General features: G+C 42.8%; 1 non-coding gene across 1 annotated transcript; it reads right to left on the bottom strand.

Annotated features, from left to right (window-relative positions):
* Positions 1-44,890: 44,890 nt before the first annotated feature.
* Positions 44,891-44,996, bottom strand: LOC147913644 (U6 spliceosomal RNA). Its single transcript, XR_015548643.1, has one exon. It is a non-coding gene; the product is annotated as a U6 spliceosomal RNA (small nuclear RNA).
* Between the last annotated feature and the right edge of the window lie 27,093 nt (positions 44,997-72,089).

The following is a 72,089-nucleotide window of genomic DNA, read 5'->3' as shown; positions in this document are numbered from 1 at the left end:
TCTGCTGATTGATACTTCCAGGCTCAAAAGTACTGACCCTGACGCCAAAGGGCCTTTTTCTTCATATTAATATAGCACCTTTCTCTAGAGAGGGCTAAGCGTTTGCAAATACCAACTAGTTATTTATTGCAGGTATTTTACTGAATTAGAAAGTTGCAAATTATAGAAAAATTAAAATCACCAACTGTTTCTTATGTAACTACTGTCCATGCAGAGCTTATGTGTTTCCATGTATTAGTCATACTCCAATTACGGTCGGAAGTAACTACTGACCAACCAAGAGCTACTCGTATAATTACAGGAGGTTTTAAAAACAGTATGTGGAGGAAGACTAATAGACTGAGTGTCAAAAGACCCGGAGGTCTATGACCTTGCACCCTGAATCTCAGTTTTCTCATTTGTAAAATAAGAAAGTTGTAGATCTCTTAAGTCAGCAATATTAGGCTGCTATTCTAAGTCACGTGGGCAACCTGCCCCACAAGCAGGCCTACATCAGGAGTGGGGGAGACAGACAGACATTTCCTCTATGTAGAGACTTGCTCCCTGTCTTTCTCTTGCCCCTCTAAAATTGAATGCATCCTTCAAGGCCAATTCCTGTCTTTCTTTCTCTATGAAGACTTATTTGATTCCCTTGGTTTGCCGTGAACTTGCCCAAAATAAACCCTGATCCCACGTAAATACTGGGATCATATACTTCTGTGTATTGTTCTTATTACTGCTTATATCTTATCCAACAAACTAAATTGTAAGCATTTAATAGAAGGGATGTTTCTTAAGTTTTCAAACCCTAATCCTCAAAATCAGAGCATAAACACAGCAAGAAAGCAATCCTTTGTGATTTTATCTTTTTATGTTGCTAGGAATAAATTATGAATGGGACCCTTTCTGAAAATCTAGGGGCCCAAGAACCTATGTTTATGCCAAGGGCCTATCACTTATACCATGCAACTTATGTCTAAACCAAGACCTATTTTGAATCTCACTTTATTCCCATCCTCTTTGTCTCCTTCCTGCTCTCCCCCTCCACTTCCCTCTAAGTGTACTGTCATTACCACCATGATAATGTCGAAATTATCCTTTCTTTGAAATTTTTCCTTAAAGCACCTCTGTATAAATAGGCAAGGGGCAAATAGTATTACCAAATTGATACGAAATTTCATACTGACTGTTCCAGCTGGGATGGACAAGAGAAGGGCCACACATTGAAAATAGGAGTTGAAGAGAAAATAACACTAACCTTCTTATTTCTCTTCTGGGAGAAGAAATCTATCTCCTTCTCACCAAGAAGATGGCAGATCACTGGTTATTCTTGAGGACAATGTTTTATTCCAGACCTAATCGAAAGGTAAAAAGGGAGCAGAAGGGGTGAGTTCTAGCTACTAATTACTCGGTAAAGAACGTCTAGAGAATTCTGCCTCTGGCAATATGGTGCTTCAGATGTTCTGAAACAGCCTTCTACCACAAAACAGTCAGATGAGGGAAGAATTACAATAAATGTAAGCACATTGCTGAGTTCCCAAGAAAATAAGAAAAATCCCCAAGGGCAAAAAAATATTTTATAACATCAGACTTCTAAGCAAACATCAAAGTTGGATTGCCTTGGGAAAATGCTGATTCCAAGAATCTAGAATTTTGGAGATTCATGGCCACACCTAAGGGAATAGCAGACTAGACTCGGTGTCCATGCAAAGCAGGGGAGAGGAACCTAAGAACATTGCACAAAACAGAGTACCCTAAGGGCCACACTCTAACTGAAAGGAAGGGCCAAGAAGTAAAAAAGGATATAAAAATGTCAACAACACATTTCACAAGTTAGATTTAATGTATAAACATTGTTCTCTAGAACACATAGAATATTTACAAAAAAATATATATATGCATTGTCCACAAACAATTCTCAAAATATTTTCAAGAATTGGGTATCATGCATACCGTATTTTCTTACTACAGTGCAATTGAGATTGAAATCAACTTAAAATTAACTTAAAAACATCAATAAATTTGGAAATTTAAAAACATATTTCTCCATAGTTCATGAAGCAACAGAGAAATCATAATAGAAATGTTTAAATATTTACAATTAAATATAATTAAAATACTTTATATCAAAACTTGTGTCATACAGATAAAAGAGTAGGTAGAAGGAAATTTATACTCTTAAATTCTGACATTAAAAAGGAGAGCCTAAAAATTAATGAGTTGAACATCCAACTTAAGAACTTGAGTGGAGTGGGGGTTAAGCAGATAAGAATATAAATCTAAATAGAGTAGAAGAAAGGATATAATAAGGGTAAGAACAGAAATTAATTCAATAGAAAACTAAAATACAGTAGAAGGAATAAATAAATCCAAAAGTTGACTTTTTTAAAAGATTAATATAATATACAAATTTTTAATGAGAGTCAATGAGGCAGAAAGAGAGAAGTCACAAATAAATAATAGAAGAAATTTTTTAAATGAAACAACTAAAGACAGAGCAGAAGTTTAAAAGCTAATATAGGGCCGGCCCCGTGGCTTAGCAGTTGGGTGCACGCGCTCCGCTGCTGGCGGCCGGGGTTCGGATCCCAGGCGCGCACCGGGGCACGGCTTCTCCGGCCTTGCTGAGGCCGTGTCCCACATACAGCAACTGGAAGGACGTGCAACTATGACGTACAACTATCTACTGGGGCTTTGGCGGGGGGGAAGGAGAAGGATTGGCAATGGATGTTAGCTCAGAGCCAGTCTTCCTCAGCAAAAAGAGGAGGATTAGCATGGATGTTAGCTCAGGGCTGATCTTCCTCACAAAAAAAAAAAAAAAAAGCTAATACAAGAATACTATGGAAAACTATATTTTAATAAATTTGAAAGCTTTGGTGAAATGAAAAAATTCTAGAATAATATGAATTACCAAAATTGACCCAAGAAGAAATAGAAATTTGAATGGTCTTATAATCATTAAAGAAATTGACTCTGTGGGGCTGGCCCAGTGGCATAGTGGTTAAGTTCGCATGCTCCGCTTCAGTGGCCCAGAGTTCGCAGGTTCAGATCCCAGGCGTGGACTAATGCACTGCTTGTCAAGCCATGCTGTGGCGGCGTCCCACATAAAATAGAGGAAGATGGTCATGGATGTTAGTCCAGGGCCAATCTTCCTCCATAAAAAGAGGATGATTGGTAACGGATATTAGCTCAAGGCTAATCTTACTCACCAAAAAAAAAAAAGAAAAGAAAGAAAGAAATTGACTCTGTAATTAAAGTTATTTTTCACAAAGGTAAAGCTGGGCCCAGATGGATTTGCAGTAGAGTTCCACCAAATATTCAAGGAAAATATAATTCTAATCTTAAATAAACTCTTTCAGAGAATATGCAATTTGTTAGATTAGTGTCACTTCATACCAACACAAGACAAAGATAATATGGAAAATTAAAATTACAAGTCAATTTCTCTCATGAATGTAGGTACAAAATTGAAAACAACATATTAGCAAAATGAATCCAACAGTGTCTAAAATTAATAATTTATAATGACTAAACTGGGATTATTCCAGAAAGGCAAAACTGGTTCAACATTCAAAAACCTGTTTATGTTCGTCCTCCCTCCCTCATTCATTCAGATCAATTCAGAGCAATTAAAGTCTCACTATCATCTCACATAGTGGCCTCATTTCTTTCCTTTCCTTCTCGATCCACTCAACCCTGGCCAAAGGAAGTGCATTTGGGGCCTGGATTTCTTTTTCAACATTTTCACAGACTGAGATATTTCCCACGGGAATATTGACACCTTCAAATCGTGATTATCTCAATCTCTTGAATGTCTGATCTTTCCAGAATTTCAAGGAACTATAAGAAAACACAATAAATAGCCTGAGGCCCTGGAGCCAGCCCGGTGACGCAAGCGGTTAAGTGCGCATGCTCCCCTGCAGCAGCCCCCGGTTCGCAGGTTTGGATCCCGGGCATGCACCAACGCACTGCTTCGCAAGCCATGCTGTGGTGGCATCCCATATAAAGTGGAGGAAGATGGGCATGGATGTTAGCCCAGGGCCAGTCTTCCTCGGCAAAAAAAGAAGAGGATTGGCAGATGTTGGCACAGGGCTGAGCTCCTCACAAAAAAAAAAAAAATAGCCTGAGGCCCATTTCCACAATATTTACAAAAATCACTTAATCCTCAAACCAAATATGACTATTATAGTAGTTTACAATCTTAACATCAATTCCCCAGTAGATGTAATGTTTCCTAAACCCAACATATCATATAATCTAGACTCATGTTGCTATCACAATCATAGATGAGTTCGTATTAGCTTAGTGAAAAGATTAACAACAACAACAACAAAAAAAAGTAAGGAGTAACCAAAAAGCCCATGTGGTTTTAGCTTTTCCAGCATGTCAATCAGCCATGCCAGGTGTTCCAAGTCCACCACTTATAAAGGTTATACTCATTTGATGGAAGAATCTCATCGGGGCACTAAGTTTCCCATATCCTAAGAAAATACCTCTTGGAAAGTGGATAAAGGATCAGTCCCCAAGTCCTTCAGTTAAGGTCCATCCAACAAAACTTCTTATTTCCCTCAATAATTTGTGCACAATTCCCTCCATTCTCTCTCCAACCCTGCATACTTGGCACCTAAACTTCCCTGAATGGGGCTCTGCCTGGTAACACAGCAGCTAATCTCCATCAAAATCCTTGGCTTTGTACCCTCCCCTAATCCCAGGAGCTTACCCTTCTCTCTGTATTTCTCCACATCTGAAGGCTCTCAAGGCTTTATTTTGTGTAATATTCCAGTTTCTTTGGTTACTGCATCTTCTTTCCATTCTGGAATGCCTTAGCTTTGTCCCATAATGTCTGCCTCCAAAGAGAACATCTCCCTTAGTTTCCATATTTGCCCCAGCTGGAGAAACCCCCTTGAAAGATTTCTGAATTTCAGCTACCTCTGGGGAATTTCCCCAATCCCATTCTCAGTAATATCATGAGGTCCAAAATCCCATAACTCTTGTCTTCTTTCAATGTCTGAATTCCCCAGGTCTTGACAGCTCACAGTCTACTTTCCCAGAACACAGGTTCAGGGTTTTTAAACCTTCAAACTGCCTGTAGATGAGCAGTCCGGTTCCTCCTTAGCATCTGAGCTGAGCCATTTTCGACCTCCCACCATCTTTCTCACTTACTGTTCCTCTTCTCAGAGGTCTTTGCAGGCCTAGAAGATTGAAAACTATTTTTAAGCTGATCCCACTTGTCTCTGAGTTACCAACCCAGATCTGAGCATTTTCTATTCACATACCAATTCCTAAATAATCTCACTCACTTACTATACTTTTCCACCTCCAATGAACAAACTTGATTCCTAACAATAGGAAATTGTTATTTTGTTATTGCTGTTTGCTTCTGTCTTCACCATTCATTTTTAGACAATTCCATTAAGTTGTTCCCCTGACTCAATCTAAGAAGATTACACACTGCCTGCATGCAGAGCCCTCATCCCCATTCTACTTACTCTGTCCTTACATAAACTCCAACTCCCAGTGTTTGAACCCATATTCTATGTATTTCTAAGGCACATCGTCTCTCAATGGGAAGAAAACAAAAACAAAAGAAAACAAAAGCGAGAGAATGAAATGAAGTTTGAGTTCATTTACTAACTCACTGCGCAATCCAGATGCTAAGGGCATTTTACACCAGAAGTCTGCTTATTTTGAAGTGAGCTTTTTCAAGAACCCAGAAGTTTCCACCCCTGCCAAGCCCAGATTCCAACTAATCAAAATCAAGGCACAAATTCTGTCTCTGAGTTTTGTTGATGAAAACCAGAGCTTCTCTTAACTAGGCAAGTTTCCTCGGGAGGCTAAACCCAAATCCCCAACTTCTGTGCATAAACTCACCTCTGGATGCTGAAGGACAATTGTTGTTAATTATTATAAAGGGTAAGTGGACCAGATCCCGAACCCTTGACCAGCAGTCACCCATCCCTGCTGCATTCCTAAGGGAGTCAGGGGCTGAGGATTTGGCTTCAAATCCCTATCTAGCCAAAAGCCTGGTGGTCTAGCCTGAACCCCACATGGGATTCAAAAGGTCCTTCCGTCTCTTTACCTTAAGATCTCTCTTGAAGCCCCTGAGCAGCCTCTTCCGTGTCCCCTTCCCCAGAGCCCTCCCCCGCCCCACTTGGCTTTTTCAAGGGCACAGCAGCTTCCCAGCTGGCACTCCCAGGGCCTGTCTTATCACACCAGCTGCTTCACCTTCCAGTGTAAGAGTAGAGAGCCACACCACACAAACCCAGGGGGGAGGAGGACGTGAACCCTCTTCCCTCCTCCCTCCCTTGTGTCCTTGAGGTCTCCACTTGGTCTCTGACCCACAGCAGACCTCTGCTCCCTGAAGTTCCAAATCGCTCCAGAGATGAGACTGTGCAGCCAACTTTACACAGTCCTCTCTGTAAGTATCAAACAGTAAAAATAATAGAATGAAACCTCTGACCGTCTTCCCCTCTCAGGATTTCAAAGGAAATAGAGATGAGATTACAGCCACTAGAATCTGTCCAGCTGATTATTGGTGCTGGTGGTGACGTGGTGCTGTTTACTGATTCACAGAGTGATAAGCATAGCAAAAGGAGAGTCTGAGGCGAGTGTGCTATATATATTCCTGGAGCTGTGTCCTCCAACATAGCCACTTGAATCAAGCCATATGCATTGTGGGCTGACTTTGATTCTCAGTAACAACTGTTTGAAAAAGGACAGAGGCAAGGATTCCAGATTTGTTGACTCGTGTTGTTCTCCGGGAAGCAGGGGGAGTGAGGGTTCTGTTTCCAGCACTTCCCATGGGAGGCTGTTTCCAAAGGAACACAAAGCATTCTCGGGAGGCAGGCTATGTTAGTAGTAGTTTTGGGTTAGCTGCAACATATGCCGGGACCTTCAGAGGTGTGGGCTTAAACAGAAGGATTTTTTTACTCATATTCCCGAAAAGCAAATTCCTCTTCCTGGCTCATTATAAGAACTAACAGTACTCAGATGTGATTATAACATATTCTGAAAGATTTATAATGTCCCATGAGCACAAGAAGAATTTTTAGCAGAGAAAATCCAGAATAGGACCACGACATTGATCAGATATGCAATGCTGGAAGCTTGGATTCTGATGATGTTTTTCTCTTCACAAAGTCGTATATTTGCACATTCATTTCAACAAGTTTTATGTGCTGGGGCTGAGCTGGGTTCTAAGGAGGGCGTGAGGGTAATCTGGCTGCAGCAAGGTCCCTCCTCAGAGCACAGGGGTGCTTCAACAGATATGACTGGCCTTCTGAAGACTCCAGATGCATACGCCCCCCTGAATCTAACTGTTCAGTCAAAGGAAGCCAATTCTGCTTGTGGTCAAGAGACCATAAATAACAACACAGCTCTTTTAAAGAGTACATGAGTTAGTTCACTCCTGTTCTAGAACCACCCCCACTGCCAAAACTACAGATTATCACATTTCAAAGTTAGTAGAAGAACCCTGGTTCAACTATTCACCTGATAGTTGAGTGCCCTCTACAACATCCCCAGCAAGGCAGCAGCAACCTGTCCTTAAATGCCTCCAGTGACAGGGAACTTGCTCCTTCTTAGAAGCCCTTCTCAAGCTACCTGTGCCTCTCAGGACTCTGGAGTTGAGCTTAGCTCTGCCTCTCTACAGCATTCACCCACTGGGTTCTACCATTTGGAGCCATGCAGACCAAGCCCAATCCCTGTTCCCTAAGATACTAAACAGTATCCTGTTTAGTCCCCCCTCCTCCTGGCCAAGGACAAGCAGTTCTGTGACCTGGTCATCACATAACAAGCACCAGCTACTGAGGCCTACTCTGTACCATCGCAGGTGCTAGATGCATTACCTCTATTATTTTATTTAATCATCATAACCATCCTGAGGATTTTATGCCCATTTTATAGATGGGAAAACTGAGGCTTGGAGAAGCTAAGCAGTTTGCCCAAATTACTCGTCTAATATGGCAGAATATGGACTTGAATCCATGGCGGTCTGACTCCAAATTTCATGTCAAGTGCTCTCTATCCTGGTTGCTCTCCTATACTTAAAGTTCAGTTTGCACATATGATTTGTAGGTTTGTCCATCAGTCTTTCATATTCCTTCCTCTTCTAAAAGCACATTGACACTTGCCTTGGCATACCTGTCTCAGTTCCAATTTTTCCTTACAGCAGGAACTTATTGGTAAGTAAGGGACTAGTAGAATTATACAACAGGTGTGTATAATAACCCAGCTGTGTCCCACAGAAGAAGAACAAGGACTATCACTTGAACTATTCAATCTCCTTTTATTCTGCCAAACAAAAGTTTGAATGCTTCCGGTACAAAGCCCTGAACTAGGCACAAGGGATACAAAAATGGTCATTTCATCAAGGGAGACAATAAGTAAATGAGTAATCATGAGACATAAGAGTGGACTTCTGTGTGAAGAGACCTGTGATCATGGTAGAGAGAAGAGTAAGTCTTGTTAGATGCTGGAATATGGGAGTGGAGGTTAGAGAAGGCTTTACAGAGGAGGGAACCACTCAGCTCTCTCTTAAGGAAGGAAGACTTTAACAAAGAGCTTGAGGGTTTAGAGGGAGGCAGTCCAGGCTCATTTCAGAGTGAGCAAATCCACTGTCATGAAGTGGCTTGGTGTCATCCATGAACACAGAATTTTCTGGAAACATCAATGTATCAGATATACCAGAGGGAAGGTAGGCTAGAATATGAGGCTGAAAATAAGCTGTTGGGACAAGATCAATATACTAAGCCTTGACATTTGGATTTAGAGGGGAGCCATCAAGAGTATTTATGTAATAGAAGCCAATCTATGTTTTATAAAGATATCTCTGGTGGCTTTGTTGTGAATTCTAGAATAAGGTAACCCTTATAGAACCCCTATGCTTGCAATAATGCCAGCCAAGTTCATATTTATTCTTTTTTCAGCCATATCACATAGTTTACTCTCAACTAACACTCCTTTTCACACGTGGTGTTGCTAAGCCATGTCTTTCCAGCTGTGAGCAGCTGGACCTGCATTTGGGACCTTACATTGATCCCAATGCACTGATCTGGTTAAATTCAGCCCCTTCATCCTCTTGTTTACACCCTTCAGGATATTGATTTTTATCTCCAACGTGCTTACTAGGTTCCCAGCTTCATGTTGTACATTAATTTAATAAACCTCCTTCTAAATATTCATGCAAATCACAGATTAAAAAGAAAAAAGCAGAATGCAAGGGCAAAGCTCCAAAGCATGTCACTAGACACTTCCCACCGGATGAACATTTCCTTTTAAATCAGTCCCTTTAAAAATAGAGCTCTTTAATCAGGAACTATTCCACTCACTCGTCCTTTTTCTTGCCAAACACCGTGCTGACTTGCAGCATTCTGGATGAGGCTAATCGCACAAAACTCGCCCGTGGTGAGCCCGCGCTGGCTGCTAGAGTCTGCCACTTCCTGTCTTAGGTGCTCACATGCCAGCCCTTTAATCTTCCTTGGGGCGCTCTTGAAGCCTATTTAGTTGCAGATTCCATCCTCTTTCTTGGTTGGAAATCCAAACTCCAATTTCTTGTCTCCAATTTTCCAAACCACTTATGTTCTCCATAGCTTACAAAGACCACTCATCGCAATTTGGATGATCTCATTTGACAGGTTTCTTCCAGTAACATGGGGTATAATTTTCCAGTCTAGAATACCATGAACGTCTGTTTCATCATCTATAAAATGGAGAGAGGTTTGATAATTAAATGGCACTAAAGGACCATTGTCTAGCATATAAGAAGCATTCCCAAAAAAATTTTTGTAACAAGCCACCACATACCTTCATTTCCTCCTGAATGTCATGTGAGCACCTCCAGTTCAATTGGCCTAAATACCCAACTCTTCTAAAATCTGCATTTTCTCCTAAGTTTCCTAATCCTGTAAATGACCCCACTATTCTTGCAGTCACTCAAGTTTGACACTCAAGATATCTTTGATTCACCACTTGCCTTCACCCCCACATCACTCAATGTTAAGTCTGGTAGATTCTATCCCACAGTCCCTCAGACACCAGCCCTTTATTTCCATCGCATGGCCACTGTTAAGGGCTGAATGTTTGTGTCCCCTCAAAACTCATATGTTGAAGCCCTATCCCCCAGTGTGACTGTACCTGGCAATAGGGCCTATGAGGATGGTAAAGGATAAATGAGGTCATGAGGGTGGGGCCCTAATCCAATAGGGCTGGTGCCCTTATAAGAAGATAAAGAAATACCATAACTCTCTCTCTCCACCATGTGAAGACACAGTGAGAAGATGGCCATCTACAAGCCCAGAAGAGAGACCTCACCAGGAATCAAATGGGCCAGCACCTTGATCTTGGGCTTCCTAGCCTCCAGAACTGTAAGAAATAAGATTCTGTTGTTGAAGCTGCCCAGGCTATGGTATTTTGTCATGGCAGCCTGAGCAGACTAAGACAGCCACCGCCTTACTTGAGACCTTCTTTACTTCTTATCTGGTTTGCAGCAATAGCCTCCTGACTCTTGCCCCATCTCCTACCTTTCTCCACTCGAGTCCCTCTCTCACTGCTGCCAGCTTAAATTTCCTAAATTCTGCCCCCAAATCACCTGTAGCTCCCTCCTGTTTACCAAATGGATCATAAACTCACCTCTACTCTCAAGATATTCCAGATAAGCTGCACACATAAACCCTCTTTATGATCCCAATCTATCCTTGAAAACTCATACCCCCCATGCCTGACATACCCTCCATTCCAGCCAAATGAAACTTCTCACCATTCCTAAGAAACATCTTGATCATTTGCATTTTTAATTCATCTCTGCACTCAAATAGCATGTTCTTCAGGAATGTATTCAGCTGCAAGAGCCAGAGTGACTGACTCATAGTGACGTAAACAATTAGGAGCTCATTCTCATATAACAAGTCCAGAGATTGGAAGTTGCTGCTGGCAGTTTAGTTGCTCAGTAATGCCACCAGAGACCAGGACTTCTTTCTCTTTGCTCTACCTCAAGATTAAAATATGGCTGCCACAGCACCAGACACCAAATCTATGTTCGATGCAGGAAAATAGGACAAGGAGAAGAGAAGGAGCATGGCAGCCAGGTCGGTTTCTTTTGCTGGAAAAAGCCAAAGCATTCCCAGAGCCCTCGAGACCCACTTACAACTCACTGGCCAGAATACTCTCACATGGCCACCCTTCCCTGCAAAGGAGGCTGGAAAGGGGAATACTTCATCTGTACGAAGTGCAACGATACGCAGAACAAAATTGGGATGCTGTCAGCAAAGAATAAGAAGGCAATTGATACTGGGTGGGCAACTAGTGTAGACACAAGTCCCTGACGCCCATTTGGGGTGGGTGGATTCTAATATCTTTATTTCTCTTCAAACATCTACCAAAGTTTCTTGCACATACTTTGTGTTCAATATATATAGGCTGGTTGTACTACCAGTTTATAATTGCCTACAAATGGCACCACAATCAGTAAATATTTGCTGGCCTCCATTAGGTATATTGGAAGAAAACAAGGAGTAAAGGAAATTATGTTTGTCCTCAAGTTAGAGAGACAAGGTGGTTGCTGCTAAATTACTTCCCAAAAACACAGTAGTTTTTGAATTCGTGTCACATCCCCAGCACCAGCACTCACCTTTGCTCAGCAAAACCTTTCTTCAAGGGATAGTGTACACAATCCTCAGCCTGGACTCGGTCAAATTACACTGACGTCTGCCTTTCTCTGACTTGACTGGACAAGGTTTTACTATGGATGTGTTAAGAAAACTTTGTTATAAAGCAACATAATTAAATATTATTGTATAAGGAATGTTAAAAGGCAGGAGACAGCCATTAGAATTGGTGCCACAGAATAACTAATGGTATAGAAGTAAATATTTAAGTAAATACAGACTATAAAGCAGAGTGCACAGTGTACATAACCATAATCACTGATAAGATATGTTGTGTGCAGGGGTGTTTATAGATAGATAGATAGATGGGTCTGGAATAGGAATAAGGATAGAAATAAAAACAAAGACAGAGAGGTTTAAAATAATATTTACCCAAATCTTGATAGTGGTAAGCTCTGGGCACTGCATTATAGATGGCTTTTATTTTTTTATAGATGGCTTTTTATTTTGCATTTTTGCTTGTCAGTATTCTGAGCCTGCATTTTTTCTATAATAAAAAGAAAACAGGTTCATTTTTGTTTTTCTTAACTTTCAAGAATTTTAGGAGACAAGCCAGCCTTCTGATGCTTCAAGTGATGATCCAAATTTGATTAGATGAGACAAGGGCTGGTGAACTTATGTGGCCACAAATTTGAGAGAGCCTCTATTTACGGCACCAAAACCATCTGAAGAGCAGGAATGAGTCACTCGCTCCTATTTGCAGCTTTAGAAACACAAGGAGCAAAATAGAAAGACAGTTTGAACCTGGAAGTAAGTGACGCACAACCGCCAATGATTTTCTATGGAGGTTTACTGACACATTTCCTATCTTCAGAGGTCCCCATTCACTGCAAAGTGTGACCCCAAAACAATGGAGTCGTTCAGCAGGGAGGAACTATCTTCAGTGCTGTGAATGCTGCCACCTGTACTTCAAGCCTCCTTGAATAAATAAATGCTGGAAAGCTCATTGCTCTTCTTCTTTTGTTTTAGTAATGGAAAGGCTTTCCACAGGATGGACTCACGTCTATTTGATGACGATGACCATGACATTCAAGTGGTGCCTACTTTACACGCAGTGCTGAGCTGAGTGCCTCCTTTATCTTACTGTTCACATGATGTAGCAGCTGCTTATCACTGACAACTGGAGCAGAAAAGGCTGGGAAATCCTAGAGAGCCTGGGCTAATGGCACCATTGCTGACGGATCTGGTGTCGCTCCTGAAATTGACTTCTGACATCTCAGCAAAATCATGACCCGCCCTCTAGAAGACTCTGGTTTCAACAGGTTAGTCTTTCCACTTGTGAGGTGCTGTGATTAAGACTTAGACGATTTATTACTATAAAATAATAACACTGAGTTTGAAGGTATACAGTTATTAAGGAAAGAAATGGAAGAGGGTCAGAAACGATACTTCTGGCCTATGAATGAATATACAGTGATAGAACAAGTAGTAAGAAAAAAGAAGTTATAAAACACAACATACCATAGACAGCTAGATTTGATTCCAGTTTCTGGCTGCATTAGATATTTGTTGAACAGAACATCTGGCTGTTCTAAGTTCAAGGGGGAAAGAATGCAGGTGTGTTTGGATTTTCCTCTAGGTTGTTCTGCCCAGGTCCCAAGATAGAGAAGGAGGCAGGGATTCAGGACAGATGCTCAATCCAGAAGTAAATTCAGTGCATTGGGCATGCCTCTCTGGGCTTTCTAGGAGTGCGAGGGGCTAATGCTATAGAAAGGTCAACTTCTCATAGAAAGGTCAACTATAAAAAGGTTATTAACTCAGCGCTACTAGCCCCTTTGAAGGTCTTCTCGCTTAAGAACAGCATTTCCCAGAATCCCCTGCCCTATATGGTTCTGAGTTAGAGTTTCCCAATGAGAGGCAACCATTGGAGATTTGAAGGTGGAAGAAAAGCCCGTTATTCTCTGAAGGCAGATGAAGCAAGATACAGGGTCAGACAGAAGATTCACTGTGGCTTCCCAGTGAACTCTTTTGAATCCCCTATCTTGGTACATGGGGCTAAAATCATTGATGGTGGATTACCACAAACTTCACTTCAGTACTCTATATCTTCCAATGGCTAAATAAACTTCTATAACCTACATTAACATCCTTTGTCCCTGGAGCACAGAGGATTGTTAGGGCAGTGAAACTATTCTGTATTGAAACCGGCAGACAGCCATTGATGATTAAGCAGCTAGTAACTATGGGGGATTGGAATTTGCCAGCTCAGAATATGTCTCTGCCTGAATGACATTTTGGCCCCCACCCCCACTAACTAACCAAAGGAGTTTGGGATGGGAGGCCTGTCCCCAGAATAGGCCATCACCATAGACATCTCCGGTGTCTGGATGGGTCCGTGCTGAGCCCATTCTTAGTTCTGGTTACCCTTTATGAGAGACGTTTACATTTGAAAAGAAAATCTCCATCTGTAAAGGTATCTTCTTCCCTATACCAGGAAGAAGGGGGGGATGGCCTTACCTAAAAAGTTATCAGAACAGAAGATGAGGACTGAAATCTGCATGATAAACTTACCCAATATGCTATCTGACTCCCACTAGGTTCCTATAGGTATCATCCCCCTGGAGTCGGGGTCACCATGGTAATGGATGTTTGAGCTATTTTTTTCAGGAACTGAACCGCTTGTTCATTTTGGGCAGGATTGAGACCACCAACCCATCAACTGGGCCCTTTTGACAGCAAGAGGTTGGAACTCCACCCTCAGGGCACGCTAATGCCGCCATTCTGTGAACACGTGTCCTACGAAGAGACATGAAACCTGACTACAGTTGCACAGATCATCAATTACCTCATCTCCCCTCACCTCCAATCGTTTCAGACCACCTTGCCCCCTTCTCCATAAACACCCCTGAGTCCCTATTTTCAAGAAGGTGGATTTGAGACTTGTTCTCCCGTTTTCCTCACTTGGCTGCCTTGTGATTAAACCCTCTCTCTCTGCAATCTTGTCATCTCAGTGATTGGCTTTCTCGGTGGCGGGCAAAAACGGACCTGGTGCGGTAACAATATGATACTATAATGGTGGATACACGTCATTACACATTTGTCCAAACCCATAGAATGTACACCACCAAGAGTGAAGCCTAATGTAAACTGTGGACTTTGGGTGACAATGACATGTTGATGGAAGTTCATCGATTGTGACCAATGTACCACTGTGGCATGGGATATGGATAGTGAGGGAGGCTCTGGGGGTGGAGGACAGGGGGTATATGGGAACTCACTGTACTTTCCGCTCAATTTTGCTGTGAACCTAAAACTGCTTTAAAAAAAAATCATCTTTTTTTTTTAATTTTTGTACCTGGAATGCAGGGAAAAGCTTCTGTTTTCCTCACAAACCTGATGAACCCATGGATTTGCTAATAGAAGTATATTGGAAACCTTAGAGCCATCTGAAGACCATAGTAAAGGTGGAAACCCGATTGTGAATAAAAACATGAACCTTAAATCTCTCGTAAAGAGGATCTGGTTAGAGTTGTTGCTATATTCTCTCCAAATTTATAAAACTGCATTTTTTTTTACTATTTTATAGTTCTGACATTTTTTTTCCTTTATTATGTTATGTTATGCTATGTTACAATGTTATGTTTTATGTTATATTATTTTTGGAGTTCGGCTAGATCTCTGTCTTCCTTTTCTCCACGTTCAAATCTTGCCAGATGTATATGAAGGCTCCAAGCACCGGTCCTGGCACCCAACAGGAGCTCAATTTCCACTTCCTGTGTTATTGAGCAACTATCCTGTACCATGCTGAGGGATAATCCCTGTCTTCAAGGAGTTTGTAATCTTTTTAAGAAGACAATTATATAGATAACAAATGAATAACAGAAATTTTAATAGTTTAACATAGCAATCCAAGAAACAGCCCAATGTAATGTGTGATTAACTGCCGTAGAGGGGATGCTGGCTCTACAACAATAGGAGTTAAGAGATGGTACCAACATTCCTGAATATTCAACATCTTCAAGAACCTCAGGCACTTTTGGAAGACCAAACAGTAAGAGTGAGCCAAGGAAATGGAAAACTCCTTTCCTCCTCAACATTCTCCTCCAGGATCTTTTATAACCAGTGGGATTCTTCAGGTTGAAAGGAGCCAGATATCTAAGTGGATTAATTGTTATTTATAACAACATTTTGAACCATGAAGCATGGGTGACCTCCCATCACTCGCTCTCCAGTAGATAAATTGTGCAACTGTAATAAACAAATAAATGGAATTTGCCTCCCTGCCAAGGATGTGCTGCTGTCATCTTTCCGCCACGGTCATCAATTAAAGGATTAAATACTGAATGAACTGGCAGAGTTCAACTATAATCTTCAGACTCAAACTCCAAAGATACTCTATGAACAGCAGTATGGGATTTATGCTTTTCATTTTCCTTCACCTCACTCATGATGGTGCACACGGCCGTAAACACTCAGGCACAGTCACAAACACACACACACTCACATTTGCACACCACATCCCACATGTGTTCGCTCCCATGGCTTCTCTTGCCATTTGCATGGCTTTTTCTATTAGGTAATGAACTTATTAAAATCATGGAAGGAATGAATTCATCTTGGAGGGAAGTTGCTTTAATCGTTTATTTAGAACAGGGGTGCTCTGGTAACCTCTGCCAGTAGTCTCCACCTGGAGTGAGGCCAGGAGAGGAAGACAGGCACTCAAAACACCAAGCCAGCAGACACTCAGCTTGACATGTGGGACGATGACTTGGAAGAGGGGGGGTTGCACACTGGGGCTTCCAGCTGCCCAAGAACACCCACCTGGGGTGCATTTTCTCCAAAGGCAGGTGAAGCTACAAGCATGCATGAGTTCAGCAAAGATTCAGATACAGATATGATGCCCATCTATAATGCAGCGCTGAGAGGTTGTTAGAGATATTGATTAATCATAGCAGTAACTTACACATATAAATCCTTTACAATGGGACAGGCACTGTGCCAAATACTTTCCATGGATTATCTCATTTAAGCCTCACAATAACCCCATAATGTAAATACAACGATTAACCTGATCTTTGAAATGAGAAACCTGGTGCTCAAGAAGTTAAATGTGTAACGAAAATCACACAGCTGGCGTGTGGAGTAGAGTTGAGATTCTAACCAGTCAGATGGATTCCAGAGCCCACTTCATATAATCAGCCACATGCCTACCTCCTTTTATTTTGTTTTTAGCATTCCTAAACTTTTGAGATTCATTGTATAGAGGAAAATACCCATTACCATATTCTCCACAAACTCTCCCTTAAAATCATGAGAAACAGACTAAGTATATATGCAGGCACATATACACACGCATGCTTATGAGCATGTGCACATGCACGCATGCGTACACATACACACACACACACACACACGCACACACATACACACAGTCTAGCCGAGGAGGGTGACTAAGACCAGTACAGAGAATATCCTTAATTCTCTCTCCCTGCCTACCAGGCAGGATAAGCAGATTGAATCAAGCTCTCAGGCATAGTCTCTTCCAGGGCCCCTGCTACACCCCAAACCATCACAGGAGTATCACAGGCTCATTGCTGCCCCAACACTAGACAGGTAACATCACCTGGGAGTCCTTGGTACCTTAGGAAACTGAAAGTTCACGACACAACATGGACAGACTACAAATAGCCCAAAAGCAGGCCAAAAAAGTCCATCTGAGAACACGAACCAGTTCTCAGCTATCAACAGCCTCTCCCAGAGCTAGCCCAAGGGAATAATGAACAGGTCTTGTGCTTGGTAAACACACAGCAAGGTCCTGTGGGGGAGATAAAGGTGATCCACTCAGGCCATGTCGAGGCTGTCGCATACCACCAACCCACGCCCTTCCACCCTGGCACCAGGACAAATAGAATCGTGAATCTAATCCACCTCCTTCCCTGTCCTTTCTGACAGCTGTCCTCCTGAGACATAGTCCTGCCTGATTTGTTCTTGCGTGCAGTGTTGGCAAAGGGTGGTCCTGGGCAGAGGGGCACAGAGGGGAGCTCTATGTCTTCTTAGGAATGATCATGGCTCCCAAGGCCCAGCGGCAACCATGCTGCCTACAGCTCCTTGCAGAACTTGGCCTTTGCCTTCCAAAGGCACTTGTGGCATCTGGAAACATTCCTGTGCCTTGAAAGCCCCATCTGCTCTCTGATGGAAGCTGCCCACGCGAAGGCTAAACTTCCCTCTGTTGTTGTATAAAGAGCAGAGCCTCCTTCTCAAGTCTCCAAATAAACTCCTTCTCTCCCAAACACAGACACTGACACCCAAATGTCTGGTTTTATTGGGTCTCTTATCTCAATACACTCCATAGGGGAGCTGAGTCCAGCACAGTGTTTCATCGAAGTCCTCCGTACCTCCCAGAGGCGCCACTTAAAAGGAGCACAGCTGCAGCCCCCCTCACCGCCTGTGGCCTGGCTGAGGTCAAGAGAACCAAGGAGAGTAGTAACTCCTCTGGAATTTACACAGTCGGAAGGAGAGGAGATCATGGAAAAACTTGGCATTCATGCAAATACTAATACAATCATACAAATACTAATACAGTCACGCAAATACTAAGATAGTCAAGCAAATACTAATGCATTCATGCAACTGGGTTACGGGGCATAGATGGGCCTGGCCCTGAGGTCATAAAGGCAGGATAAATCTTCCTTCCAATGTTGTGATTTCTCTCAGTATTGAAAAATCATTGTATTTTTTTAAATGTTTAAATCATAGCTCTCTGCTGAAGTTAGGGTCCCTTAGATAAGAGAGGAGGAACTCTCTACCTGGAAAAGGCAGAAGGCTGGCTAGCAGCAGGCTTGACTGGAGACGGGAAGAATGAGTCAATGGCACCCAGCATTCAGAAGTCCTTGGCACATCACACTGGCCTTCTCTGCCAGGAAACCCTTGTGCCAGCTCCAGCTCTGGCTGGAGGTTGTTACCTGGGCAGCGGAGCCTCAGGGACATCTCTGCTCTGTGCTCTATCCCCTCCTCCCTACCCTCCTCAATCCATGGTTTGCTAAAGATGGCCAATATTCCCCCCCTCAACCCACAGTCCCCCCACCCCATCCCCCCAGAGCCTACAAGGTCTTACATGCCATAGCCAGGATTGGATAGCTGACTCAAAATCACTCTCTGGGCCATAGCTAATTAAGTTCTACTCTTCAATAAATTTTATCTTAGAGATCCAGATCTGTGGATAGGCAACTGATACTGGGCACTAAGACAGTAGACATGGATTCGAGTTCCAACTCCGACATGCATTAGCTGTACAGCTCTGGGCAATTACTTTAACTATGCCGTAGTTTCCTCATCTATGAAATAGAGATCTTGGTAGTAACTACCCCATAGGGCACTTGTGAGAATTATTTCAGGGCAAGCACTTGGAACAGGACCTGGAATGTGGCAAGCTCTCCATAGGTATGAGCTATTATTATCATTTTTATTATCATTTCTATTACCATAGCAACAAAGCCGTGGGCAACCAGAAGTCCTGCCAGAGTAAAAATTAAGATCACTGGAGATGAAGTTAGTCTGCCAAGAGAAGTTAAGACAAGAAACCTTGGTGGCCCCAGAAGGAAGGAGATAGAAAAGATACCGCTCTGCTGCCTTTTCAGTTCCTTGAGACCCACTCTGCATCCGCAATTGGATGCCTTGCGATCCCCCCATATCTTGACTATAAAGACCCTCTTATTTAAATTAGCATGTGTAGGGAGTTTCTGTTCCTGGCAAGTAAATGATCCCCAACTAAGTTTCAGGGCATCCTCCACCATCCATGCCACATAGAGTTAGTTCTGTTACTAACTCCTGTTAACTGGAGCAAACCCCACCTCCCCCTCCAGGACACCGCACAGATAGGACTGGCTGTCCATAAAGCTCTGATGTCCTGTGACTCTTCTTTTCAAGGACCTGCCCTCACTACTCTGCCTGCAGCCCTAGCCCTTCCCATCTAGACTGCCATTTTCACTCTCTCTGGCACACCAGGATAAATTTGAACTAGTAAGTGAACAGAAAAAGAAAAGCAGCCAGTATGAAGTTAGAGAGCAGTCTGAATCATTTCTGAGGAAATTTCCCACAGCAAGGGCAGTGAGAAAAGCCTGTTGAGCTCTGAGAGTGGCAGTGAGTCCTCAGTGACAGCACTCACATTTCCAGGTTCTACTCCAGTTTACAAGTTCACCTGTGTGGCCTCCATTTCACACAACTGGTCCCAAGGCAGTGACTCAGACTCAAGACACAAAACTGCAAGTGACGGCTGTCACTAGGGGGATGACCTCACTGTGTGCTTCCAGCCTCTGCAAAAAAACATTACCCCAGGGGCACAAGGTCATCCTGGGTATCAGTAACAACCTTAGATGGGAAGAGGACCAGTGTGGAAGAAACACTTGCTCATCAGCTATTAAGTGCTAAGGATTTCCACATACATTCTCCCATTTAATCCTTGCAACAACCCTCCAAGGTGGGTATGTGCTCTGGGTAATGATGCTGTACTACAAATCACCACAAAACTTAGAAATGTGAAACAACAACAACTTGATTTTGCTCATGATCTTGTGAGTCAAGAAAATGCAAAGGGCTCAGCTGGGCAGTTCTCATTTGGGGCCTTTCACACAGTTGTGGTCAGATGTTGGCTGTGCTGTGGTCGTCTGAGGGCTTGACGAGCCTGGATGTCTCAGATGGCTGCCACTTGATGCTGCTGTCAGCTGGTCACTCAATAGGGTCTGTAGGATGTGGCATCTCCAGGCCAGCTGGACCTCTTACACAGTGGTTGGTTGTTTCCCCCAGAATATGTGTCCCAAGACACCAGGCAGAGGCTGGGTGGCTTTTATAACCTAGCCTCAGAAGCTACTCAGCATCACTTCTGCTATATTCTGTAAACTGGAACAGCAACAAAATCCACCCAGATTTGAGGGGAGGAGACATAGACACCCCCTAGATACTCTCACCTATAGATACAGTGGGAGAAGTATCAAAGAATTGGGGGCCGGTTTTTAATTTTCACTATGCGGTTATCTCCAATGCAAAGTTGGGAACACAAAGAGGATTACTAAATTGTCAAAAATCTCATTCCTAAAAATTAACAGAATGGGAATTCAAACCCAGCCTTGTCTGATTTCAAATCAAGCACCCCTTTGGGTAGGTCACAACTGCCCAGTAAGCTGGGGCAGTCCTGCTTTCTTGGCCTTGGTAATGGAAGGGGTAAGGGGACTATATGTGCACTCTAGAAACTTTAGGCCTCCTCTTTCTTCCCTTTGTTCTTCCTTTCTTTTTTATAAACATCAGCTGACCACCTGGTTGCCTTGCCTCCCTGAGTGGCTTCCAAATCAGCAGTCAAATTCTACCACTCCCACCTCCATGTTGGCCCCCACAGGGCTATAAAACTTAAGACACAAGGAGGTGATGTCACCATGCCGAGGGCCAGAACAGAAGGGAGCGCTCCAACTTGTCACCACTCCACCAGTAAATAGTGTCTTCCCAAAGGCTGAGGCCATATTGCTCTCTGGCCCTGAAAGGATGGACACAGCTACTGAATTAGAAGCTCTAATGTGTGCAAGAATCCTACAGTGTGAGAGGTTGAAGGGTTACTTGGACTCCTCCAATTGTTCATTTGGAAGACACTTAGAGCTATTTCCTGCTCGTCCATCCGGAATGATAAGCACAGACATTACGGGTACCAAACATGAACACCTACATCATCTGAACTGCTCATTGGAAAGAGTTCTCATTTCCAAACGATCCTTCCGGTGATCATAACAGATTATAGACTTAATTGCATCCTGTTCATAGCCATTGAATGTTTCAGCTGAGTGGCTTCTGTTGTCAGTTTATTCCCCTCAAGGATGAAAAGTCCACGCCCCCCAGTGCTGTAACAACCACCTCTGGCGAGTCCAGTGACCAGGTGGTACTGACAGAGCTTCAGGTACAGCGGCTGAGCCCTGGTTTTGATGCCTATAGTCCTGATTCAAATCCTAGTTCTGCCACTTATTCAGCCCAAATTTCTCAGCCTCTTCAAGCCTCAGGTACCTACCTGACTATCAGATGTCGATAATAAAAGCATCTTCTTCATTTGGGTTATTGCGAGATCATGCTGAGACCCAGTGACATTATGCACTTAGCACAATGTGTAACATCTGGTAAGAATTAAATAAATATTAGCTATTATTATTACCCCCCAGAAATGACTAGAGAGTTTTGGGGTAATGCAGAAGCCCAGACTGGAAAAAAAGGGGGCTAGTCAGGATTCATAGAGGTACAGCAGTTATAGGCAGGCAAGGAGACAAATCCCAGGAGATCAACTAAGGGAAACAAGAGGGAGAAAAGCATACGGGATCTGATATTTGGACGATTAAAGAGTCAACAGGAACCAAACATAAGCAAAGGCCCTCTAGTACTGTGCCAGAGGCCCTTGTCTCTCTTTCAAACAATGTTCTGAGATGTTGCGCAGCCCAACATCCACATACAGAAAGACTTCTGAGGTCAAACAATATCTAATGTCTTTAATATAGGCTGATACAGAAATTAAGGAGGAGTAACATTTATTGAGCATCTACTCTGTGCGAAGTATATAGTACAGTTACTACTACATACATCATATCATTGATTCCACACATTACACTGAAGAATTGGAATCGTTGCCCCTATTTTTTGCAAGGTAAAGAAACCAAGGCTCAGAGAGGTTAACATACTCAAGGTCATGGAGTTAGGACGTGGATGAGCTGGAAGTCGAAGCCCAGCTACCTCTGAAACTTGAATTCTTTCCACTCTATCTTCCAAAGGAGTTTCAGAGAAGACCAGCATGTGTTGACGGGCTTTGAGAGATGGCTGAATCCACTGCAATGATGAAGCAGAGGTGTCCAAAGGGTCTTAGCCACAACCAAAATATCATCTTCTCCTTACTTTTTTCCTTCAAAATTCCATTGTCTGATTCCAGTTGTCATTTCCTGCCAGAAAAGCAGAAACGTTAGGTCTTGACTTTGAATCTGTACTTTCCTGACCTTTGGCATTTACTTCCTCTGTAATCCTAACTTCAACTTCCATTCAAGCACATCAAGAAGTCTTTTGACCTTAGTTTAAGCAGTTTGTTCTCACAAGAAAGCATTGTCTTGGCAGCACCCAAAACAGAGGCCCCAGTCAATTAAGAAAGAAGGTTGGCAATTGTGCAAGAGATTTTGACAAATGGACACCCAACTACAAACTGCTCTTCCAAATCTTAATTTGCACACAATAAAACATACACGAATTTAATCCATTAAATAATGAAAACTAGGTCACAGTAATGACATAGAAGTGGCCTAAAACCTTGGTATCTTTATCGCCACACTGAGAAGCCAGTGGCGATTTTCTGTTTGAAGAAAGTGGCATTGTTCTTACTACATTTAGAACTGTGGCTTGTCCAATAGAAAGCAGCCGAACATTTTGTCCCCTGTACCTAAGACATACGATGACAATGTTTATGCACACTTCTCATCCAACCCCGTGTATGGACTCAATCTGGAATTATTCTTTAAAGGAGATTTGAATTTAGCATTGCATGGGAAATGCCTGTGTCAAGAATTCAGTAACATGTTAGTACACTGCGTCAAAACAACTGTACTAGTAAAATACTTCACGTTGCGGCATCAGAGAACAATAGTATTACGCAAGCTTCAGCATGAGCCACCTGATAAAGTTTTCAGAAAACGTTGTGATCAGTTTACGTGTGCTATTTGCTTTTCTTTTCCTATGTGAAAGATTGGAGTCACCAGCATTCTGGATTAGCTACTATAACTTTTTTTTCCTTCCTGCGTTTTCTGCAAAGAAACTAAAAGAAAAATATCTGCTTTGGGTGTGATCATATAGTGCCAGAAAGAAACGTACCTGTCTAATCCAAGTACTGCCTTCTTTAACTAATGAAATGGAAGCCCAGGGAGTGTAAACGATCCATACAAATCCACCTAGATAGGGAGTGACAGAACCAAGCTTAGAATCTGCTGAGTTATAGATATGTTTGGTGAGGCAAGCATTCAGGTGAGTTAGGGCATAATTCCAAGGGGAGAAGATGAAAGTTAAGATTTCATCCGGTTTATTTCTGGTTTAATTTGGGTGAAAAAACCATAGTTTCTCATATTTAAAAATAAGCCCTTTTAAGCAAGCAAGAAAAGTAGTATGCTTTGGGGGACAGAACAGGAATCTCCAATTTTATACCAGCTCACCACACGAAATTTCAGGTTGAAATATTATGAAGCAATACCTGCTAATATATAATTACCCGAAAGTTCACAGTTGTAAAATTTCAAATGTCTAAATAACACATTATAAAAGGAATCGATATTACATAATTTTGAGCATCTTATGTATATTCTGAGGACAAATTATATCTTGGCACTTGCTGTGATTGAAAGGCTCTGGAATAGAAGTCAACAGACTTTGGTCTGAGTCCTAGGTTAGCCACTAACCAGCTGTGTGGCCATAGGAGAATCACTTAATATTTCTGGGTCTCGGTTTCTTCAACCATAAAAAAATGTGTGATAATATGATCATCACAGCCCTGTCTTGATCAAAAGCGCATGATTCAATTTTTTCCCCAAAAGACTGAGAAGAAGGATAGAGAGACAATGATGGATATGACCATAGCCCTAAGTGATGCTATGGGCTTTGCTCATAAGAAGAAGCCAACAGCAAGGAATCTCACTGAGAACAAAAGACATCCTGGGAATCAACTTCTTTGCCATTCTCCTTCCCTCATCTTTCCCATCACCTCCAGCCCTTTTGGGAATTTCATGTGCTATGAAAGTTAAAGGACTGTGCCTGATTTGGAAGCTATGCTCCCCTTTTAAAGTCTGTGCTCTGTGCCAAAGACCTTCCATTTTTCCCTACTATCACATTGTCTACTTTCACTAGCTGTGATTTCTGGAACATCTCAGCATAACACCTTTCAGTGAAGGCACACATTCAATTCTGCAAAGGGAAGAAAGTAGAAAGTAAGATTCCAAAATCAAAACTTCACTTTATGAAAATGTCATAAAGTATAAGGGAAAAACTGAAAATTCAGCTGAAGGTTGGCAACAGATAGTAGCTGATACGTGATACATACAGCCCTGCCGGTGTTTGGGGGTGGGGGGACTCTGTTCTCCCTTTTAGGAGGTCTCAGCTCTTCACACAAGCATTTGACCTGCATCCAACCTTCTAGGTTAGGAATTTAGATGGCTATAAAAGTAGTTTTAGCTTCTTGAATTGATGTGTATTTGGGGTGAGTTGGCTATAATATGCCTTCCCAGTTTCTTAAGTGGGTTGTCCCTATTTCTCTCACCACTTCAACTCTCCCAACCACTATTCAGTACTTTGACATTTATTGCTAATAAATATAATAATACTTATCGTCTGAAAGTTAGTAGTATGGCTTGAAAGTTTTATGTACGTTTATTTTTCCTTGGATTTATGTCAGTCTCTCCTCCAAGCAAAGAATAAATAAATAAAAGCACTTTATCAACTTTATAACCTACTCAAATTCAGAGATCTCTGAATAGGAAACAGACCAGGGACAGTTAGCCAAGATTAACTTAACTAGAAAACCAAAACCTTGCATACGGTGCTTTGAAGAACGATGTTAGTCTTTAAAGATTGTGTCCCCACGTGAAATGGGAAGTGGGTAACTAGGACAATTACCTCTGTCACAAAGGCCTCCTAGCTTTACCTTTTCCCAGAAATGCTCAGGTAACAAAGGCAGAAGGGGTTTTCTGGTCTCAATTATATCCTAATAATTGTTTCAATTCTCTGCTTCCTTTTGAGTGTGAAGATCCAGGCTAAAAGGCTTTAAAAAACAGGCTGAAAAGGTTTCCCAGACGTGAAATAGATTTTACAAAAGAAACTTCTGGCAAGTTTAATGTAAGTAAATCAGAAACATATGGACTATGTTTCCCTCAAAATACCCATGGGTTTGAAAGCCCAGAAAACACATAAAAAGTAAAGGGAAACTGTTTTCCAAAGCTAGACTTACTTGAGAAACTGCTTGGTGTACCAGAAAGCCTGGCTCAGCTCCCCTAAGCAGGGGATGGAGCCAGTGGTCAGGCAGCCCACCAGCTCCTACCCTCACGCTTCTGTTGACAGTCTTTATTTCTGAGGATGATGTGATTGATGGCATCTTGACCTGTGCCTATGGGTGTGACTGAGAAAACCATTGCTCAGTGCTTCCCATACTGAAGACATGACTTCATAGCTCCTTTGCAACCATCTGTAGTGAATGTTTACACAGCCTGTTTCTGTTCTTGAGGGCCTCTCGTGCTAAATGAGCAGGCTGGTGGTAAGCATACATTTACTGAACACTTAGCATGTGCCCCGTGGGGAAGGATAACAAAGAAACGGACAAGCACAGGCCAGCAAAGGAGGTGAATTACAGACTCAGACTTGGAAGGGACTTTAAGATTCCTGAGCTCCTCCTTCCACTCTGTGTGGAAATTCCGGCTACAGCTTGCAGTCCACATAGTGGGAGGAAAACTCAGAAATTAGCCCCAATGGAAAGAACACAGTTTGGAGAGTCAGAGGACCTGATATCAGGTCCCAGCAACACCGTGACTGTAAATCTGTCGTTTGACTGCTCAGAGCCTCACTTTCCTCATCAGTTAAGTGGGAATGATAGTCAAATCACCAGTTGGGGTTGCCAAGAGTACTTCAATAAATATACGTTTCTTCCCTACCCACTCCCTAAATAAGTAGAAAAACAAAACAAAGACGAAGATGGAGACCAGAATTTTCACCTTCATCCCTGAGAAAGGCCAGGTTGGAAGACAGAGTAGAATGAGAGATAAACGGGCTTGTCACCTGAACCCCAGAGGAGACAGGTGACTCATTCAGGCCAGTACCAGACCACGCTGAGCTGGGGCAGGCCTCCATATGCTGTCAAATTAAGGCTTAGGGCTTGAGGAGTAGAGGGAACCTCAGACTCTTGGTGGATAGCTCACTCCCAAGAGGAAATAGGAGGGCTGTGCCGAGCTGAGCATGTGGATTATGCTTTCCAGACTACCAACCACATATGTCCCTCGGCTGCCATGAAGAGAAGGGATGAATGGGCAGAGAACGGCCAAAGGTAACTCATAAGATGTGTTCTTTCCACCTAAATAGAAATACCAGGAGTAGAGAAGCCAGCTAAGCAAGATAAGGCAGGTGAAAGCCCTCATGTAAACAATACAAGATTGCAAGTGTTTTATGCCTTTGCTCAATCCATCTACATTTATTGAACATCTATTTGCTCAATCCTGTCACCAGCTTCCAGGAAATTTAGGTTGAACAAGACATTGTTTCTTTACTTAAGAATACAGTCTAGTAGAAGAAACAGACAAGAAAGCCAAAAAGTACAGTTGGCAGTGAGTGTACTACGACACTGAAGTCTGCACAATGCAGAGAAGGGGCATCTAATTGAATGGACGGCCAGGTAAGCCTTCTTGATGGAGATGACATTTGAGAGCTGAGGTCTGAAAAACACAAAGAAACCAAGTGGTAAGAGAAGTTGGGATTTGGGGTGACTTTCAAAGCAGAGAGAAATCCAGAAGAAGGCACAAAGGAAAAGAAAAGGGCCTTTCAGGGAACTGAAAGTCATTCTGGGTGGTTGTAGGAGAAATCGTCTTGATGTTATGGAGAATAATCAGAACAGAGCATTACAATACGGTAGAGTGGAGAGTAAGAATTCTCAGAGTAAGAGAATGGCCCAGAGAAGGCGAATACTAATCATTGCTTCAATGCAGTGAAGCAGTGGTAGAAATAAGACTAAACAAGGACATAAATTTTTAAACTGACTTGGATAATTCTAATTTTTGTTTTATGTAAAACATAGACATAAACATGTAAAACCTTTATTTTATGTTACAAAAATGGGATTAAGAAAGGGAGTGTGCGTGTGTGTGTGTGTGTGTGTGTGTGTGTACGTGTGTGTGTGTGTGTATTTTTATAAGTGGAGACTGGAAGGATGCATCCCAAAATGTTAACAGTGGCTATATCTGGCTAGTGGGATTGCTAATTATTGTTTTTTGCTTCTCTTTATTTTCTATCAGAAACATTTATAATTTTTTTAATAAAATAACTAATAAAACTGACCTGGTCACAAGAGGTTTTCTATGTAAATTACCCTTTCAAATGGTGCCAAGCATTAGGTTCTCTGATATAATATTTCTGGCTCTTTCTAGCAATTAATAATCAGGTCACACTGCCCCAGGCTATAAGGGCCCTAATTCTGCTTCTCCACTTTGGCAACTGTGATCTTCCAGAATACTCTCAGTGAACATTAGGTGAATACAGTGGCACAGTAACTCCCTGGCTCCCATTGGCAGGATTCGTTCAGTTGCAAACTTGGAAAAGAGGTCAAGTTCCCTCATTCTTTCATTCATTCATTTATTCATTCAACAGTGTTTAGTGGCACAGGCCCTGTCCTAGGTGCTGAGAGTAGAACAGCAAAACAGACACAACTTGACCTCATGAAACCTACTGGAGAAGAGAGCTATGCAAGACCCAGGTTTCACACCTACAAAGAAGACTAAATATTATTACATATTCCTGCAAACATTGTGGTCCCATTTTGTTACCTTTGTGTTTCCACAACTAAACATGTCTGGGTCAGCCCAAAATATTCTTTTTCAGATATATGAATGAATTTTTCTCTTTTTGTTTAACATAAACACTATATATACGATGCAAACCATATACTTTCTTCTCCATTTGCATCTTTCACTTAAAAATATATCTTGAAAATGACATTATATCAGTAAATACTTTATTTTGCATATGAGCAAGCATAAATACATTTCTAGAAGTAAAATATGCATTTGGGATTTTGATAGACATTACTAAATTGTTCTCCATAAACATTGTGCCAATTTACTCTCCTACCCAGTGTCTGCTGTCCAGTATCTTTCCTAACCCAGCATTGTATCAAACTCTTGATCTTTGCCCAACCAGTAGGTAGCAAGTGATTTCTCATTTTAGTTTTCATCTGCATTTTTAGTGTGAGTGCAGAATATGCTTGAACAGGATTAAAGAGCCATTTTGCTAAAAGCCTGTTTACTGCTACCAAACACAATCTCTTTAAGAAACAAGGACGGCCAACTCTCCAGGGGAAAAAAAAAAAATGTGCAACAGCAGGCAGTATAAATCTGTCCTCAACCACTACTGTGAAGCAATTGACTGTGCTTTCCACCTATAACCTGAGCATTCAAAAGCCACTTTCTGGACCACAGCGGAGAAATCACAGAGGAGACAGAAACCAACATGTGAGTGCTTGCTGTACGCCAGGCACCAGGCTCTGTATACATTCTCATTTAATCCTCCTAACATTTTTAACCCACGAGTCTCTAGGAGGTTAAGTACCAGCCCACACTCACATAGATTATAAATAGCAGAGGAAGAACTGAACCCAGGTCTAAACGTCAATACCCGCATTTTGTGCAGTACACCACACTGCCTCCTGCTATGCTGAGGTGTTTAAGTCCATCGGCCTGCATCCTGAGATTCATATGCTAAGAGGCTGTCTTTTGACTTTAATCATGACCCTCCAAGTAGAAGTATACTATAGCATTGCCTATCTGTGGAGCCCAAATATGCGCCTGGATAAGATTTCTCATGATTCTAGCTTCCGTTAAGACTTGAAAAGACCTGCCAGTGAAGACTCCACATCGAATTAACTTGTAGAATTATAGAAGATATCCAATCGTCAGTATCAGGAATTGTGCAGAGGTTTGAATATTATCAATGAGACAAAAAAGGGGGGCTGGAAATTGGTATATATACTGCCAATCTGCACCATTTATCTCAGCAAGGTGGCCCAGACGATTTCTTGGGTGGCAAGTTGATGACTCACCTTGGGAATGGATACCACAAAGCCCTACAATAGGGTCCTGAGAGAATCAAATCTGACAACTGCAAAGCTCCAAATAAGAATTCTAGCAAATGAGGTTTCATTATTTCAGAGTTCCTAACACAAATATGATGCAGAGCCATTGGAAGACAGCTTCTTACCCAGAACCTAGGTAATAGTTAGAGACCAGTTCAGACAACCCAATCCCCTCCCACAGTATGAGGGATAAAGAGTCAGTAAGAGGAAAAGTTGGCTTGAGAGAAAAATATCTTTTAAAAAATCTATTAAAGCGACCCACCCCCATATGAGATGCTCTCTACAGGGGGTCTACTCAGGGTGTGGTCTGGAGATGATGTGCTACTGGGCCTCAACCAGATAATTACAGAAATTGGGAATAAGCATTTAGAAACTTTTATAGCAATTTAGCAGAGTAATTTTATGTCTGTTGAATCTAATAATAAAAAAAAACAGGGCTTGTAAAAAAATTTTATTAAAGCTATTAAAATGAAGAAGTGTTTTGACATGTGACAAGTGCTCACATGACACGGTTGCAATTACTCAGGATAAGGAAGCCCAGGCATTCCATCACACGATGAATGATTTCCAGGGGGCCCTGCACAGCCAGGCGTGCAAGATGTGGGGCGCTTTCGCCGTGGATCAGTACCACCATCTGCTGCAATTCCTCCATACAAGGCCTTTGGCAAAAGTTGAAACCACCACCGAGGTTACCATCACACAACTGTTGTAATTGGAAGTTTTATTTAAAATGTGCAAAATAGCTTTTTTGGAGAAAAACTTCTATTCACTATTTTAAGAGGGGACGGAGAAAAAGCCTCTGAGAAAATATTAAGGAATTATGTCACGTACTCCAGAAATCTGTATCCAAGACATTGGGATAGCCAAATTCCAGAGAGCTGCCAAGAATTCCCAAAGATATGCTAAGTGAAATAAGCCAGACACAAAAGGATAATATGTATGATTCCATTTATATGAGGTACCTACACTAGGTAAACTCAGAGACGCAAGGTAGATAGAGGTTACCAGGGGCCAGGGGGAGAGGGGAAAAGGGAATTATTGTTTAATGGGGACAGAGTTTCTGCTTGGGATGGTGAAAAGTTTCTGGAAATGGATAGTGGTGATGGTTGCACAACTTTGTGAATGTACTTAATGCCACTGAACTATATACTTAAAAATGGTTAAAATGATAAATTTTATGTATATTTTACCACAATAAATAAATAAGAATTCCCAATGTACTTTCTGAGTACTAATTGCTTATTAAAAAAAAAGAAAAAACAGAATAGCTTCCAATACAGCAGCCTCTTTCTGAGGCTTGGGTGAACACCAAAAATAAATAATTAAAGCAAAGAGGTCATCCCACCTGGGTCAAGTCATTGTACTTATAAACCAGGAATACACCTTTGTTCTTAGGGTAAGACTAGAGAGTAAAACAACACATTATTCAAAAAGAAGCAATGAAGAATTCTACCAATATTAAAACCCCAGTAATTCTCTGTGTCATTTGACACTCCTAATCATCCCATATTATTGAAATTTTCCCCGCTCCCATGCAAAATCTGTCTTCTCAGCAATTGCCTGAGCTGACTCAGCTGATCAGATTTGCTGGGTGAGACCGCCAGTCTTCGTGCACAAACCTGCAGACACTCTGCACACAGTTGAGAAGGGTATCCTTCCATAAAGGTAAATTCTATTTTTCACTTAAGATATATAAGAGTTCCCTTTTAAGTCTCCAAACAAGCTCTTGACAGATTCTTCTCCATAAATTTCAATGGTTTTATATTCTTCTGGGACTCAAATCTTTATCCATCCTTCTGGCTCATTGTTACAATAGATGTTCTCCAAGTATCCATTCACCAACTTCTCCTCGTCTCTATATATTCTCTCCCACCTACCCTCTCAACTTCAGTAAGCCTAGTCTTTCTCACTATGATTCTGACTTTTTCTCACCAGCCTCAAGTCTCCGTTTTGCCCACCTACTGGGCAACTGCACGATGATGTCCCACAAACATTTCAAGCTCAGCATAATCAAACATTTACTATCTTGCCTCCTAAACCCGATCCTCTTCCTGTGTTAGGCACTTCTACAAATGGCACCACCATCAACCTCCCAGTAACCCAAGCATGGAAGCTCCTTGACTTCTGTGATATCCCTCTACGTTATTCCTCTGCCTTCCAGTTTTCCTTCCCTCAATCCATCTGGCACGTTCCCTGATTAAATTACTCTTTGGCCCACCTGAAGTTTCAAAAACCAGAGTACAGTGGATCATTCTCTGCAAGCACTAGAAAGTTCCAAGGACCTCAAATCACCACAAACCAGAGATTAGTGGAAGCGCAAGTATGGGAAGCTGGAACTTGCCCCGAATTTAATAATGGGCACCCAGAAGCTGGAGATGCTCCACTTTTCTGCCAAACCTTGAGACATTACCCCTATTGTTTAGAGGAGCAGTGGCAATTACAATACATCTCCCCAGCATTATGAGATGGAGGTCAGTACCACCATCAGAAAAAGCTGGAGGAGTTGGAGACTTTGCAGGATAAGACGGAGCAGCTATTCAATCTCTCGTCAAATGAACATTGTTTATGTGCCAAGCAGTGTACTAGGAAGCTTGAGACACAGAGAATCAAGCCATGTCCTTCAAGGAATTCCCAATCCAAGGAAGGGCTACAAAATTGCAATTCACGATGTCCCTGCTTCACTAGAGATATACACAGGACATCAGAGGGCAGAGGGAAGAGTTCTCAATAATGTCAGAAGCTTGGGTGAAGTGGTAAAGACTGTGGAAGACTTCATAGAGGCTGCTACTTCTGAGGTTTGAGCTGGGATTTTAAGGATAAGAAAGGAAAGGACCTTCCAGGAAGAGGAAACACACGTACCGAGTGAGGACATAAGGGCAAATGGGTTTTTAGGAAACAGCTAGTGTTACAGCATGGCCATGAAGGGCAGCAGCAGGAAATGACACTAGAGAGGCATTTGGGTCCAAGATCACACAGAACTTCGTACAGCAAGCTAACCCAGACCCCTGACCTTCTCCTGTGACCCGAGAAGCAAAGATTACAAATCACAAACAATTAGCTCTAAGAGGTGGCTGTGAACTTGCATATCATCTACTCCAGTCCTCTCATTTCATAAGCCACGAAAGGAGTCACAGGGAGTGGAAGCAGCTTGCCCAGGGCCTTCCAATGATCCTCGCACATTATGCCTTTTCATGCAATAAAAATCCCACACACAGAGTGTCTGCTAAGAGCTAACCATGGAAAACAGACTCGGTGACATGAGGGGAGTGAGGATGCATAAGGCACCTGCTCCAGGGCACTCCTCTTGAAAGCAAGCCTGAAGGAAGAAATCATCATTCTTGCAGAAAGAACAGATTGCACACAGACTTAATGTGGAAAAATAAACACCTTTCAAAGGCAAGCCTAACACTCCCTGTGAGTCATCCCAAGCCAAATGTGCCAAACCCCAGAATGTGCCAGCAGCACTTAAGGTTCTAATACCCCTAACCAGCGGTAAGATAAACAATTAGCCTTAGTCATAATCAAGAACAAATGGTCAAACACAAGCATATAACCGCTAATCTCAAAATTCTAACGGGTCGCTTTATTCTTTTTTGTTTGTTTGTATGTTTGTTTCAGAGGCAGCAAAAGGAGTTCTGAGTGCGTTGTGAGGGTTAGCGGGTACAAGGAGCTTATACTAATTAGATAGAGACAGTGAGGCTGTAATCAAGCACAAACTTTGGATCTAGATGGAACAAGGTTTGAATGACAGCTCATTCATTTAGTATGACTTTGAGCTGATTGCTTACCTCTCTAAGCTTCTCTAAATTACCAGGCATGCTGCCAGGCACTAAGGAGCTGCTCAGATATTCGTGGGCTCCTTTCCGCCTGTCATGCCCCTGTGGGAGAGTCTTCAAAAAAATAGTCACAATAATTCCCCTTTCTGTACCATGCCCCTTCCCACATTGACCCTAGGCTTGCCAGGTGACTTGTTTTGACAAATGGCACATAGCAAATGAAACATAAGCAGGAACCCGAAAAATGTTTGTGCATTGAAGTTTCTCCCTCTTTTGTAACTCTTGGGGATCTTTTAACCACCACTGTATGAACAAGCCTGGACTGGCCTGCTAGATGATGAGACGCACGTGACCAAATCATCTTATTTCCCCAGCTGACATCAAGCCAACCACCAGACATGTGAGAGTGGCCGTCACAGATCATCAGGCCTCAGCTGGGCCAGCCCACTCCAGAAGAACCACCCAGCCAAACCACAAATAGTGAGAAATAACAAATGCTCATTGTTTTACGTCTGTAAGTTTGGAATGACTTGTTATGCAGCAAAAGCTGACAAATGCACTTCTTAAATATTAAGGGCCCCCTGGTTTATGGCCTCAGGTCTCTCCTTACTCAACATGGAAGATAGACAACGTTAACATTAAAATGATGAATCTCAAAGCTGTAGCCTCAGAAAGGTCTCTCTTGCCTATGGAAATTTCATCAAATATTCTTTAGGTACCTCAAGGCCAGGGCCAACACTAAACTTGCTACATTCCCTGCAAAACACGACAAAAATTTTCCTCTTGTTGCTCTGTTCCCAAGAAATGAAACATGAAGATTGTTCTCAACTCTTTTTTCTTCCTCATCTTCTATATCCAGTCACCAGGTTCTGTCAACTCAACCTCTGAAACACCTATTGGTTTCTTCCCTTCCTCTTTATCCTCACTATTTCTACCCCATGGAAATCTCTTACCCAAGCTATTGCAATAGTCCCTAAACAATTTCCCGCCTTCAGAATGTTCCTCCACCAACGCAGCCTCCACCTGAGCCTGGTATTCCCCCGCTGAAAGCTCTTCAATATGTCTCTGTTGTTTATGGGATGTTGTCCAAATGCCTTCACCTATCACATAAGTCCTTTCCAAGCTTGCCTCCTCTCCATGGATGTTTCCATCTTCTATCACGTCTCATACACACTTAGAGTTCCCCCAGCGTACCAGGCTGCTTCATGCCCCTGGGCCTTTGCACATGTTGTCCACACAGACGTGGAATGTCTGTCCTCTTTGTTCTCTTTTTGAATTTCTACTCACCATAGATTCAACTCAGAAGTCACATATATATAGAGCACCCTCGCATGCCTACACTGAAAGAAGTTAATCTCTTCCTCCATGCTATCACTGTGCTTTGTCCATTCCTGGAATGTTGCAGTGATCACACTATGGTAGAGTGGTCTCTTCATATTCTACCTCTCCCACCATCCCAAAACCTTTCCACAACCTTCCTTATTGCAGCATCTGGAACTGTATCTAGGATGTAATAAGCATTCAAAAAGAAGTCTGTCTAATGAAAGAAATCTTACCATCTTTCCCTTTTCCCTTACAATAAGCTAGCTTCATGGGTCTGTCGTGAATAACTTCTTATGCAAGTAAGCTCATTTTACAGAATTTTAAACAAAATTGCTAACAAACAAATATGTTATAAAATCTTCACATTTAAGTTTTCTGCTTGGGGTATATTCTTCTTGATGTTACTAGCCCCTGGTGTGTTATAATCATGTTGCCTGGCTCTCTGAGGCAATGTACGTCTTTGGCCCAAAGGAAGAAGTTCTAAGAATGAGGAGTTTGATGACTCCTGTAGAAAATCTTACATTCTGAGGAAAGTTCTGATCAAAAGAGAGGAGGAAGAGGTATGAAGCCAAGCAGTAGGTTCCAGGTTCGGAAAATACTATAAAACTCTGGAAGAACCATATGAAACATCCTAAATCCCTTCCCCAGGAGGGTGATGTCCTACAAGAGCATGAGCATCAGAGTTGAGAGGATTGAATTCGAGTCCCAGCTGCCATAACCCTCTGTGTCCACTAGTGAGGCACGTAACTTCTCTTTCCTCATCTGTAAAATGAGGGAGTCAGGCCAAATTATTTCAAAATCTTATAAATTCTGCAATTCTACAGATCTGAGTCTATGACAATGATCCCTAACCCTGTCTGTGTACCAGTCACTTGGGAAGTTTTATAAATCCACAGCTCCCCAGGCCTCTTTTTCAAAGACTGTGATTCCACCAGCTTGAAGAAAAGCCTGAGAATTTCATAGTTTTAGAAAACCCCAGCAGGCGGTTCTGACACAAAACTCCGTTTGGGAGCTGAGCCACCATATAGAAACTTCACCTGCTATCACTTTTCAGCAACATCTACCACCTACAGAATAATGTTTTCCAATGGCAATATATCTCCAATTTCACAATACTGGTTAAAGGGAATATAGGATTCCCTGTACATAAAGTCACCTTAGGGGCCCTTTCCTGGAACACTATCAGGCACTATCCTGCTCAAATATGGAAACTGCCTACAGAGTTTTGTATTTCGATATCTATATTATCACCATTTTAAGCAGGTGATTTGGTACAATCTTGAGCAAAATACCCTCCTTATAAGTCCATCTTAGTTTTTTTTAATAAAAATCAGTGAAAAAATCATTATTTCACATATAACTGTTTACTGCCACCACCCAGGGACATACCTACACTGCAGAGTAAGATGCACATCTGTGGAATAAACAAATAGCGGGATAAAAATGTACCATCTACACATAGATATACACTGTAGCCGTCTACCCACCCTCAATGGTTTTCTTCCTAGCAGGACCTATCCATTTCCAGGCAATGAACCATGATGAGTCTAAGTTAATTATGACAATCCTATTTCCTTTGGCAAGATACCAATCTTGGCAGCCAGGGAGAGCCATGTGGCCAAGCACTGGACAATGAGATTTGAAAGCCAATCTGTTGGTGGACTTCTGGGAAATATTTTTTCCTCCTTGATAAACGGAGGATTCTTTTGGTCACCCAGATTCCTGCTTCCTTCCTTGAATGTAAAGGTCTCCAGCAGCCCTACGGTGATCATGAGGCTTTAAGCATGAGGCCCCAGCATCCATACCCAGAGATGACAGAGTGACAGAGTGGAAAATGAGAAAGACCCTAGACCTTGATGGCATTAGGGAGCCACTGCTCCTAACAGCAGATCTCTTGTTATTAAATTAAAAATTGATTTCTTCAGTCACACTAGCCACATTTTTAAAGCTATGGGGGACTCTGAACAAAGAGCAAATGAACTCTAAACAGCAGCCCTCTTGTTACATGAAACAAGTAAGTATCTTTGCTGTTCCAAGCCGCTGTGAGCCTTGTTTTCTCTTACTTGCAGCCAAAAATACATCCTAATCAAATTAGTTTCTAGTCAGAGTTAAGTGAAATCTGCAGGAGGCAACTAGGCATATTTCAGGTCAGAGTTCCATGCCATTAGGAAGGGAAAGAGCTGTCACCGAGGAAGAGGCATTTCAATAACCAAAGGATGGGCAAAAGATGGGAGGAAGGGGATGGAGACAGCTTTTGTGGAGAAATCTTGAAAATGAGAGAAAGGAATAAAAAGACTTCAAGCTTATCAGCTGACACTCTAGTAGGGGAGTCTTTACAATGGAAATGTATAAGGATTTTTGTCCCAAAACTCTAAATCAAAAAATTGCAGAAGTCACCAAACCCTGCTTAACACCTCTGACCATTCTCCTTGCTCTTACTTCCTCCTCACCCGGGAGGGTCTATCTGCAACCGCAGGTCCTGCCCAATGGCTCCACCCCAGAGCATGCTCCATTTCAGGTCATATGGACTCATCCTGGCACCGAGGTTGGCTCCTGGTCACTGGATCCTGGGCCCCTGTGTCTTCAGTGGTGCTCACTACATGTAAGCCTACCAAGTCCGCTGGGATTCTGAGAGCCATGTTACAATAACATTCTCACATCCGGAACTGGTTTCTGGAAAACATGGAGAAATGCAACATACACTCTATCTCCTCTCTCTCTCTCTTGCTCTCATTCTCTCTCTAACACTTAAGGAAATTAAAAAGAACCCCTTTGGTGTATAGCACACTGGCACATCAAAGTCCCCAAAGGAAAATATTTGAATTTCTTCCATCTATTTTCCTCTCCTGTTCTTTATACTTCTCAATGAGAAGAAAGGTAGAGCTTACATTTTATGTCAACACAAAAGGCCTCCGTTTGTGTGCATTACTTATTAAAGTATTCAGCGATTCAATGTCAAGGTATGTATTATACATACTTTTTTTTCTAGGCCATTATCAGCTTTCTTACAACACTATTATTCTTCAGCCCAGCTAATGCTTCTGTCAAAGATTTAGCAACAAGCATGGAAAATGTCAAACAGTGGGGAAGAAACCTAGCTGTTTCCACAACAGCACAAAAAGCCCGAGTTGTCTTTTATGGAAAAGCAGTGTAATTCCTCCATGAACGCCGACAATGTTTCATCAGGGGACAGAGCAGTGGGATGGTTTATTTGTTTTCCTCTGCACACCTGAGTCCCCCTCCTCTGAACAAGTTTCCTTTCTTCTCTTGCCAATATACTTAATAAAACAGAGCCTACGTTTTTATCATTTCACCCTCTCCCCAGGAGGTATCTAGCTTAGAACGTGACAGAAATCAGCCGAGAGAACCAGTCCTGTTCTGTCTGCAGAGCAGTGTGATAAGATTTAAGGAGCACTAAAAGGCTCCTCTGGAGAAAAATATTTTCCCAACCTGCTTACCAGGGTGCCTGAAATTACAACCCTTCTGCTTTAAGGCATTGAGAGCCTCCATTAAAATGCAAATATGGTAGGTGAGTTATTTTATCAAACTATCACATCTTAGCTTGAATTAGTTTATGGCTTAATTCAAAATCCTGAAGTGATGAGACACAGGGCCGTTAAGTTTGGATGTGAGCAAAGATGATACAGAGGTTTAGGGTTTAAAATGCATCGCCTAAGGAGCAGTCCTGGGCAGTAGGGCAAAGTGGAAGAACAGAATATAGTCTAACGGCACCAAAAGTGAGGTCCAGAGTTAGTACACTCAGGCAGATGCTCTCGACAGTCCTGGCTGAGCAACGGGCTGGTCTGTGTGGTCCAGAAGTTGTCTTCCTCGCATTTCAAAGATAAATTCAAAGAAGCATCAATGTGCATACGGCTTCTTTTCTCCCGCTTGAATTGGCATCCTCAGTTGGATTTACTTACCATTTCTTGCCTCTCTGGGCGTCCTCAGGACTCTTATCCACTCCCTCACCGACAGTCTCAGAGGCTGCACAGAGCCTGTGGTAGACACTACCAGGGTTCTCCAATATTTCTACTTCTCCTCCCCTCCCACCCCCTTGAAGTTAGTCACGGCCATTTGACTGACTTTGGCCAATGAAATGTAAGCAAAAATGGTATGTGTCATGTCCAGGCAGAAGTATTTAAGGGTTTGCTCATGATTCTCCACGCTCCCTTCTTCTGCCATGGTGAACTTGAGTAAAGATACTACAAGGTCAAAGCAGCCAAGAATGCTGGACACAGGGAACAGCTAAGTGGAAAGATGCTCGGACCTGCAGATGACCATAACTGAGCAAGAATAAACTTCTGCTGTGTTAGACCACTGATATTTTGGTGTTACTTCAGCATAACCTAGCCTGTGCTGGCTGATTCATACCCCATAAATAGCATCTTAGGAAATCTCATGAGGCCCTGTCTATTACCACATACTGATCCTTCAACAAATATTTATTGACACCTACTCTGTGCCAGATGATATTATAGGTACCAGGGATTTAGTGGTAACAGTAGAGACAAAGTCCCTGGATTGATGGAGGTTACATTCTAGTCAAGGATGAAAGACTATAAATAAGTTTATTAGTTAGGAATAGCTTTGGCTAAGCATAGCAGAAAACTCAAGTAGTATCAACTTAAGCAAATTAGAGGTCTAATTTCTCTCACATAAAATAAGTCTGGGGGTTGGCATTCCAAGACTCACAGGGTAGCTCTACAATGTCATTGGGAACCCAGACTCCTCCAGCTTTCTCATCCACCCTCCTTAGGACATGGCTTCCATCTTCCAGAGCACTTTGTACTCCAAACTGGCTGCCATTTCTCCATTCATTTTATCCACATTCTAGCAGGAAGAAAGAGAAAAGGGGAAAGGCAAGAGGGAGTGCCTCTCAACTAAGTCAGGCCCTCTTAAAGAGCTTTCGTGGAAGCCATAGCCCATAGGTAATATGTAAAACTCATTGGCTACTCCTACCTTCAAGGGAGACTGAGAGGGAAATATAATCCCAGCTGGATATATTTTTGCCACAAAGAAAATTGGGTTATGTTAGTAAAGAAAAGAAGAGAATAAGTATTGAGTAGGCATTTAACAGTCTCTGCCAGAATAGATAGACAAATAAGGATTTTACCTGGTGATGAGTTGAAGGAAAATCTATGATAAAAAATTGAAAGGGAGTAACTTTACCCAGGGAAGAAGAAAAAGGCCTTTCTAAACAAGTGGCATTGGAATGATGAGAAAAAGTTCTCCATGGGAATATCTGGGGAAGGGAACCCCAGGTAGAGGGAACAATGATTGCCAATGATTGCTGAAGTACCAAAGAACAGAAAGAACCCCAGTGATGGAGTGAAGTGGGTGAGGTGGAACGTGATGAGAGACGAGGGCAGAGAGGCAGGGAGAAACTAGGTCAGGAAGGACTTGTGAATTTCGTTCAAATGTGATGGGAAGCAAGTGGGGGAGCTGAGCAGTAAGCAGGGAGTGACGTCATCTGATTACTCCTTAGTTCTGTCACTCTGGATGCTTTTGGGAACTAGTTTGTAGGGGGATAAGAATGGTGACCAGTTAGGAAGCTGATGCAGACATCCAGATGAGAGACAACAGCACTATAGTAGTAGGAGGAGGATAGATGGGCAGTGCTAAGGATATAGCTGAAATCAGCAATTATGAATTTTTGCAGCTGTGATCAGCAATCATGAATTTTTGGTAAATCCCGTTGGCCTTGATGGGTAACTTTTTCTACCAGAGTTTGGCTGTTCATCTGCAGGCTCGGAGAAAGCTCAGAGAAAGTTGGGTTTTTCCAGAATCGCAGTCTTGCTGGGAGAGTATGACTGATGGAGGCAGAGGAGAGGCTGGGAAGGAATGTTGTTGAGATGAGTCACCGAAATGAGGGACACTGGACTCTAAGCAGGGCGGGGAGGGAAGGGATGGAAGACAGAGACCGAGGGTGTGAAGCCCCGCCCCAGAGTCAGCCACTTCTTGTCTCCCACCTGTACCTAATGCTTGGCTTCTGCCTCTCTGCCCAGCTTCTGCAGACGGACACATGGCTGGACTATCTTCCTGGCACCTGGTGAACAATACCAGCTGGGCCCCATCTGTCAAGTCACCCTGGTTGGCCATCCCCCACCCTCACTCAACCCAAATGTTGGGCTCCCAAGTGTCTCAGAAGAAAGAGCAAACACTGCTTATATAGTCCAGTGGTTAAGCGTAGGGCTGAAGGTAGGCTGTGGGTTCAAATCCACGCTCCTCCACCTTCCAGCTGTGTCACTGTGAACAATTATTTAACTTTTTTGTGCCTCGATTTGTTTAGCTATAAAATGAGGCTATTAATAAGACCTACCTCATGGGGCTATTGTGAAAATCAAATGAATTAATGAAAAGCACTCAGAAGAGTATGTAGCACACAGTAAAGCTCTCAATTAAAGTTATCCAATGTTATTATTTATCATCTTCCTGCATTACTCAGATCGAATCTCACTCCCTCCTAAGACGCCCCCCTCCCCACCCCAGCCTTCATTTATCTACTTTCTCTACCTTGTTTTATACTTACTATTCATGACACGTAATCTGCGTCTCACAACACGCTGTCCTGCTCTCTAATTGTTGGAATCACTCAATTTGGCACCTGAATCCACGATAATTGCTGTATGCTAATATATAAAATCACACCTTGTCCTGATTCTTCATGTATGTGCCTTAGCTCTTCTCTCTGACTGTACTCGGAGATTCCTATAGGCCAACTGCATACTCTCTCACACCTTCACGGTAGATAGCGCAGTGCCAGCCACGTAATGTAGACATACTATGTACTTGGTACTGAAGGAAGGCCTTTCCTGTGGAGAACTCCAGAAATTCTGTGCATTGGGGAACCAAATGGAAGTGGGAGAATGCTTCAGAAGCAGAACTGACTTATATAAATCTCTAGTTATGCCAACCGCTCCCTGGGCAGGGCCTGTGCTATCCTGGGGAGAATAGTGTCATGCTTGATCTTCTTAAAGGTCTCGAAAATACTAAAAGAAATTATTCAAGACTAAAAACTACGACTTTAGGTTGATCCTCAGGCCTCCTGGGCCAGCTGGGGTAACTGGCCCTCAAAACAAATAAGCTCTTCCAGATCATTAGCCCAGGGCCTTCCCCACTATAGGGAGAAAAACTTTAGGCAGAACTCGTGAGCCAGCAGGCTTCTCACGTGACAAGCTGCCCTGCACTGAACACGCTCCGTGGCTTTGGGGGCCGCCCGTGCTGAAGAAAGTGCCACAGGCAGCCACAGAGAACTTCTGCAAAGCAGAGCAGTATGGTTGCCCATCATACAGCCTCTCCACGCATCCTTTGAACACAGCTACTACTACTGAGGGGCAGTGCGGAATAGGGTGGGGACCCAGAATCTGCAGCCAGAATTCGCACCACAGCTCTGCCACTCCCTGGCTGCGTGATTTTGAGTTTCTCTAACCTCTCTCTGTCTCAATTTCTTCATCTGGAAAGTGGTAGCTGTAACAGCCCCCAATGCTTACAGTTTTGATGAGAATTAAAAGGTTTTAAATTACGGTAGTGCTCAAAACAATGCCTGGCTGTAAACATTATGCAAGTGTTTGTTAAATAATTTTTCATTGTATTTATTCACTTGTGTATGTGTATGTTTTGAGCATTTCTAGTAATGTCTAGGAACTGGGAAGAGAAACATGAATGAGACTCAGTCCTTGTCTTTCAGGATATTTTAATAGATAGGCTGGTTTAACAGCTCTAGGAGAGGGATTGGCAAAGTGCAGGGGTAAGATAGAGGAGGGAGTGACTAACTCTGCCCAGTGGTAATGGGAGAGGCTACACAAAGCTGGCATCCATAATTGAGTAGAATTCAAGGTGCAAGAGAGGCCTTTACAATAGTGGTTCTCAACCTTACCTTGCATTTGAATCACGTGGAAGGCTGTTAAAACCCAGATTCCCAAGCCCTAACGGCCCCCGCCCCACACACAGTTACTGATTCAGAAGGTCTGGGTGGGATCTGAGAATCTGCTTTTCTAATAAGTTTCCACATAATGCTGATGCTGGTCTGGACACCCGCTCTGAGAACTACTGCCTTTCGAAATCAGAGAGAAGCATGTGTGTAGATGCAGGAATATGAAAGACCTGGTCTTCTCAGGGGAGAGAAAGTCATCTGGCATGACTGGATCAGAGAGCAGTGACAGAAAATGGCAAAAGATGAGATGCGAAAGGGAGGCAGGAGCTGATCTCAAAGCAAAGAAGTTTGGGGCAAATTCTGTACACTTGGAGGAGCTTTGGGCATTTATGGCCTTGAGGAACACGATCAGTTTGTATTTCTAAAACTATCACGTTGGCATCAATGTGGAGAATGGACTGACACAGAGGGAGACTGAAAGAAGGGAGAACATTAGAAGAGGCCAGAGGAGAAATAATGAGGCCAGAGCTGGTGCAGGTGCAGTGAGATAAGAAGAAAGAAAAAAAGAAATCTTCGGGCACAGAACCGAGCAGATGCACAGAGGTCTGCATAGGATGTGAGGGAGATGGAAGGATTAAGAGTTACTCCAAGCTGGCCGGCTCTGATACCGGGATGGAGGAGATCCTAACAACTAAGAAAAGAATGCAGGGGATGGAAAAGATTTCTGGAGAAGAGAACATCATAAATTCAATTTACAGGATCCTGAAGTATCCATGATGCCCATTAGGCAGCTAGAAATCCAGGTCTGGAGTAGAGCAAAGAAGTCAGAAGCAGAGACAAAGAGTTGGGCACTCTTGTATGCAAGTCCAGGTTAGAATAAAGGCTTTGGGTAGATTGACCAAAGGAGAGAATTGACTAAGGAAAGAGGCAGGACAGAAACCTGACTTACACGTTTAAAATGGGCTCAGCAATTGAAAGCAAGAATGGAGACGGGGAGAATAAGAAAGTTGTGCAGAAGCTAAGGCCCAGCAGGACGTAGCAAAGATCTTACAGCATCCTGGTCTAGCGCTGTCATCTTTCTAGTATCACAAACCCTTCCAACCTCACCAGCGTTGAAGGGAAGGTGTCAGTGCTGGTCATTGTCTGTTCTCAGGTCCATTGGCTGCCCTGCCCTGTTCGGCTCCTGTCACAGGGGCCTGACCCCTGCAAATTCATTTCTCAGACTCCTTTGCCAACTAGCTTCTGGTTTATTTCTGCCGAAGAGAGGTCCTGGCAGGAGACCGAGAGGAGGAGGGTAGTGAAGGCCAGGTTATTCCTGCCTCCTTTTCTTCTCCACTCCCTGCCCCAGCTCTGCCTTCTGTGGCTGCTCATCAGACCTATGCTTTCGGTTCCCAGCAGGTACCCCACCTCCCGGGGTCTGGGAACATTTCCTGCTTCTTCTGGGGTCCCTCCAGCTGTGTGTGGGCGAGGAGGAGCAGCTTGCTGCTGTTGCTCATCTCTGCATTGACTCACCAGCCCATTTGGCTTTTCAGCTCTTCCTCTGCCTCACAACCAGTTCCCGTATGAATTCCCTCTATTGAACTGGCTGGTGTGGGCTCTGTTGTCCTTGCTGGTCCCTGATTGATAAACACATCATGATAATACGTCACTTTCTCTCCCCACAACTTGTTTCAGGCTTCAGAATCCTATTCAGGCTGGGATTATCCAAGTTGATATTAATAAAGCCTTCTATTTAAAAGTTAAGGGGAAAAGTAATTTGAAAAGAGGCAGTAAACGAAGATAAAAGCTAAAATAAATAAATGGTAAAGCATAAAGCTGTAGAATGATAGATTAGTTCAAATGCTGTTTTTTTGATAAGACACTCAAATAAACAAACCTCTGACAAATATAATTAAGGGAACATTTTTAATTAGAAATGAGAAAGGAGATAGGACAAAATACAAAAAATAGATTTTTTTCTCCAAATCCAAAGAGAATGTTATGTACACTCGTAGGTTAATAAACTGAAGTCCTCAATGAAATGAATAATTTCTAGAAAGATATAGATTACTAAAAATAACTCAAGAAATGTAAATCTAAAGAGAATAATAACCAAGGAAGAAATTGAGGAAATTATCCAATAACAACCTAAAAAGTGCAGCTGGTCCCAATGTTTCCACCAGAACAATTTTCATACTTTTAAGAAACAGATGATTTCAATGTTGTATAAAACATCCAGAGTGCAAAAAGAGATAAGAGTACCTTTATGTCCATTAGGCAAGCATGATCTTCTTCCTAAAGCCTGATAAAGATAAAACACACAAAAAGAAAATTACAGTCACATATCATAAGTGAATATGGATAAGAAAAGCTTACATAAAATCCTCATCTCTAAAAAGGAATTTGTTTTACTGTACTGCTTCAGATCTTTAGAGAGAAGATAAGTTTTTTCATAACAGTTTTACTGAGATATAATTCTTATACCATAAAAAATATGGAACACTTTACGAATGTGTGTGTCATCCTGGCACAGGGGCCAGGCTAATCTTCTCTATATTGTTTCGATTTTAGTATATGGCTGCTCAAGCAAGTACAAGGGATGATAACTTTACAGGTTAAGTTGACAGAATTACAAAGGATGGACAGTTTGTACATTACAGAAGTAAATAACCATTTGACAAAACTAGTATAACTCAAATCAAAGGGAAAATATCATCTGGAGAAAACATTTGCAGCAAATATTAAAAAGGGGTCATTTCTATGTTATGTAAAGAGCTTATACATATTGGCACCAAAAAATTTAGTCCCCAGTATGTAAATTGGCAAAGAACTTAAGAACAAAATTCATGAAAACAGAGATACTGTTAGTAAAGAACCAGGTGGGAAAATGTTCAGCTACACTTATAATCAAAGCAACGCTGCTCAAATAAAATTGTAGCATCTTACACCCACTACTTTAAAGGAATTTTAGAAATTATCCCGTCTTGCAACACTATGACAGGACTGGTCCCTTCACACACTATTGGTAGCCATATAAACTGGTATCACCTCTTGGCAACACATACCAGGATCTATCTTATAATTCCATAATAACCCTTTAGCCTAAGGAACTTTTAAAGAATAAAAAAATAAAGCTACATGAGATGTTCATTGCGATGTCGCTCTAACAACCAAAATAAATAAATAAATAAAAGACAATCTAAATCCAACAACAGAATTGTCAGGGTTATAAATTATTTTTATAATTACAATAAAAATTATCAGTTTATCAAGCACCCTTATATACATTACTCCTTTTAGTCTTCAACAGCCCCAGAAGGTAGGTAGGAATTACTAACTATGATTCAGAAAAATTAAGTGACCTTAACAAAATCACACAATCAGTGGGTCTTGAACTCCTGCTACCAAATCCCATGTTCTCGTGATGTTAAAGACAGTGGTAATGAATATCTACTCTGACCTTCAGTTTCCTCATCCATAACACAGGGCTAACAAGAGTACCTAAAGAGTATGATGAGGATTAAATGAAGCTTTTAAATGGCCATGAAGCTCTTAGGACAAGGGGTGGCACACAGCAGCACTCAGTAAATTATTAAGAATAACGATAATACAAAATTGTATCAATTTACTATGATCACAGCAATGTAAACATGTCTGCCAGTGGACAAGGACCAGAGAGAGTAAGGAATAATGAAAATGGCTGCTCGTGAGCAAGACAAGAGTATAAATGACTTTTCCTTTTGGAATTATTTTGGTTTTAGTACAACAAGTAGAAATCTGGAGGGAAACAAAAACAGAATATACAAAAATCTTCTAAAATGAATTGGCATCTTTTGGGAAACTTAATAGTAAATCTAGGATCACTGCATCTAACACATGTGAAATCATAAACTCAGCCTACGCGCCCCGTGGAGACACTATGTGGCGTGTGGAGCCAGCCAGTGGATGGTGCCGCTTCACTTGCCCAAAGGATCGAGGAGGCATTTATTGGCCTCAATAATACCCTAGTGCTAGTCATTCAGTCTTCCTTAAAGACGAATTCTTTTTTTTTTTAAACTGAGACTCAGAAGCATCTCAAGCAAATATCCTGGAAATTGGGAAATAGATCCAAGTCCGCTCTCCAATGAACAGCAACGTTCCAGGGGAGCTGCTTTGCTGTGAGGACCATCATCTACAAGACCAGGGAGACCACGGTTACTTCTCCTTTTGGTCATGTGACTAGAATCTACCATCAAGAGCAGGAAACACAGCCAGCATTAACCCCATGTATGTTTTAAATCTACAAATGGGAAATAATTTGAACCACCAGAGACAGTCTTCAGAGTAATGAGGGAGAGAGCTGAAAGCACCCCTTGGCTTTTCCTCCCAAAAGTCAGCAAGGCCTGAAAATCTCCACCCACCACATAGGTATAGATGAAAAGTTACTCCACTCTCAGCTCCTGCATTGTCACAGGCTTTGAAGGACAAATAGGAATAGATGTAGCTGAGGGATAGAAATGGAATCGATCCAGACTGTGGTCTGGAGCTTGAATCGTGAACAACTGCCTACATGAGTCAGAACTTATGCGGTTAGTATATGAGCTCCAATAAAAGAAGTGACAAGTTCAGCAAATGATATAAATTCAGAAGAGAAATGTCAGGGGATGACACAGAACCTGGCATGACCAGAGGCTGAATCACCCTGAGCTCAGACTCATATGTCCAAGTACCTACTCCACTTGGGATGTCAAATAGGCATCTCAAATTTAATGTGTCAGGCACCAAGCTCTAGGTCTTTGCCCTCACTGGCTCCACTGATAGTCTTCCCGTCTCAGGTAACAGCAACACTATCCTTTTAGGCCCTCAGCTGGAATTTCTTTGACTTCTCTCTTTCTCTCATACCTCACATCCAATCCATCAGCAAATCCCGTGGGCTCTATCTTCAAGATATATCCAAATCCTCTTCTCATCACCTCTACTACCACCACCCCAGTCCAAACCATCATTATCTCTTTCCTGTCTTCTTGTTATAGCCTCTTAATTCGTCTCCCCATTTCCACCTTTGCCCACCATTCACGCTCTTCTCAACACAGTAGTCAGAGGGATCCTCTTAAAACCAAAATGGGATGATGCTTTAAAAGAACAAATCCAGGGCCGGCCCGGTGGCTCAAGCGGTTAAGTGCGCGCACTCCACTGCGGCGGCCCGGGGTTTGCAGTTTCAGATCCCGGGGCGCGCACCAACGCACCCCTTGTTAGGCCATGCTGTGGCGGCCTCCCATATAAAGTAGAGGAAGATGGCCACAGATGTTAGCTCAGGGCCAATCTTCCTCAAGAAAAAAGGGTAGGGTTGGCCTCAGATGTTCGCTCAGGGCTAGTCCTCCTCACGAAAAAAAATAAATAAATAAAAGAAAAGAAAAGAACAAATCTGGGCCGGCCCCGTGGCTTAGCGGTTAAGTGCACGTGCTCTGCTACTGGCAGCCCAAGTTCGGATCCAGGGCGCACACCAACGCACCACTTCTCCAGCCATGCTGAGGCCATGTCCCACATACAGCAACTAGAAAGATGTGCAACTATGACATACAACTATCTATTGGGGCTTTGGGGGAAAAAAGGAGGAGGATTGGCAATAGATGTCAGCTCAGAGCCTGTCTTCCTCAGCAAAATGAGGAGGATTAGCACGGGTGTTAGCTCAGGGCTGATCTTCCACACACACACACACAAAAAAAGAACAAATCCATCAAAGAACTAATAAATTGGATTTCATCAAAATTAAAATCTACTCTTCAGAAGACATTTTTAAAATAATAATAATAATGAAAACAAGCCACAGACCAGGAAAAAAATATTTGTAAAGCATATATCTGACAAAGGACTTGCATGCAGAATATATAAAGAACACTCAAAATTCAAAAATAAGAAAATAAACAACCCAATTTAAAAACTGGGCAAACGATTTGAACAGACACTTCACCAAAAGATATGTCGATGGCAAATGAGCATGTGAAAAGATGCTCAACATGAATAGTCATTAGGGAAATGCAAACTAAAACCACAATAAGATACCACTACCCAGCTCCTAGAAATACTAAAATTAAAATAACTGATCATGCCATATTTTGGCAAGGATGTGGAGGAACTGGTAGTAGGACTAGTAGTAGGAATGTAAAATGGTCCAACCACATTGGAAAAGAGTTTGACAATTACTTAAAAAGTTAAACCTACGCCCACCATATGATCCAGCCATTACATTCCTATGTATTTACCCCAGAGAATAGAAACAATATGCCTGTACAAAGACTTGCACAAGAATATTCATAGCAGCCTCATTTTCAATAGCCAAAAACTAGAAACAACTCAAACATCCAGAGAAACTGAATAAGCAAATTGTGGTATACCCAAACAATAGAATACTACTCGGCAATAAAAAGGAATGAACTATTGATATGATATAGATGAACCTCAAAATAATTACGCTGTGGGAAAGTGACCAGACAAAAGAAGAATACATACTGCATGATTCCATTTATATGAAATTCTAGGAAGAAAACCAATCTATAATGACAGAAAGCAAATCAGTGGCTACCTGGGGATAAGCAACAGAGAAGGAGGAGGAGAAGAGCAAAAGGAAAAGATCACAAAGAGGCACGAGGATTTGCGGAGTGTTGGATGTGTTTACTATCTTAATTGTGATGATGGTTTCATAGATATTTTTTTAACAAATTGCCACAGGCAACAAAAGTGAAAATAGATAAATTGGACTACATAAAAATTAAAAAACATCTGTGCATCAAAGGACCCAATCAACACAGTGAAAAGGCAACCTACAGAATGAGAGAAAATATTTGCTAATCACATAATAAGGGGTTTGTTGTTGTCAGTGCCATCGAGTCAATTCCAACTCCTGATGCCCCTGTGTACAGCAGAGCAGAACCCTGCCCAGTCTTTTTGTGCCATCCTCTCACCTTCTGGCGCTATATCAAACAATGCTCTGCTGCTATTCATAGGGTTTTCATGGCCAATTTTTTCAGAAGTGGGTGGCCAGGTCCTTCTTCCTAGTCTGTCTTAGTCTGCAAGCTCTGCTGAAACCTGTCCACTGTGGGTGACCCTGTTGGTATTTGAAATACCAGTGGAATAGCTTTTAGCATCACAGCAAGACGCAGCTGCCACAGTATGACAACTGACAGATGGGTGGTGTGGTTCCCTGACCAAGAAATGAACCCTAGGCCATGCCAGTGAGAGTTCTGGATCTCAACCGCTAGACCATCAGAGCCGGCTAATAAGGAGTTCATATCCAGACTGTATAAAGAACTCCTACAATTCAATCATAAAAATAAATAAATAACCTGATTAGAAAATGGGCAAAGGACTTAATAGACATTTCTCCAAAGAATATATACAAATGGCCAACAAGCACAGGAAAAGATGCTCAACATCACGAATCACTAGGGAAATGCAAATCAAAACCACAACAAGATACCACCTCACACCTGTTAGGATAGCTGCTATCAAAACAAAACAAAGCAACAATAACAAAAACAGAAAATAACAAGTGTTGGCAAGGACATGGAGAAATTAGAACCCTTGTGTACTCTTGGTGTGAACGTAAAATGGTGCAGCCACTATGGGAAACAGTATAGCGGTTCCTCAAAAAATTGAAAATAAAACTACCATATGATCCAGCAATCTCACTTCAGGGTTTATACCCAAAAGAATTGAAAACAGGGTCTCCAAGAGATATTTGTACACCTATGTTCATAGCAACATTATTCACAATAGCCAAAAAGTAGAAGCAACCCAAGTGTCCATTGATAGATGAATGGATAAACAAAATGTAATATATACAAACAATGGACTATAATACAGCCTTAAAAAGGCAGGAAATTCTGACATATGCTACAACACGAATGAACCCTGAGGACGTTATGCCAAGTGAAATAAGCCAGTCATAAAAAGACAAATTACCGTATGGTTCCACTTACAGGAGATCCCTAGAATAGTGAAATTCATAGTCAGAGGTAGAACGATGGTTACAATGGCCTAGGCAGAGGAGGGAAGGGGGAGTTGTTGTTTACTGATACAGGGTTTTAGTTTTGCTGGATGATATTGGTCACACAACAATATGAATAGGTCATTAACACTAATGACCTATACACTTAAAAATGGTTAAGATGGTAAATTTTATGTTAAGTGTATTTTCCCATCATTAAAATTTTTTAAATTATCAAATTGCACACTTTAAATATGGGTAGTTTACTATTTGTCACTTTCATCTCAATAAAGTTGTTTTTAAATGTTTTTAATTATATTTTTTAAAACTAAGCAGGATCATATCCCTCCTCTGCTCCAAACCTTCCCTGGGCTTCCTATCTCATTCAGAGAAAAAGCCAAAGATCTTGGAATGACCTCTAAGGCCCTACATGACTTGGCTCTGGAAGCAGCATGCCCTCATTCCCGTTTCTCCACACTTCACCCCACTCCAGCTACACCACCCTCCTGGCTGTTTCTCAAACACACCAGGTCCACTCCCAGGCATCTACATGTCCTGTCTGCCTTGCCTGGAAAGCTTTTCTCCCAGGTAACTTCATGGCTCACTTCCTCACCTCTTTCAAGTCTCTACTCAAATGTCACTCTCTCAGTGGGGCCTTCTCTGACATGATATTTAAAACTGAGATGCCTTCCCACGCCATAAGTCTCCATCTCCCTTCCCTGCTTTGTTTTTCTAAATAGCACTTTTCACTGTCTAATAGACTTCATTTTATTTATTTTGTCTGTGTTTCTACCCACTAGAATAAGCTCAGAAAGGCAACAATCTTTCCTTGTTTTGTTCATTGATTATATCCTCAGCAACTGGAACAGTGCCTGGCACACAGTAGGTGCTTAATAAATATTTGTGGAATAAATGAATAAGTGAGGAATGAATAAATAACAAAGGAAGGAACATTATCTGACCTTGACAACCAAGGGTAAGGACCCTTTATGAAGGCCCCTCAACCCCGTCTACATAGCTGGATATCTCTAAAGCTTTGTGGTTTAAAAGCTCTTTACATAGACTCGATCTTTTCCAGCCTTCACAAAAGTGCTCTGACATGACGCCATCGTCATTCCCTTTCTATACATAAGTGGAGGTGCAAAAAGGTTAACTTGTTCAAGATCAATGGGCCGCAAATGGCAGAGCCAGCATTTAAACCAAGATTTTGCCATCAGCCACCAACTCCCACGATGCCACCCTGAGCGCCTACACTTTTTCAACTTTCATATCCTTTCATTTCGTTCATAATGGCATTGCTGACAGATTTTAACAGTTCAGTAGTTAACCCTTGTGCCATAAATTTCTATTTGTCACACCCAAAACTCGATATTTTAGAAGGCTCCCCTTCTGGTTTTTAAATGGAAATTGATGACATTGTGTGCAGGAGCAGAAGAGCTGCAAACCCTCTCCTGAATCTCTCCATCTACCTGGAGGCAAAAATAGAAAAGTCAGAAGCACTCTGGGCTCCAGCATGGAACGGAGAGACATTACCCTGGTGTCGCCAGGCCCAGGCACTCCCCACACTTTGGAGGTCCAAGGCTTGGTTAGCAGCCAGGATGTACAAAGACAGGAGGGCAGCTGGAGCCACCGGTGCGTGGAGAGCACTCTCCCCTCACCGCTCGAGGTGCCCTGATGTCTCTGAGCATCCAGAAAAGAACACAAACAAACAGGTTTTTATGAGGGCTATAACCCAATTGACAAAGGCGAGCTCTCTGAGCCCGGAAATGTCCCTGCTCTGAACCAGTTGCCTTGCCAACAAGCCACATGTTTCCACTCTGCAGCATCCAATTTCTGAGCAATGTGACAGTGACAGGTCCAGAGACATGATACACGATTCCAAGGTGCCTTTGAACACCTGCTGAATAGCTAAGAACAATGTGGATCCCTAGTTGTACTTAGCAACACGGCACGCACGCATGCCGGGCAAATGCAGGTCATGCCTGCTCTATGCAACAGCCCCGCCTACCCCACCTCACCCCAGCATCTTGCAGACTACAGAGAGCACAAGGCTAAGCCATTTTCCTTATCACCATCATTACTGTAATCATTGCAAACACTTACACGGGACTCCACTCTTCAAATATGTTATCTAATCCTCATGACAACCCTGTGAGGTAGGTATTATTAGTATCGCATTTCAGATGGGGAAATAGAGACATCAATAGGGCAAGTAATTTACCCTAATTCACACAGCTAGAGAAAGGGAGATTTGAACCCAGACATTCTACCTCCAGAGTCCACCCCCTTAAACCCTCTGCTATACTATCATTCTCTAATATTCCTTAAGTGGTAAAGCTGAGAGGTTATTCTAGTTATCACAGCTGTGTAACAAAGCACCCCAAAACTTCACAAAGTAAAACATCCATTTTATTATGCTCATGGACAGTGTGGGTCAGGAATTTGGACAGCTTGTCTCTGTCCCCAAAGTCTATCTGGGGCATCAGCCAAAAAGATTCAAAGCTAAGAGTGACTCAGCAGCTGGGAGCTGATACCAGCTGAAGGCATCCTCACGCACATGACTGGCAGTTGATGCTAGAGATCCACTGGGACTCAGCCATCTGTCTGCTGGAACACCTACATGCTGCCTCTCCATGTAGTCTGGGCTTCCTCTCAGCATGGTGGCTGTGTCCCAAAAGTAAGTGTCCCAATAGACAGAAAGTAGATCTGTCAGTTTCTTAAGACCAAGACCCAGAAACTGGCACAGTGTCATTTCCACCATATTCTATTGGTCAGGAAGTCACAGAGTCCAGATTCAATGGGAGGCAACACAGACCCCACCTCTCAAAGAATCTGGGATCATTTTTAAACCACTCAATGAGATCATTTAGTCCAACCCCTTCAAGTTCTAGCTGAACAACTGAAGCTCAGAGATGTTAAGTGATTTGTCCTAGATCGCATAACTTGTAAGTGTTAGTGGCAGGACAGAACCCAGTGCCTTCATGCCCTGTCATCCCATGCCACTGCTTCTCACTTGGCTGCACATTGGAGTCACCTGGGGAACTTATAAAAATGTGAATGCTTGGGTCCACCTGCAGAGATTCTGATCTGTGCAGAGTGTGGCCTTGCCATGGGGATTTGTAAAATCTCCCCAGAGACTCTAACATGCAACAGTGTGAGAACCACGCTCTGTGCAATACCCCCAAGATGGTTCCCTGCAGGTGACACCCCCCGCTGTTTCACTGTGGCTGAGCATTTGCAGTGGTCCTAGCCTACCATGGGGACAGCCCCACTAAGAACAGATTTCTGACACCTTCACCTGGTTCACAGACTTCACCCTGAACCATTTGTCCTCCTTCTCCTTCTTGATATACTCGTTTTCTCCTCAGCTCCTGCCCCTCTCAGCCTCCCAGGGGAGCCTCAGAACCGACATCTCTTTTAACATTCGACTCCTCAACTGTGTGTCAAGTCCACCTCTTGGTCATCATCTGCCAACTCCAGGAATTTGCGATCTCTCACAAGTGGAGGCCCAAATGCCAAGTTCTCCTGCTCCGTCCACCTCAGCCCCCTGGATGACCACTAACCCCAGGCATAACCTGATTCTCTAGCTCCATATATGTCTGCCTTCCTCTCACTGGGCCACAGAGCACTGGGGTCAAAGTGCTGTCTAAGTCATGCTTTAGAAGGTTGATTCTGCGAAACTGTCGGTCAATGTGGTAGGAAACAAAATCTATCAACTTGATTATTTCACTGAAATAATGAATCAGTTACAGCATATGCATCATAACAAACTGACCAAAAGCATTGGCCTAAACAAATATTTTCAGTGTTTCTCCTTAGTTTTAGCGTCTCTTGAGGCCAAATAAAAGAAATGTACAAGTGGAGAAGGATCCTTCCTGAAGTTGTTATCCTACTGGATTTACTGATTTACACTAGGTCAGAGAAGATCTCCATAGTTTTATCATGTGTACATATCTCCTGAGAATAATTTTATAAAATACATTTATTCTTCACTTTACACAAAGAGTCTTTCTAAACTTCCCAGTCAATTTTTTTTATAAATTGAACCCCATTGTAAGTGTTCCAAAGAAGAGGTATTTAAAGGAACTCTTTATCAAGGTTCATTATACTTTTCTCTCTACTTTTGTGCATGTTTGAAATTTTCCATAATAAGATTAAAAAGGAAAAGAGAAAGAGAGAGAGGGAGAGAGGAAGGGAGGGAAAGAAGGAAGGAGAGAGAAGAACTGGTCAGCCTCAAGGGATTCCATGCTGAAGTAAAAAGTCTTTATGTAAAGTAATACAAATAATACCCTCCCCACAAAAAATGAACCTGCGTTTGTTATGTGTGTGTGCACGTATGTGCGTGTGTATTTTCAAGTTGTATATAGGTATATGTAAACATATATAAATAGGTATGTTTTCAAATTCTAACTTCTCTAGACCAGTGTTCTAAAAATCTAAAGTAATTATTCTGATAAAGCATTTGTTTATATCAGGCTTCATTTTTCCCTCCCTCTCCCTGTTTAGGTCTCACTGCTGGGTAAGTGAGAGGCTCACATCCATCTTGGTTTACAGACGTCCATCTGCTTTATATGTGCATGTGTGTACTTTAAGACATAGTCACTCTTTGTGGGGACACAGTGACATTCCATGCAGCCTGCATTCACTTCTTCCGTCTGCCCTTTTATCTGCCTTGGCTTTCCTCTATAAATTCCTAATCCCACTCCAGGCCATGATACAGAGTTAATCAATCCTTCCTCAGTGCCCTAGTCACTGACATAAATTCTGAAAGGCACTGCGTTGCAGATCAAAGTGCTTATGAGGCACTCACCTGCGTGGATTCCATGGGATTCGAGAGTCAGGAAGGAGAAGCCAATAAGAGCCCCAACACTGTCGGGTCAGGGCAGCCCCAGGAGAAGGAGTGCAATGTCAGAAATGAGGGCAAGGCAGGGCCTTGAAGAGCTAAGATGGTGTCTCATACCTGCAATTGTACTTTTAGTTCCTTCTTTCTCTCTGCCGCACATAGCCTGACAGTCACTTAACGCCCAGTCATCAAAATTCAACAGTAGATGACTTGATTCCTCAACTCCTTGCCCAGGTTCCCTTGACAGAATTCTTTCCACCAAGAGCATGAACGCTTACTCCTTAGTCCCTAACCATATTTTCCTCAGAATACACTTTAGTCAAAGAGAAGCCAGGCCTCCTCAGCTCCTTGTAGGACCATCTGAGGGAGAAACAGCTAACGACAATTTCCCAAAGGGGAGAGCTGTACCATATGCACCTGCCACAGTCTCTTGGTCTTTTTTCAAACACTTTCTTTCCACTGTATCATGACTAGTATGACCTCCTCTCCACCCATTTTTAAGTATTAAAAGAATAAGGGATTTTTTTTTAAGCAATCAACATATGTCCATAGAATGATTTCTAGTGAAATCTTTGGGCAGAACAGAAATAACTGTAAATGTTGAAGTTGTAAGCTATGAGATGGTCACTTTTATATATAAATATGTAACAGAACATAGTCTCTGAAGGGTAGATATCAGACAATGGCCTGGTTAAAAGGCAATGTTTAAGTTGACAGAAAGTATATGAGGAGTTGACCAGTGTTTAAGTTAACAAAAATTATAAAAAATACCAACTGGGATGGTTTTCTTTAAAATGAAATGACCACAAAATGGAAATAGTGTAGAAATTCTCAGCCCTTTCTTCCTAGCTCTTTGTTTACTTACCCAAGATGATGCCTTGGACTCATGCCTCCTATCAATCAGCCTGTGGCAGATTGTTATTTTCTAAAAATTCCCTCAATAATACCACCTCTCTCACACATACTTACAATATGATTTTGGCTCTCCTCCTATTGGGAGGTGGGGGTCTGTGATCTCTCCTCTTGAATCTGGGAGGGCTTGTGACTAGGAGGAAGTAATTCTTTGTGACTTCCAAGGCTAGATCAAGAAACACCTGGCTCTCTTGGGATGCTCACTCTTGAAATTGAGTCACCATGCTATAGGCAAGCACGGGCCACATGGAGAGGCCACATGTGGGTGTTCCAGACAACAGCAACAACCACCACACAGACATGGAGTGAGGAAGCCTTTGAAGAGACTCCAGCCCCAGCCATCATCCGACTGAAACTGCATGAGAGACTCTGAGCAAGAACTGCCTAGCTGAGCCCAGCCAAGCTCCAGAACCATGAGAGATAATAATGAAATAATTATTGTCATTTTAAGTCACTACACTTTCAGGTAGTTAATTATATATCCATAGATAACTGGAACACATCATGTAAAACACCAGCCATAACACAATTGAATAGTATGCATACAATGATAGTATTGGAAGAAAACTTAATTTATTCAAGACCAGTTGTCCATCCAATGATGAGTCTCTTTAAATAAAACCTTGATCCTTTGCAATATTCAGAGCAGCCACATATGCATCTTCCATTTTGATCTTGGAAAGCTATAACAAGCTGAATAATTAAGAGTTTAGACTCCAGAGCCAGACAGACCTCGATTGGAGTCCCAACTCTTGCCACTTTCAAGTGTCAAATGAGACAATGTGTGCAAATCATGGTGCCTAGCACAGAATGTGTCTAATAAATGTGAGGTTCTATTATTGTGGTGGTTGACGATGATGTTATCATTATCAGTATTTCTCAAAATCAGCCTGTAAATATATTCCACGTCATATATCTGCCATAATCCTGAGAGTTGGGACTTACTATTATTCATAATTAAAGAAACTAGTTCAGAAAGGTCACTTGACATGCCCAAGATCACACAGCCCAGGGGTGGAAGAAGTGGAAGTAGAAGAACTGGTCTAGAAACCCAGGACTGTCTCCTAGTTCACTTCTCCCTTTTACTGCAGAAACCTCTCTGCCCGTGGTTTTCTAGTCTATGATTAAGCACTTTCAGTGATGGGGCCCTCACCACCCACTGAGGCAGCCCTAACAATCCATCTTCCAACAGCTCCGTCTGTAGCATGTTTATCCTCCTATTGAGCTGGAATCTCTCTTCATCCATTCATTGGTCTAACTCTATCTACTCTGCAGGGCTACCAGGAACAAATCTGCTTTCTCTTTCACATTAAAGCCCTTGAATTTTTAAAGACCTAATCATGTCACCCCCCACCAAGTCCTCTTTCCTCCAGGCCCAACATCCCCAGGTTCTTTAGCCTATTCCTCCTCTAGCACATGATTATGAATCCCCTGCCCGCCTGGGCCTTCTTCTGTGCCTCAGGCTTGACAAGAGGCATATACTATTGATGACCAGAGAAGCTTTCATCCTGCCCCTGGAGGCTTGTAATACATTTATGCTTTCTCAGGATGACACATACTCCAGGAGCACTAGGAATTGCTGTCAATCTCTCTGGCATCATGAAGGACTCTGGCATTTCACCATATAATCATTTTTTTTCTCCCAAGGGGCTGCCTGCTTGAGGAAACCGTCCGAGTCTCCAGCCAAGGGGAGCCAAAGTGTTCTGAGGCAGATAAGCATATTTCTGCCATGCAGTTCCATCCAAACACTTCTCTGATGCACCAGCTTGTGGAAAAGGAGCTAAAATAACCTGCAGTCGTAGATACTGGCCTCACCCCAGCTCCCCCAGGCCTCACTAGCCTTAGAGCGTAGGAAGGTATTTTTATCAGGATAAGCTAGTTTATGTTGTGGTAACAAAGAGCCCTAAGTCCTCTGTGGTTTAGGAATAAAAATTCATTTCTTATTCATGCAAAGTTCACTGTGGATCTGGCAACTCCTCAGGGCTGTTTCTTTTCAAGTGGTGACTCATGGATCCAGGGGACTTGCATCTTATAGCTACACATCTGGAAGACAAGGCTTCCAGGACACGGTGGCAAGGGAAGAGCCAGCTCTTAATTGCATCAACCTAGAACCAACATTGATCACCTCTGCTCATAGCCCATTGGCCATAACTAGTCACCTAACTGCAAGGGGGCTGGGAAATGTGAGTGAGCATGTCAATATTCAAGGAGCAGTGAATGTTCTGCCACACAATCTCAGTGTCCCTTTGACCCTGAAACACCTCCCCACACATCTAGGTGAATCACTGTGATATCAAGCTCCCCATAGCCCTTCTGATTATTCATGGGCTCTTCAGCAGCCATGATGTTTGATGACTGCTGGCACCAATGTCATCTTCTGAGCCCCTGCGTGGTGATTTTAATTGGCAGCTGAAGACAACTCCTTCCATCTTTCTCTGCTGCCATTGACTTCATTGAGGTTCTTATCACTTCTTTTCTGAATCTATCATTATAGTGTTCTTAACTGGTTTCCATTCCTCTCTCTGCTACACCACTATCTATTATCTTTTAAAAATTCTAATCTAAGTATACCCTTATTCTGCTTCAAATCCTACCATAGCTACAGTACTAACAGAATAGATCCAGTTTCCTTAGAACTGCATGTAGTCTGGTCCCCAAAATCCTTCCAGCCCCATTACTCAATGCCCAACTCCTGTGTTCCCTCTGCTTACGCCACTCCAAACACACGTTCACTCCTCAACTTTCCATGGCACTGCCCAGAGTGCTCCTTCCAATCTGCAGCAGCTGTAGAAACTCTACTGACCCTACAATACCCAGTATAAGTGTCCCATCTTCTATGACAACTTCTCCAATTCTCCCCAACAGAGCTAGCTGTCGCCTGCTCTGGGGTCCAGATACCCTGTTAATGTGCCTCAGTTGTACTTCTTTGTTGGCATGTCCATCTCTTCTACTCGTTAGATTTCTCCTTGGCCATGGCCATGCCTTATTCATCTCTGTCTCTCCAGTGGATAGAATAATTCCTGGCCCAGGCTATGTATCAGTAAATGTTGAGTAAATCCATGTCATAAATTGCCCCATTCCACCTTACACTGCTGAGAAAGAAGTCATTCCTTCATACATTTGTACGTTTTTATTCCAAAATAGTGAGAGAAACAGGAAATGGAGAAAATAATAATAATACAGCTCACAGCCTGGCCTGGGGGTTTTAAAAGGAAAGAATTAAACTCCCTAGAATTTTCCCAGCATCCTGAAGACCAGAAGCTCCAGCGGTACCACTTTGACTTTCTGGATCGTTCTAAAACGGTCTCTCTACCTTGTTTGGAAAATGCAGTGAGGATGGACTGAAAATAAATAGCTGTTTGATTAGCCCAGCATTGAGCTATTTCAATGCATTCCCCATCCTGAGCAGAGAGATTGCATGCCCTGAAATGAAAGGAAAGCATGTATGAAAGTCCTGGTTATTCAGAGGAAGGGCAGGGGGAGACTTAAAAACTCTCCAGAAAGCCTTCAGCACTGTAACTAAATGTTAATATTTAAAGATATCCCAATATATCAGGAAGCCATTGGTAGAGCCACACTAAAGCTCATGCTAGTTTTAAAGAGAAATATTTGACTTGGAGGGACAGACCCCATGCTGGCTCCAAGATAAACTTTCTTAGCTCTCTCAGGCCAATTTTAATGCTAAGAGCAGCTCCATCGGAGTAAAAGTTCTTTTTTAAGAGCCAAGCTGTGAATTATGCTACAGGCTGAGCTGAGCAGTTGGTCTTTTGCTGATGAAGGCAGAAGCCTGAATACGATACAGAAGAGGAAGTGGTAGCCAGGGACATCCGAGGGGGATTATCACAGAAGGTCAGACTAATTAAATCGAGACAAGTCACCAGAGAGCCGGAGCTCCCCCATACACCATCTTCAAATGCTGTGACACATGCAGGGGTTGATAAGAAAGAGAAGGTTGAAGTGCCACTTTCGTCTGTCTGAAAGGACAACAGTCAACCAATAAAACTTTTTATTATTGGTTTAAGCCCAGGTGGAGGGAAGAATGGAGACTGCTGCCAATTCCTAATTATGCAGTTGAATCAGAGAAAAGGAGGAGGAGATGCGAAGTCCAATTGTCTCTCTGGTTAGCCATTTAATGCATGACTGTCGCACACCTACTGTGTGCTGGGCATAGCACTGGGTGTAAGGGATAAAACAAATAAGAAACATTCCCTGCCCTCAAGGAGCTCACAATTGATAAGCACCTAAGTAATAATATTATACAGTGTGATTGATGCTCTAATAGAGTTATCTAAAGATTGCAAGGAGCACTTTAGGGGGAGTCTAACTGCCCAAGTAGTATGAGGCCTGGCTCCATAAAGGAAGCAACACACGAGTGAGCCCTTAAGAATAAGAATTCTCCAGTTGGCGAGTGGAAGAAAGGCAAGCAAGGCAGAGGCCACAGCACATACAAAGGTCAGGAAGCTTGAAACCATGACATTTTGAGTGGTTTGGAAGTGTTGAGAAGGCGTGACATAGAATCCACATCAGAGAATGCAGGAGGTGAGATTGATAAGGCAGTTGAGCATCAGACCCCAAAGGGCCTTGAATGCCACACAAAAGCACTTAGAATTCATCTTGTAGGCAATGGGGAGCCATTGAAGATTTATAAAGGTGACATGATCCAAAAGAGGTTTGGGAAAGATCACTTGGCCACAGATAGAAGATGGAAAAGACATCTGGGGAAGGATCTCCTTCCAAAGGTGCTAGGGACAAATGCTCCAAGTGGTGAGTCTAAGCAGCGCCTTCTCTCTGTCTTCCTTTTTCTTGCTCGTCCTCACAGTGGGGATGCTGCTGAGCAAGCGATCCTGAGAGCCTACTGCGTGAGCCCAGCCCCCTGCTGTCTGCTCTCAGAGCCACAGAGTGTCCTGAAGCCAGCTCAGACCTGCTCTGACCGGCTCAGTCTGGCTCACGAGAGCCAACTGTGCACATCTCTTTTTGGCTTCAGTGACATCCCATTGGTAGCTTGAAATTGGCCATTGTGGGAGGCTTTTTACACCTCAGAAATCTGCAAACACTACAAACCAGGACTTTTTTCTTTTCCAGAGAGCCATTTAGTAAACATTTTACCAGCACGCCACTTGAAAAGATCCATGAGAGCAATATCTACTTAAAGAGAACAAACCACTACATATGAAATGACACAAGGACAATTCAGTTCAGAATGTAGCACCCACTGAAGAAGGAGTCATGAAGTACAGGTGGGGGAGGTGGTGCGTAGAAAAGAAATACAAGGCCCTTGAGAGCGACACCAGGTTCTCCTCATCGCAACTCCACCACTCTCATCCAAGCTGGGGATTAATCAATTAGGTTCTATATAGTGGTAATCATGTCCTATATGGTGTCATGACTAGATCTCCAACTATAGTTCTTAGAGGTGATGAGTGACCTCAAAAAGTAAGCGTGCTGTCAGAGAACTGCAGACTTAGAAAGAGCCTCAGGGAAAGAATCCAGCTGAAATCCCACTTTATTCATCCATGAAATGAGGCATCCTAGGCATCCACTCCTAGTGACTTAATTAAGTCCTTACAACTGTCAACAGCAAGGCAGGAACTTGACTACAGCTCTCCTCTCAGCTCAGCACACCCTCCACTGCCCACATCGTTTTTATATTGGTAAACAATTGTCCCACTGGGACAGCCTACCCTTTCCTTAGACTTCAGTAAACACATTCTGTACAATATTGTCCAAGACTGTCATAGTCTTCCTGCCTTCAGTACTCCTGGGAAGGCCTGGTATCCAGGAAAGGCATGCCAGATACTCATAATGTTAACTGAAGGGCAATTGAATCAATAACATATAAAGCACCAAATCAGGAAATATACATGCAGACTGACTTCTGAGGCTCCGTGAGGAGTTTGGCCATGGGTCCCGGGCTGAGATTCTAGGGCCTGGGAGTAGGCTGGGAGTGGCTGCTGAGCAGCAGCACATGAAATAAGGGAGCTCTGAAGATCAGCACGCAGGGATGACAGCAGAATCAAGAACAGAGAAGGTGGTCCGAAAGTCTTGGCAGCCAAAAGGGCCACATAGAGCAGAGGAATCCAGAACAAGACAGGCAGACTAGGAAAGAGCAAGAGAGTCTAGAATGGAGGGGTGGTGGGGAGGAGGGACAGCCTCAAGAGTGTCCCTGTGGCCTAAGTCTCAGCCACTGATGTTTTCACTAATACCTAGAGCTTAAACTGTGGCTCCCCAGGACTTGGATCTCATGCCCCAAAACATTTTCCTAAAAAGATTTTTGGAGATAAAATAGAATTGCCAACTTTCTGCTTTGCCAAAGCGAGAACAACAACAACAACAAAAAAAAAAACTTGCTAGCACCATCACAAGAAATAATAGACATTTAAACCCCCCAAATATAGAAAGAACAAATTCTCAAAATAAAGGACATTCTTTTAAATTGACTACATTTGGCTTCATGAAACACACTACATTAGCCATTACTTTTCTCACTGTACCATGGACTGCTGGACTAGGCCAGGTAGGAGGAAGTGCCAAGCCAGACTGGACATATTTGGAATCATCCAATTCCTATATGTACAAGTTCTTCATCTCACTTACGGTGGCTGAAGAGGAGGAGCATTCTCCTGGGTCATTTTCTCCAGCACCAGGTGGTAAGCACCATTGCTAGTCCTTCCAGAACCCCATAGGCCTCTTCTATTTATGGTACCTTGAGCCTGGTTCCCAGGGTTACTGTGACATGTGCTGCTCACACCTTACAGCCTGATATGAGAAGAAGGAAGAAACCCCAGTTCCTTTGCCTTGTGTAAGATCATCTTTGCTCCTTTGTTGCTCAAGGGTTAGAGATTTCAAAGAAGAACAAACTAAGCCTAACATAAGCAGAAGGAAGGAAATAACAAACATCAGAGCAGAAGTAAATGAAATAGAAACCAGAAAACTAATAGAAAAAATCAAGAAAACTAAGAGCTGATTTTTAGGGGAAAAAAAAAAAAGCAAAATTGACAGACCTTTAGCCAGTCTGAGAAAAAAAGAGTAGACTCAAACAAATTAAATCAGAATTAAAGAGGAGACATGACAACTGATTCTACAGTAATACCAAGGATCATAAGAGACTACTATGAACAATACTGTGCCAACAGATTGGATAACCTAGAAGAAATGGATAAACTCCTAGACACACACATTCTACCAAGACTAAATCATGAAGAAATAGAAAATCTGAACAGATCAATAATGAGTAAGGAGATTGAATCTGTAATTAAAAATCTCCCAACAAAGAAAAGCCCAGGACCATATGGTTTCCCTGGTGAATTCTACCAAACATTTAAATAAGAATTAATGCTAATCCTTCTCGAACTCCTCCAAAAAAGTATAGAGGAGGGAACACTTCCAAACTCATTTTACAAGGCCAGAATTACCCTGATTCCAAAGCCAGACAAGGATGCTACAAGAAAAGAAAACTGTAGGCCAATATCCCTGATGAATATAGACGAAAAAATTTTCAACAAAATATTAGCAAACCAATTCAACAGCACATTAAAAGGACCATACACCATGAACAAGTGGGATTTATCCTTGGGATGCAAGGATGGTTTAACAAATACAAATCGATAAATGTGATACATCACATTAATAGAATGAAAGATTAAAATCATATGATCATCTCAATGGATACAGAAAAAGCATTTGACAAAATACATCCTTTCATGATAAAAACTCTCAACATATTGGATATAGAAGGAACATATCTCAACATGATAAAGACCATATGTGACAAGCCTATAGCTAATATCACACTCAATGGTGAAAGGTCGAAAGCTTTTCCTCTAAGATCAGGAACAAGACAAGGGTGCCCATTCTCACCACTCCTCTTCAGCATAGTACTGGAAGTTCTAGCCAGAGCAATCAGGCAAGAAAAAGAAATAAAAGGCATCCAAATAGGAAAGGAAGAAGTAAAATTGTCTTTGCAGATGATATGATCTTATATATATAAAATCTTAAAGACTCCACCAAAAAACTTTTAGAACTAACCAATGAATTCAGTTAAGTTGCAGGATACAAAATCAACACACAAAAATCAGTTGTATTTCTATACACTAACAACAAAATATCCGAAAAAGAAATAAAGAAAACAATCCCTTTCACAATAGCATCAAAAACAATAAAATACTTAGGAATACATTTAAGCAAGGAGGTAAAAGATCTGTACACTGAAAACTATAAGACTTTGAGGAAAGAAATTGAAGAAGACACAAACAAATGGAAAGATATCCTGTGTTCATGGATCAGAAGAATTAATATTGTTAAAATGTCCATACTACCCAAAGCCATCTATAGATTCAATGCAACCCCTATCAAGATTCCAATGGCACTTTTTACAAAAATTTTTTTAAAAATCCTAAAATTTGAATGTAACCACAGAAGACCCAGAATAGCCAAAGCAATCCTGAGGAAGAAGAACAAAACCAGTCATCAGACTTCCTGGTTTTAAACCATATTACAAAGCTATAGTAAGCAAAACAGTATGGTATTGGCATGAAAATAGAGACATAGACCAATGGAACAAAATCAAGAGCCCAGAAATAAACTCTTGCATGTATTGTTAACTAATATTTGACAAGGGAACCAACAATATTCAATGAGGAAAGGATAATCTCTTCATAAATGGTGGTGGGAAAACTGGATAACCACGTACAGAGCAATGAAAGTAGACCCCTATCTTACACCACTCACAAAAATTAACCTGAAGTAAATTAAAGATTTAAATATATGACCTGAAACTGTAAATCTCCTAGAAGAAAACATCTGGAAAAAGGTCCTTGACATCGGTCTTAGCAACAATTTTTTGGATATGACACCAAAAGCATAAGCAACAAAAGCAAAAATAAATGAGATTACATCAAACTAAAAATCTTCTGCACAGCAAAGGAAACAATCAAAAAAGTGAAAAGACAACTACCAAATAGGAGAAAATATTTTCAAATCATATATCTGATAAGGGGTAAATATCCAAAATGTATAATGAACTCAGACAACTCAATAGCAAAAACCAAACAATCTGATTCAGAAATGGAGACAGGAATTGTACAGACATTTTTCCAAAGGAAAAATACAAAGGGCCAACAGGTACGTGAAAAGATGCTCAACATCGTTAATTGTCAGGGAAACGCAAATCAAAACTACTATGAGATATCTTCTCATACCTGTTATAATGGTTATTATCAAAAAGACAAGAGATAACCAGTTTTAGCAAGAATGTGGAGAAAAGAGAACCCTTGTGCCATGTTGGTGGGCATGTAAATTGGTACAGCCCATGGAGGTTCCTCAAAAACTTAAAAATAGAACTACCATGTGATCCAGCAATCCCACTTCTGGATAAATATCCAAGGGAATGGAAATTAAGATCTTGAAGTGATATCTGCATCCCCTTGTTCATTGTAGCATTATTAACAATAGCAAAGGTATGAAAACAATCTAAGTATCCATCTGTGGGTGAAGGAATAAAGAAGATGCGGTATATATATATAATATATATATATTATATATATATGCAATGGAATGTTATTCAGCCATGAGAAAAAAAGAAATCCTGCCTTTTGTGACAACATGGATGGACCTTGAGGGCATTATGCTAAGTGAAATAAGTCAGACAGAGAAAGACATATACTATATTATCTCAATTATATGTGAAATCTAAAAAAAGCAAATTCATAGAAACAGAGAGTAGAATGGTAGTTGCCAGGGGCTGGGGGGTCGGGGAAATGGAGAGATGTTGGTCAAAGCGTACAAACTTCCAGTTATGAGATAAGTAAGTTCTGGGGCTCTAAGGTACAGCATGGTGGCTATGGTTAACAATACTGTATTATATTCTTGGAAGTTGCAAAGAGAGTAGATCTCCAATGTTCTCATCACAAAAAAGAAACGGTAATTATGTGAGATGATGGAGGTGTTAACTAACCCTACTGTAGTAATCCTTTCACGATATACAAGTGCATCATGTCATCACGTTGTACACCTTAAACTTACACAATGTTATTTGTCAATTATATCTCAATAAAGCGCTGGAAAAAGAACTGCTGGAGATTTCATAAATAGAAAGACAAGCATTGGCTCTCTCTGTGTAGGTGGCTGTAGTAAATTCATAAAACATGACCTCAAGGCTCAAAAGGCTCCTAAAGCTTTCGGCCTGTGCTGTGCTGGCACTTGAGTTTAAAACTTGGACAGATGTTTGACATCTCCCCAATCACAGAGAGAAAGAGGGAAAAATGGCATCCCAGGGCACGTGAACATATGGACTCATACTAGGTCCATAGTTGTTGGTAAGTTATAGAACTCTAAAATGTCAGTTATGAAAGAGCCTTCTGGATTAACTAGCCCAGGGCTCACAAACTGGCTTCATTGCACACATATACACCATCTGAGAAGGAATGGCTGCCTGGAGTACTGGGGAGAAAAGAGGCAGCCTCTAGGCTCAAAGGGGAAAAACTAGTGTGATGGAATTCCTTATATCTGCCATGGATCCTGGAAGAAGAAAGGCAGCACTCATCAGGGACCCAGGCAAACTCTCTTGTTACAATTATGGAAAGCAAGGCAGTGAAGTTATGCCCCCAGCATACCCAGCTCCCCAGGGTCCATCCTTGCTCTCCTACCCCTCAGTCTTGTCTACCCCACCCCCATCTCACGGTGTTGTCCTGATGGACTGACCTCATTCTCTTCCTGGGTCTTGTTTCCTCATCAGTTCACACATCTGAACCTTGTGTGACACCTGCCAGCAATTCCCCCTTCCTGGTCCTTCGTTCCAGGCCTTTCTTTCTCCTTCTATAAGAGCCTGGAAATTCAGAGAGTCTACAGTGTTCCGCCTGCTCCATGGGACCCTCACGGGGAGTTTTGTTTCTGGAACTTTCACCCTGCCCTACTTGAGCCATTCTCGAGTTGGCAGGTTTTTGAAGTGACACATCTCATCTCTTTAACTTCACCTAGATTGGTACTTACCACACTTGTCCTTACTAGTGTTTGAGTTGTAGCTGTTCCTATATTTAAAAGCAATAAGGTCCTTCAGCGAAGGGGCTGGGTCTTTGTATTCTACACAGTGCATAGCGTAGGGCAGAAAATAAATATTTGTGAAATGAGAAAATGAGAGGCTATAATTAAGTCTCATGTTACACTTTGCTTCCAAGCTTCAGATCCAAAATACAATTTTTTAAATCTGACAGAAAAATGCATTTCACCTCCTTTCTGCTATAGAACACTCCGCCGCCCACACCATTGAAGTTTCCGCACCATTCTTCCGGGCAGTGTCCATGCTCGCCTCACAGCCCTTCACTCTTTTTGCTCAGTGCAGCGGTTTTCCAATTATATTTTAGCAGCAGAACTCTTGGGTCAAATGAAATATTTTGCCAAACCCCGAAGATAAAACAGCATAAAACAGCAAAGTGAGACTCCCCTGCTTACACATCCCTTTCAGTAGCCCCTGACCCACCCCACTGCACCCCAGGCCCCCCAGATCCCTAGAGCTCCGTGAACCTCACACTAGCTTCCCACTTGCGCCTTCTTCTCTAGTACCCTTGCCTCCAGCCCAACGCCCACTCTGCTGTCAGCCTAATATTAACACTGGTCAAATCTCGACACCCCCTTCAACCTGTCACTCTTTGGTGCCATCAAGTCCCAACCCTTCCTACTGGCTCCAACACATGGATGAAACTAGCCACACGTGCAACCTATGCCCCACTTCTTTCATCTACTCCCGTCACTCTGCCTTCAAGGGGATCTCCTATACACACCACGCTGCTTTCACTCACAGGACTTCCTGAGCCTGGGATGGTCACCCACATCCCCCTCCTTACCCAGTCCTCCTCCTCTTCAAGCAGCCCATTATCCACCCCACCCCAGCCTCTTCTGGATTCTGTTTCCTAGAGCCACCTTTCACTCATGCTCAATCCAGAGAGTCACCCTAAGTCCTCCCTCTCCCTCACCTCACATACCCAGTCAATCACCAGGGCTAGGACTTGGCCTCCTGAATATGTCTTAAATCCATGCCCCTCTCCCTCCTCACTGCCATGGCCTGATTTTGGACTCTCTTACCTCTCTCACGCGGATTCCTGGAAAAGCCTCCTGATGGGTCTCTCTGCCTCGCCAAGCCACCTTGTCCTGAGCTGCAGGGCCATCCATCCAAATTACAGTCCTCTCCCACAGCTCCCCCTGCTTAAAACCTTTCAACTGCTCCCCTTGGCTTTGTGTTGAGGTCCAAGCTCGTAAACTAAGTATAAAAGGCTACTCATCCTCTGGCCTCCACCTACCTTTCTGACCTCATCTCCTACCACTCCCCCAGGCTCAGCCAGCAGTTCAGCCATCCCAAACCATCACCACGTTTCCATGGGGGTACTTCTCTCTCACCTCGGAGCAGGCTGACGTTCCACCAATACGCGCCAGTAGATAGGATCAGTTGTTAAATACAGAAAGACTTTTGTACAAGTTGGTAAACAGCCACTGGCCCAAGCCCCCAAGTGCCTCCTGCCACCCCTACCCTTATATCCCTCACCTCCAGCAATCACAGGGTGCATGTTTAGCCCAGCAAAGAGCCAAGTTGTTAAACACCTTGGCTCTCGCCCCTGCTGGGAGCCTCTCATGCACCCTCTGACTGGACTGCCCATCTCCCTAGCCCCTCATGTTTCCTGCTTCTCCCCCATGACATTGTATCCCCCCGCCTCCAGGAGAGGCAGGGGACTCCTCTAGCCTCACTCAGTCACTTCCTCCTCTGTGTTCCTGTAGAACCTTATTTTCGCTTCTATTATGCAACTTGCCCTGTTATACTGTGATTTCTTACTCATTCTCTCTCTCTCACTCAACCAAGAGCTGCTTGGGAGCTAAAGCCACGTCTCATCCCCATCATAGTCGCTGAAGTATACCTTTTCAGCAATTTAGAAATATCCTACTTCCTTAAAGCTCTCCAACTCCTCCTATTCTCACTATTCTAGACTTTCTCACATCCAGTGCTTCTCCAGGGCTTACTGTGTAGAGCTCAGCCCATAATAGGTGCTCAATAAACACTATTTCTAAGGCTAATAGTTATGTACCCCTCCCCCCTAATGAAGACACAACAGCGCTTCTTAGCTCAAGTCAAGAGATCCAGCTGAGGCCAAGGAAACTGGGAACTAGCTGCCAAAAACAGCTAAGCACACTGGTCCATGTGGCAGGCGAGCCAAGAACCACTCACTCCAGCTCTGCCTTGTAAAGGAGGAGCACTTCACCTTCCCCCCATCCCCTAGAAGCTTTTCCTCCTGCCCTCCCTCGAGATCCCAAATAAGGCAGCCCAAAGTTGGCTAGAGAAACAGAAAGCAGGGGATCAAACAAGGCTCTTATTCCAGCTGCCTGGTGCTGTGTGTGCTGTGTGTGTTTTAAAGGAGAGAGAACACAGAATCAAAAGAATGTCTTTTCTCTTTCAGAGACAAGCACCAGCAAGATCACCCAGGCTCTCCCACCTTCGGCAGATTTCTCCTAACAGGGCTGGGACACAGGGAGATGGTGAGTGTTGGCTCATCCACCTCCAATTTGAGGCCGGGAGCAGCTAATCTCTTCTGTTCTCAGTGCTTCCTGGGCAGGCTAGGGAAGGAGGGAGGAAGGAAAGAAGGAGGGAATGAAGCAAGCAGGGAAGGAAGGAAGGAAAGGGAGGGAGGAAGGAAGGAAGAAAAGAAGGAAGGAAGGGGAGGGAGGAATGAAAGAAAGACGGAGTGTAGGGAGAAAAGGAGGGTGCGAGGCAAGGAGAGGAGGGAGGGAGGACCCGTGTAACCAGCAGCTACTACAGGCCAGGCGCTCTGCCAGGTGTTTTGCCCATGGCCTCTCCCTGAACCATGAAAAGGGCCCTCTGAGCTTGGTATTCCTCCTATTTTAAAGCAGAGGGAACTGAGGCTTGGGGAAGTCCTTTGATTTGCCCAAGGGTAGAGAGCTAGCAAGTGGCAGAGCTGAAATTGTAAGCCATCGTATCTGACTGTGATTCTGATAGGCTCTCTGTGGCGCTGCCCCCCTCTCCCTGCCTCTGGGTTTTCCCAAATCTCCAGCAAGACCAAGCTTTGCTTGATATCCAGTCACTCTCCCCACTTTCTGCTTGGCGAAGCAGGTCCACACCCGCTGTGGCTTCTCATCATCAGGAGAATTGACTCAACACCAGCACGCATACATGTGCTTTTCACAAGGTCAGAGCTAAAGATTAATCGTGGATGGGGATTAAGGACAGCAAGTGGGGCGCTAGAATCGCCTGTTGCTGAGCTTCTGTTCCAAACATCAACTGTGCTGGCCAGGCCTTCCTTGGCTCCCTATCTAGTGTTGCCCTCCCCCACACCCAATTCCTCCCCTATCACAATGCACTTTTAGTTTCTCCTCTCCCCTTACCACAGTCTGCAATTACACTTCCCCACTTGTTTCCTTGTTCAGTGTCTATTTGCCCCCCTAGAATGTGAAGTCCAGCTATGACGGAGCCAAGGCAGGCTGTCCAGGAGTACTGAGTCAGACCAGAACCCCATGTGGGCTTGTGCCACTGGCCAAGGGATTCCTCTCCAGACCCCTCCACCTGACATTTCTCACCACCGCTCAACTCACTCAATCTACCTGGCCTGAAAGAGGTGCATATTAGGTAATACGTATTACCTAATGTGAAGCAGTCTCCAGCTGGATGTAGAATATCCACTCTACCAGTGTCTGTCTCTGAGAGATTCCTTCAGAAGCCGGAAGCATCAACCTAGATCCTGAAGAGCCACTACAAAATGGGACAGGGGGTCCTCTCCAATAAGCTGCTCACCAGAGAGGCCTGTGCTCTAGCTGCCCACACCTTCCATCAGACAGAAGGAGGCACTGCCCCCATTTCTCATGAATTGGTTGTTTGCCAGTCATAGGTATTTGGCCATAAGTTTAGAGCGGTTCCTGGGGTGTATGTCAAAAATGCAGATTCCAGGGACCTGACTCTGATATTTTGTGACTTTGAAATCTTTCCTTCTTTGCTAAACTCCTGGAGAAAGAAACCAGAGAGGTTGATCAGTCCCTGCACTTGCTGTTCATGGACAAGCCATTCGCCCTGGTGGCTTAGAGCTTGCTCATACAAATAATTGCTGGTCCAATATTATTGGAAAACTTTTGCATTGATGAGTTTTTAGGAACCAGACAGCTCAGTCACTCACCACCAAGGGGACATTGTCACACAGCAGCAGGTTCCCGCCCACCCACAGTCCTTCAGGCAACTTGCTATTTCTGAGCACGCTCAATATGTCCTTCTCAACTTGGAGCTCCAAAATCTGTGTGTGGATGGGGTTGAATGGTTATACCCAGGAGAGAAATCAGGTCAGGCTGGTAGCTATTGCCCCTGTCACTTATCTCCATGGAGCTGTTTAGGATGAATGCCTTGAAATACCACTCCAAAGCCCTCACCCAGCCTGTTCCCTTGCAAAGACCAAAAACTCTGGTTTGGGGGGAAAGTATCCCACAACAAGGACTCTCCAGCCCCACACACACCATATGCCTGCCTTCCGGCTGCTCCATTTCACACACTTGTTTCTCTTCAAGCGGGGAAGCTGGGCGGTACAACCTCAGTACAAGACCATCCCCGGCACTGTTGTACTTGAGAGAGAGGCCGAAGAAACAACAAGCCACGATCACCCCTACCAAAATCCCACACCTAAGTGGAAGCCAAAGACTAAACCCTTGAGACATCCCAAAACTGATCGGTGGTGGCAAAATTCCACAGCACATGCAGATGCCATGGAAATTGTCTCATTGATAAGCGTAGTGTGGATTCCCAGCCACTGTGTTCAGAAGAGACCCCTGGCTCAAGGCCTCCTCCCACGATGGAAGGACCCCTCTTCCCAGATGGCTCCTGGGGCTCCACCCTGTCCATAAGCCACAGCCTCCAAATGTGGCCCATACAGAGAGCTGAGAATTCTTACAGAGAATATGACTCCTGTCCCCCACCCTCACCCCCACAATTTA

Source organism: Ceratotherium simum, chromosome 26 (genome assembly GCF_057802395.1).
Source record: "Ceratotherium simum simum isolate JZ-2026a chromosome 26, ASM5780239v1, whole genome shotgun sequence".
Classification (NCBI taxonomy): Eukaryota; Metazoa; Chordata; class Mammalia; order Perissodactyla; family Rhinocerotidae; genus Ceratotherium; species Ceratotherium simum.
Note: the sequence above shows the minus strand (reverse complement) of the source record. Positions and strands in the feature narration are given on the sequence as shown.